General features: G+C 54.5%; 7 protein-coding genes across 16 annotated transcripts; 2 read left to right on the forward strand and 5 right to left on the reverse strand.

Annotated features, from left to right (window-relative positions):
* Nucleotides 1-922: 922 nt before the first annotated feature.
* On the reverse strand, nucleotides 923-16404 carry Nlgn4x (neuroligin 4 X-linked). Of its 5 annotated transcripts, none has more exons than XM_087903211.1 (10): nucleotides 15327-16404; nucleotides 13752-13867; nucleotides 8857-8944; nucleotides 8142-8211; nucleotides 6868-7476; nucleotides 6228-6287; nucleotides 4955-5116; nucleotides 4242-4427; nucleotides 2943-3972; nucleotides 923-2111 (listed from the first exon to the last, which is right to left on the reverse strand). In XM_087903211.1, exons 5-10 carry the CDS (start codon nucleotides 7286-7288, stop codon nucleotides 1232-1234), a joined length of 2739 nt encoding a protein of 912 aa, XP_087759337.1. In that variant the 5' UTR covers nucleotides 7289-7476; nucleotides 8142-8211; nucleotides 8857-8944; nucleotides 13752-13867; nucleotides 15327-16404; the 3' UTR covers nucleotides 923-1231. The 5 variants fall into 5 exon arrangements, with proteins under 5 accessions (XP_087759337.1, XP_087759336.1, XP_087759335.1 ...); XM_087903210.1 differs by having other exon boundaries at nucleotides 8142-8944; nucleotides 15327-15798; nucleotides 16201-16328; XM_087903209.1 differs by having other exon boundaries at nucleotides 8142-8944; nucleotides 15327-15798; nucleotides 16083-16324.
* Nucleotides 16405-19036: 2632 nt separating this feature from the next.
* On the reverse strand, nucleotides 19037-21991 carry Crlf2 (cytokine receptor like factor 2). Its single transcript, XM_087903112.1, has 8 exons — nucleotides 21861-21991; nucleotides 21290-21383; nucleotides 21020-21180; nucleotides 20729-20862; nucleotides 20193-20346; nucleotides 19922-20033; nucleotides 19643-19727; nucleotides 19037-19339 (listed from the first exon to the last, which is right to left on the reverse strand). The coding sequence occupies exons 1-8, from the start codon at nucleotides 21925-21927 to the stop codon at nucleotides 19124-19126; spliced, it is 1023 nt and encodes a 340-aa protein (XP_087759238.1). The 5' UTR covers nucleotides 21928-21991; the 3' UTR covers nucleotides 19037-19123.
* A 1690-nt stretch (nucleotides 21992-23681) lies between these two features.
* Nucleotides 23682-27485, forward strand: Csf2ra (colony stimulating factor 2 receptor subunit alpha). Of its 5 annotated transcripts, none has more exons than XM_087903106.1 (12): nucleotides 23686-23821; nucleotides 24540-24686; nucleotides 24857-25157; nucleotides 25384-25510; nucleotides 25600-25729; nucleotides 25837-25997; nucleotides 26242-26375; nucleotides 26462-26482; nucleotides 26588-26723; nucleotides 26857-26953; nucleotides 27188-27269; nucleotides 27355-27485. In XM_087903106.1, the coding sequence occupies exons 3-12, from the start codon at nucleotides 24882-24884 to the stop codon at nucleotides 27379-27381; spliced, it is 1191 nt and encodes a 396-aa protein (XP_087759232.1). In that variant the 5' UTR covers nucleotides 23686-23821; nucleotides 24540-24686; nucleotides 24857-24881; the 3' UTR covers nucleotides 27382-27485. The 5 variants fall into 5 exon arrangements, with proteins under 5 accessions (XP_087759230.1, XP_087759232.1, XP_087759231.1 ...); XM_087903105.1 differs by having other exon boundaries at nucleotides 24540-24666; XM_087903108.1 differs by having other exon boundaries at nucleotides 24540-24666; nucleotides 25017-25293.
* Nucleotides 27428-30594, reverse strand: LOC148117553 (uncharacterized). The gene is made up of 3 exons (XM_087902579.1): nucleotides 29788-30594; nucleotides 29406-29588; nucleotides 27428-28575 (listed from the first exon to the last, which is right to left on the reverse strand). The coding sequence occupies exons 1-3, from the start codon at nucleotides 30592-30594 to the stop codon at nucleotides 28288-28290; spliced, it is 1278 nt and encodes a 425-aa protein (XP_087758705.1). The 3' UTR covers nucleotides 27428-28287.
* Nucleotides 30453-34973, forward strand: Il3ra (interleukin 3 receptor subunit alpha). Of its 2 annotated transcripts, none has more exons than XM_087903109.1 (13): nucleotides 30453-30542; nucleotides 30688-30809; nucleotides 31062-31180; nucleotides 31339-31459; nucleotides 31539-31671; nucleotides 31763-31938; nucleotides 32138-32256; nucleotides 32487-32516; nucleotides 32600-32711; nucleotides 32882-32990; nucleotides 33098-33170; nucleotides 33277-34104; nucleotides 34398-34973. In XM_087903109.1, exons 2-12 carry the CDS (start codon nucleotides 30725-30727, stop codon nucleotides 33331-33333), a joined length of 1134 nt encoding a protein of 377 aa, XP_087759235.1. In that variant the 5' UTR covers nucleotides 30453-30542; nucleotides 30688-30724; the 3' UTR covers nucleotides 33334-34104; nucleotides 34398-34973. The 2 variants fall into 2 exon arrangements, with proteins under 2 accessions (XP_087759235.1, XP_087759236.1); XM_087903110.1 differs by having other exon boundaries at nucleotides 30457-30542; nucleotides 30659-30809.
* On the reverse strand, nucleotides 33710-37729 carry Xg (Xg glycoprotein (Xg blood group)). The gene is made up of 9 exons (XM_087903124.1): nucleotides 37523-37729; nucleotides 35935-35979; nucleotides 35496-35519; nucleotides 35292-35345; nucleotides 34975-35061; nucleotides 34313-34357; nucleotides 34177-34209; nucleotides 33967-34083; nucleotides 33710-33809 (listed from the first exon to the last, which is right to left on the reverse strand). The coding sequence occupies exons 1-9, from the start codon at nucleotides 37581-37583 to the stop codon at nucleotides 33793-33795; spliced, it is 483 nt and encodes a 160-aa protein (XP_087759250.1). The 5' UTR covers nucleotides 37584-37729; the 3' UTR covers nucleotides 33710-33792.
* Nucleotides 37730-37945: 216 nt separating this feature from the next.
* Nucleotides 37946-44444, reverse strand: Cd99 (CD99 molecule (Xg blood group)). Its single transcript, XM_087903125.1, has 9 exons — nucleotides 44309-44444; nucleotides 43610-43636; nucleotides 40601-40645; nucleotides 40327-40365; nucleotides 40127-40189; nucleotides 39508-39552; nucleotides 39348-39389; nucleotides 39067-39183; nucleotides 37946-38819 (listed from the first exon to the last, which is right to left on the reverse strand). The coding sequence occupies exons 1-9, from the start codon at nucleotides 44370-44372 to the stop codon at nucleotides 38803-38805; spliced, it is 459 nt and encodes a 152-aa protein (XP_087759251.1). The 5' UTR covers nucleotides 44373-44444; the 3' UTR covers nucleotides 37946-38802.
* Between the last annotated feature and the right edge of the window lie 22946 nt (nucleotides 44445-67390).

Genomic DNA, 67390 nt, shown 5'->3' on the forward strand with positions numbered 1-67390 from the left:
GCACTGAGCACTTAGCACTCAGTATTTAGCACTCAGCACTAGCAGGTAACACTCAGCACTTAGCACTTACCACTGTACCTTAGCACTTAGCACCCAGCACTTAGAACTCAGCACTTAGGACATAGCACCTAGCACTTAGCACTTACCACTCAGCATTTAGCACTATACCTTAGCACTCAGCACCTAGCACCTAGCACTCAGCACATAGTACTTAGCACTCAACACAGCACTATAGCTTAGCACTCAGAACTCAGCACTTAGCACACAGCACTCAGTACTATAGCTTAGCACTGAGCACTTAGGACTTACCACTCAGCACTTCATACTTAGCACTCAGTACTTAGTACTTAACACTACAACTTAGCACTTAGAACTTAGCACTTACTACTTAGCACTGAGCACTCAGCACTTAGTACTTAGCACGATAGCTTAGCACTTAGCACTAACTACTTAGCAGTTAGTAGTTAGAACTTTGGACTCAGCACTTAGTACTTAGCACTAAAGCTTACTACTCAGCACTCAGCACTTACAATTTAGCACTCAGCAATTAGTACTTAGCTTAGCACTAAGCACTTAGCACTTAGCACTATAGCTTAGCACTTAGAGCTCAGCACTTAATACTTAGCACTCAGCACCTAGCACTTAGCGCTCAAACTTGGCACTTACCACTCAGCATTTAGCACCTAGCACTTAGTACTTAGCACTCAGCACACAGTACTTAGCACTCAGCACTTAGCACTCAGCACTTTGCATTTAGCACTCAGGACTTAGTACTTAGCTCTTAGTACTTAGCACTCAGCACTATGTCCCAAATATTTACAACAACCCAAGGAAAGACTGTGAGTAGCGGGGTCTAGGACTATAGGTGCCGTCACCCGGTGGGCGGGGCTAAGCCTGTGAGTGACGAGCCCGAGTCCCGACCTCGAGAAAACCGTTTATTGTCACCGCCTTCCCCCTCCCCGACGCGCTCTGTGCGAATGTCCCCAGATCGCACACGTACGACACGCGCGGGACGGTGATCACGTCTCCCCTCCCCACCCCCGTCTACAAAGTCTCCTTAAATACAGTCCTGGGCCACGCCACGCGGGAATCCGTGTCGCCACACCCGGTCCTATGTTTATTTATTTCGCGTATTTATAGTTTATATTTTCCTGCAGAGTCCGCGTGTCCTCGTGTCGAGATAAAAGTCCCCGGCCAGCACGGGTCCGAGGGAGTCCGCATGACGCGCCCGCTATACCCGCGTGGTCGAGTGCCCGTGCGGCAGGTTCTGCCCATTGCCACCGACGCCGCCTCCCGCGAAGGCGTTGAACGCGTGCAGCGCCCCAGACGAGCCCCCCGTGGCCGCGCCCGCCACGGTAATGGTGCTGGGCGCCACACGCGGGATGTCGTCGGGCGCGCGCCGCAGCGTGAGCGCGTAGTCGGGCGGGCCGGCCACGCGGATCCCTCCCGCCGCAGCGGCGTCTCCGTCTCCACCATCGTGGCGCTGGGGGGGCAGAGGCGGCGGCGGCAGCGGTGGCTTGGCCTGCCGGAAATCGTGTCCGCCGCCACCGCCGCCATGTTGCGTGTGCGCGGCACGTTGCGTGTGCTGCCGCCGGTGCGTCTCGTGGCGCCGCTTGTCCTTCTTGTAGTAGAGCGCGGCGAAGGCCAGGACGTTGAGGAACAGCAGCGAGGCGCCCACCGCGATGGTCACGCTCAGCTCCGCGGCGTAGTCGCGGCGCCGCGTTTCGATCAGCACCGTGGCGTCCTCGGCCCCGCCGCCGCCGCGGCTCCCGTGGGCGCGTCCTCCGTGTCCTCCTGCCGCCGCCGCCGCCGTGACCGGAGGCCTCCGCGTGACGGGCCGGGGCTTGGCGGGCCGGGCGGGCGCGGTGGCGGGCGCGGCGGTGGCGGTGCTGATGTAGGGCGGGGGGTCGCGCAGCCCGTGCAGGTGCGGCACCAGCTCCAGCCAGAACGCCACCTTCGCGGCGCGGTAGTGGTCGCGCACCCGCGGCCGCAGACCGATGTGCAGGTACGGCTGCTCCCGCGGCGTGTACTTGGACCAGGCCACCGCCTCGAACCGGTTCGGACGCGTGTGGATGAACTTGGTGTCCTGCGGCACGGGCTGGTTGGGGTCCCTGTGGGGGGAGATGGGACGGGGTAATGGGTGAGACGTGAGAGGTCACGCATTCGACTTCTGGTATCGTTCACGTGACACGTGATGTCGTGTGTCTAGTGTGTGACGTCATATAGGTGGCGACGACGTCACAGACCTAACATGCTGGGTCCTCCTGGGGTGCTGCGCTGAGTCCTCCCTCATGCCACATCACGTGTGTGGTACGTGATGTCACGTGTGGCGTGCAAGGCCTTGGACTCAGTGACTGTCACAAATTTTATACTTGACACCACACGTGTATCGACGACGTCACGTAGGTGACATGAAACGTCACAGGCCAGACCCATGACATCATGCGTTTTGCTCGGGGCATCATGGATGCAACACGTGAGGTCATGAATGAAATCGTCCTGCTCGCCATAGAGCAGCCGTGACATCGCCATTCCCAGCCGTGGCCCAGGTCTATGACATCACACGTGGCCGTAGCTGCCAAGGTCAGTCGTGACCTCATCTGTGATATCATAGACCACACTTGCGACATCGCTGCCCCTGTGTGGTCTATGACGTCATCTGTGTCGAGCGTGACCTCACGGATGACATCACTCCCAGCCGTGACCCCCACAATCTCACTCTACGCTGTGATGTCATGCATGACCCCACCCACCCCACGGTGACCCCACCCCAATCATTGATGACCCCACCGTGACCCGGCGATGTCACCTAAACCCTGACCCCACAGTGACCCCACCGTGACCCTTCTGGACCCCATGATGACCCCGCTATAATCCCATGATGACCTGTGATGACTCCACGATGACCCCCCATGACCCCGTGATGACCCCGCGCTCCTCACCCGGTCTTGGCGAAGTTGGTCCAGTAGGTCATGACGACGGCGCTGAGCATGACGTCACCGCGGGAGAAGTTGCAGGCGAAGAGCTCGGCGGGGCCAGCCATGGGGACGCCGAACACGTAGGGGACCTCGTCTCCGTGCGCGGCGGCATCGGCGGCCCAGGTGGGCCTCGCGGTGTCTCCATCGCCGTCCTCGCCGTCCCCGCGGCAGCGGTGCGCAAAGGCGTAGAAGTACGTGGGCGAGCCGTACCGCGCGTGCAGGTCCGCGGTGGCCACGGCAGGCGCCACCCACTGATGGTCGGTGAACAGCGCCACCAGCGCCCGCCCCCGCGCCGACGCGCTCTCCCGGGCCGCCCAGTCCGTGTACATGAACTTCACCGTCTCCCGCAGCGCCGACTGGCCCTCGGGGTCACCGTAGAGGCGGTCCACGAACGCGGACACCGCCCGGTCGAAGGCGCCAGGCGACACACCGCCGATATGCGTGTTATCGGCGTCATGCGTGTCGGCGGTGTCGGTGTTATCTGCGTCGACACGCGCATTATCCGTGTTATGCATGTTATCAGCACGGGCATTATCCGTGTTACCACCACCAACACGCGTGATATCCGTGTCCTCCATGTTATCGACACGCGTGTCACCCGAGTCGGCATCCGTGTCCACCAGGCCGTCCACGAAGCGCAGCCCCTCGGCCTGGTTCACGCCCAGCATGACGTCGTAGTTGAGGAACTCGCCCTGCTCCATGAGGATCTGCGGGTCGTCCGGGATCACGTCCCCGTCCACCACGGGACCGAACGCCACGTGGTAGGCCGCCGCCGGAGACACCCGCCGCCGCGACAGCTCCCGCCAGCCCGTCCCACGCAGGCACGACACCAGCGCTGCCGTGTCCGTGTCCGCCGTGTCTGTGTCCGCCGCCGACGCAGCTCCGCCGCACCCCACCTGCTCCGCCAGTGCCCGCGTGGACCGCGCCGGCTGGTAGTTCACCGCCCAGCTGGACAGCGCCGTGCCGCTCTGGATGATAGCCTTCTGGAACAGGCCTGGGGGGAGAGGTCAGGGGTTACACGAGGGTCAGGAGGGGTCACGGGGTCAGGGTGGGGTCACAAGGGGTCTCAGTAGGGGTCAGGCTGGGGTCACTGTGTGGTCCTGGGGTCAGCAGGGTCGTGACACTGCTCAGGGGGGGTCATGGGGTCAGCAGAGTCAGTGTAGGGTCACATGGAGGTCAACGCGGGGTCATGAGCAGGTCAGAGGTCAGGGTCGAGTACCGGGACCGCGTTACAAGGTCACCACGGGACCACACACGGCTCACCCTCCGAGTAGTGCGACAGCGTGAGGAGGCTGACGCAGGAGGCGCCAGCACCCGAGCCGAAGACGGTGACGCGGGCGGGGTCCCCACCAAAGGCGCCCGCGTTCTCCTCCACCCAGCGCAGCGCCTGGATCTGGTCCAGCAGCCCGTAGTTGCCCTTGGCGGCCTGGTCGCCCGTGCTCAGGAAGCCTGTGGGAAGGGATGGGGTCACGCACACGCTAAGCACACGTTAAGCACACACTGTACTCATCACATATGAAATGTAGAGCGTCACGGGGTCACAGGGGACTCGTGGTGGTTACAGCGGTCACGGGAAGGGATCAGGTTACGCACACACTGGCACACACTAAGCACACGCCTACCACACACTACACACATCACAAAAGAAATCGTACAGGGTCACAGGAGGGGTCATGGGGGCCATAGGGGTTACGGTGGGGCCATGGAGAAGGGATGGGAGTCATAAACACGCTAAGCATACACTGCACATCACACATATGACGTGGGCAGGGTCACGGGGGGTCACAACAGGGTTGTGTGGGTCACGACAGGATCATGAAGAGTCACACACATGTGACACGTCAAGCACACGTCACACACATCAGTCCAGGGAGGGGGCAGGGTCTGGACAGGGTCACGTTGGGGTTACTTTCGGGTTGTTGCACACGGACATGGCAAGAACACACCAAGCACACACGTGAGGCGGGGTCACTCACCCAGCACGCCCAGCCGGTAGTTGACGGTGACGACGATGACATCGCCATAGCTGGCGAGGACGCTGCCGTCCATCAGGTTCCCAGTGCCTTCCATGTAGGAGCCGCCGTGGATGTAAACCATGACCGGCCGCTTCCCGCTCCCGCCGCCAGGGTCGCGGGCGTCTGCGGGGAACGTGGGGTCACGGAGGGTCACGTGTCCCACTTCCCACCCCGTTTCCTGTCCCACGTCCCACTCTACTCCCTGCTTCCCGCCCTACTTCCTGTCCCGCTTCCTGCTTCCTGCCCTACTTCCTGCTTCCCGCCCTACTTCCAGTCCCGCTTCCTGCTTCCCGCCCTACTTCCTGTCCCGCCCTACTTCCTGTCCCGTGTCCCACCCTACTTCCTGTCCCGCGTCCTGCCCTACTTCCTGTCCCGCGTCCCACCCTACTTCCTGTCCCGCGTCCCGCCCTACTTCCTGTCCCGCGTCCCACCCTACTTCCTGTCCCGCGTCCCGCCCTACTTCCTGTCCCGCGTCCCGCCCTACTTCCTGTCCCGCTTCCTGCTTCCCGCCCTACTTCCTGTCCCGCCCTACTTCCTGTCCCGCGACCCGCCCTACTTCCTGTCCCGCCCTACTTCCTGTCCCGCCCTACTTCCTGTCCCGCTTCCTGCCCTACTTCCTATCCCGCGTACCGCCCCACTTCCTGCCCTACTTCCTGTCCCGCTTCCCGCCCTACTTCCCGCCCACTTCCTGTTTCCCACTCCAGTTGTCACCCCAAACCACAGAGGCAAATCTCCTCATGAATATGCAGATATATGAAAAATTGAGCGATGAATTTGCTGATTTATGCAAATATCCGCCCCTCACCCACCAGGGAACCCACTGACTGATGCCATCGAACACACGTGGGGAAGTTGCGTGTTCTGCGGCCGGGAGCCAAAACCAAGGGTTGGGAAAAAACAAAATACCATTGGTCCGCAACGCCAAGACGTCACAAAAACGATTTTCATTTTGAGTCACGACAAGAAGAGAAGGGTGCAGGGCGGACACGCATGTGTGCACGACCGGCTCAGAAGACAGCGGAAAAACAGTACAAAAAAAAAATAAATAAAATGTAAAAAACGAAAAACGTTATTGAAAGAGATGAGGTCATGCATCAGGGGCCAGGCGCGGCCAAAGCAAAAAAAGAAAAAGTTAAAAAGAAACCAAAAAAAGACGAGAACGATAAAAAAGATAAAAACCGATAAAACGACCAAGAAACGATAGTCGGTAAAAACGGTAAAGAAAAAACGCTACCTTCATCATCACCACGCTCGTTACTCGTGATGTCATCAGCGGTTTTCCCAGCGTTGGCTCCTGGGTTGGACGGCGGGGAAGGGGAGAACAAAAATTAACACGGAGTCTGCGGCCGACACGCGTGCCAAAAAGTCGGGGAAAGAGAGAGAGAGAGAGACGGAAAAACTGAAAACTCAGGAAACAGGGATCACGCGTGGGCTTCGAAAAACCAGGATCGTGAAAAACGAGATTGTTCCCGGAGATAGAGAGCAGACGCGCAGATCGTGTGAAAGGAAAAAAAATGAGAACTGCGTGACGGTGCACGCGTGACTTGTTATTGTGAAACACGGCGACGCCATACGGGGGAACAATCCGTGACCTCTGACCTCCACAGCGATGATGTCGCCCCGTGCACTCCCCATCCTCATGACATCATCATCCTATGACGTCACCCGACCCAAAACGTGAGAGATCAGTCGCTGCCTGTCTTTGCCCCATGACATCATCCCGTGTTCTAACTGTGACATCATCTGTGTCCCAACCATGACATCATCCCGTGTCCTAACCATGACATCATCCGTCTCCTAATCGTGACATCATCTTTGTCCTAAACATTACATCATCCGTGTTGTCCCATGTAATAACCGTGTCCCCTGCTCACCCGCCGGCGCATAGACGTTGAGAAACAAACAGTCCTCGCTCTGGTCCTGCACGTACGCGGCCAGCGCGTCCAGGTTGTCAGTGAACCACACGGGCAGCATGTCGCGCAGCAGCGCGCGCTCGTCCAGGTGCTGCGGGCACACGGGTGCGAACCGCGTGGCGTCGCGCACGCCGGGCCACGGGGACGGCGGCTCGGGCGGCTGGAACCGGCGCGCGCCCGTGGGCGGGGCCGCGTAGGGGACGCCCAGGAACTGCTCCACGGGGCCCAGCACGTCGCCCGGCAGCGCCGCCCGCAGCCCACGCAGCTTCCCGTACCGCGTGCTCACCACGGGCGCCGGCGACGCCCACGCCCGCGCGCAACACGCCCAGGCCAACACGTAACACGCCAGCGGCTGCCACGGCGCAGGGAGGGGGCGGGCCATGGGGGCGGGGGGAGGGGACACGCGTGACGGACGGGAATCAGGGGTCAGCAGCGGGCGAGCACACGTGTGGCGGCGGCGACGGGCAGGCGAGGCCTTTTCATGGCGGGGCTGCGCGGGGTTGGGCCGCAGAGCTGTCAATCATGGCTGAGCCCAGCGCACGCTCCCGGTGTCCTCAGCAGCTGCTCAGCCTAGCGTGAGAGATGAGTGGCGGTGAGGGCCGGGCTCACGCGGGACGTGGATCCGCAGGCACTCGCATACGTTGTATCACCCGTGTGACGTAACGCATCACACGTATACACAGACACGCACAAACACATGCAAAACACACGCATACATGTCCGCCTGACGTGAAGGGGTATGTCTGATGTGTACGTTTGTGTGCGGTTGTGCAGACACGTGTGTCCTACGTGATGCGTGTGACCCTACATGCATCGACGTGCACGAGGAACACAGCACGTGTATGACGTGTACTTTACACATCCTGCCCTACTTCCTACCCCTTCCAGTGCACACACGCACGTGCACACGCGTGTACAATGATGACCGGGTCTTCCGCCTACCGGGACCCTGTCCACATGCATGTAATACACAACAGACACACGTGTGATCCGTAAACACACGTACGATGCATCACGTCATCGCTACATGCGTGTGAGTCAAACACTTATGCGCACACCTGACACATTGCACATGGGACTCACGCCTCCGTGCACAAGGGTGCACACGGGATCACATGAACAAACAGGCGAACAAACACATGGACTCACACACAAAATCACGCCTCCTCCTGTCCCCTCTACAGAAACTGCACACGCCACACACATGCTTACGCATCAGGCACAAACACGCTTACCCTGACATCCGCGTCCATTGACGTCACCCAGAGCGCGGCTCTAAGGCTCTGCCCGTCTCAGCACAGCGGCCTGCGGGGGACATGGGACGACACGGGGAACGATGTCACGCAGCACCAAGTCCCACCCCGCCGGCACACGCGTGACGTCAGATCCCAGGTGGGGATTCTTTCGCTCACACGCATGCAAGCTCGGCGCTGTCCACACGTGAAATGCAGGGAGAAAATGGATGGAAACACGGAGGATGGAAATGAGCGCTGTACACGGGGAGAACACGTGAGCCAGGTCGGTTGTGTGTAATGAAAACATGCGGGAAACAAACATGGAAAATTGAACAGTTTTAATGCACACAAAACAAAAACGTAAAATACACGGAAACGTGAACGGTTCCGCGTCTAAACCGCGGGGAACACAGAAACCCCCATGGACAGGCAGGATGAATGTCCACATGCATCATGAGCCATCGAAAGCGTGAACTGCACGCCAGTCTGTGTCTGCAAATAAACGATGGACCGAACTGAGCGTGTAAAAGGCGTGAAAAAAACGGACAGCAACACGTGTGGAACACGGGAACCTACGTCACCCGTGTGGAGGAATGACCGACAGAACATGCGGTGACGTCATGCGGCGGTCACAGTGATGTCACACAATGATCATGATGTCGCCCGGTGACGGTGATGTCGCCCGATGAAGGCACACGCATGGCCGGGCGGTCACCTTTCACCGACGCCGCATGTCAGCACACGCCACGGGGGTCCCGCGTGTCCTTCCGCGTGTCAGGCAACATCCCACCTGGGTGCGAGGCCTGGGGGAAGAGAAGAGATTTGTGTCACTGTGGCAGGGAGACACGATCACGTGTGCAGTCACGGCGACAACACGCATCCGAGCTGGACTCGGGACCCAGCACCCTGCACAGAGGACTCAGCACACAGCACCCAGCATCCAGCAAGGACTCAGCACCCAGCAACTTGCACTGACCATTCGGCACGGAGTACTCAGCACCCAGGACTCAGCACCCAGTACTCGGCACTTAGCACTTGGATCTCAGCACTCAGCACTGACTACTTAGCTCTCATAAGTTAGCACTCAGCACTTAGAACTCAGCACTGAATACTTAGCACTCAGCACTTAACACTATAGCTTAGCACTTAGCACCCAGCACTAAGCACTTAGCAGTCAGCACTTAGCATTCAGCACCTAGCACTCAGCACTCAGCACTTAGCACTCAGCAGTTACCACGCTGCACTGAGAACTCAGCACTCAGGTCTCACCACTCAGCACCCAGCACTTAGCACTCAAAACGAAGCACTCACCACTTAGAACTTAGCACTCAGCAGTCAGCACTTAGCACTAAGCACTCAGCATTGAGTACTTAGCACTCAGCACTCAGTATTTAGAACTCAGCACTCAACAGTTACCACTTAGCACTCTGCACTCAGGACTTAGCAAGCAGCACTTAGCACTCAGCACTGAGCATGCAGCACTGAATAGTTAGCACTCAGCACTCAGTACTTAGCACTTAGCACTCAGGACTTAGCATGCAGCTCTAAGTACTTAGAACTCAGCACATAGCAGTCAGCACTTAGCATTCAACATCAAGTACTCAGCACTCAGCACTCCACAGTTAGCACTCAGCATTCAGCACTTAGCACTGAGTACTTAGCACTCAGGACTTAACACTGAGCACCTAGCACTGAATAGTTAGTACTTAGCACTCAGCACCTAGCACTCAGCTCTTAGAACTCAGCACTTAGTACTGTAGCTTAGCACTTAGCACTCAGAGCTCAGCACTTAGCATTCAGCATTCTGCACTGTAGCTTAGGACTTAGCACTCAGCACTCACCACCCAGCACTTAGTACTTAGCACTGTTGCTTAGCACTCAGAACTTAGCACTCAGCACTTAAGCTTAGCAATTAGCACATAGTAGTTAGCACTCAGCACTTAGCACTTTGCACTCAGCGCTGACCACTCAACACCCAGCACTCAGTACTGTAGCTTGGGACTTAACACTTTGCACTCAGCACTTTGCACTCAGCACCTAGCACTTAAGAGCTCAGCACCGAGCACTCACCATCCTGTAAGGAGGACTCAGGACCCAGCCCTCAGCATCTGGCACGGAGGACTCAGCACTCAGCACCCTGCATAGAGGAATCAGCACCCAGCACCCAGCAGTCTGAATTCTACACAGAGGACTCAGCACTCAGCACCCAGCAAGGAGGACTCTGCACCAGCACTTTGCACCCTGCATGGAGGACTCAGCACAGTACAATACAAGGATATTATACAAAGGACTAAGCACCTAGCACCCAGCTGTCAGCATCATGCAGAAGACTCAGCACCCAGCACTCTGCATCCTGTACAAAGGACTCAGCATTCAGCACCCAGCTTCTTGTACGGAGGACTCAGCATGCAGCACTCAGCACCCTGCATGGAAAACTCAGCACCCATAACTCAGAATTTCTCATGGAGGACTCAGCACCCAGCACCCAGGCAATTGTACAAAGGACTAAGCATATAACACCCAGACTCAGCACCCTGCTCGGAGGACTCAGCACCCAGCACCCTGCACAAAGGACTCAGCACCGAGCACCCTGCACAAAGGACACAGCACCCAGTACCCAGGATCCTCCAAGGAAGACTCAGCACCAAGCACTCAGCATCCTGCACGGGGGACTCAGCACTCAGCACCCAGCATCTCTCAAGGAGGACTCAGGACCCAGCACTCACCACCGTGTTCAGAGGACTCAGCATCGAGCACCCAGCACTCAGCATATTTGACGGAGGACTCAGCACCCACCACTCAGCATCCTACACAGAGGACTCAGCACCCACATTCAGCACCCTGCTCGCAAGACTCAGCACCCAACACCCAACACCCTGCACAGAGGACTCAGCTCCCAGCACGGAGGACTCAGCACCCAGCACTCAATAACCTGCACAGAGGACTCAGCACCCAGAATCCTGAACGGAGAACTCAGCATTCAGCAACCAGCACTCTGCATGGAGAACCTAGTCCCCAGCATTCAGCATCGTGCACGGAGGACTCAGCATCCAGCACTCAGCACCAAGGACTCAGCACTTAGCACTCAGAACACAGCACTCAGCACTAGCACTCAGCACTTAGCACTTAGAAGTCAGCAGTTAGCATTCAGCACTTAGCACTCAGAACTTAGCACGAAGTACTGAGTACTTAGCACTCAGATTTTGAACTCAGCACTCAACACTTACCACTTAGCACTCAGCACTCAGGACTTAGCATGCAGCACTGAATAGTTAGCACTCAGCACTCAGTACTTAGCACGCAGCTGAGTACTTGGCATTCAGCACTTAGACGTCAGCACTCAACACTTAGCACTTAGCAGTCAGCACTTAGCATTCAACATCAAGCACTCAGCACTCCGCAGTTAGCACTCAGCATTCAGAACTGAGTACTTAGCACTCAGCACTGAGCACCTAGCACTTAGCACTCAGGACTTAGCATTAGGCATTCAGCACTTAGCACGCAGCACCGAGTACTTACCACTCAGCACTTAGAAGGCAGCAGTTACCACGCTGCACTGAGAACTCAGCACTCAACACTTAGCTCTTAGGACACAGCACTCAGCACTCAGCACCTAGAACTCAGCACTTAGTACTATAGCTTAGCACTTAGCACTCAGCACTTTGCACTCAGCACCTAGCACTTAAGAGCTCAGCACCGAGCATTCAGCATCCTTAACAAAAGACTTAGCACACAGCAGTCAGCACCCTCATGGAGGACTCAGCACTCAGCACTCAGCACTAAACATCCAGCATCCTTCATGGAGGACTCAGCACCCAGTACCCAGCATCCTGCATGGATGACTCAGCACCCCGCATCCTGCAAGGAGGACTCAGCACCCAGCACTCAGAAACTTGCATGGAGGATTCAGCACCCAGTATCCTGCATGGAGGCCTCAGCACCAAGGATATTGTACAAAGGACTAAGCACCTAGCACCCAGCTGTCAGCACCATGCACAGAGGACTCAGCACCCATTACCCAGGATCCGCCAAGGAAGACTCAGCACCCAGCACTCAGCATCCTGCACGGAGGACGCAGCACCCAGCACTCTGCATCCTGTACAAAGGACTCAGCATTCAGCACCCAGCATTCAGCTTCTTGTACGGAGGACTCAGCATGCAGCACTCAGCACCCTGCACAGAGAACTCAGCACCCAGCACCCAGGATCCTGCATCGAGGACTCAGCATTAAGCACCCAGCATCCTGCACGGAACTCGGCACCCAGCACGCAGCAAGGAGTACTCTGCACCCAGCACTCAGCACCCTGCATGGAAGACTCAGCACCCATAACTCAGAATTTCGCACGGAGGCCTCAGCACCCAGCACCAAGGATATTGTACAAAGGACTAAGCACATAACACCCAGACTCAGCACCCTGCTCGGAGGACTCAGCACCCAGCACTCAGCATCCTGCACGGAGGACTCAGCACTCAGCACCCAGCATCTCTCAAGGAGGACTCAGGACCCAGCACCTAGCACTCACCATCATGTTTAGAGGACTCAGCATCGAGCACCTAGCACTCAGCATCCTACACAGAGGACTCCACACTCAGACTCAGCACCCTGCACCGAGCACTCAGCATTCTGCACAGAGGAGTTAACACCCAGCACTCAGCTTCATGCTCGGAAGACTCAGCACCTAGCACGCAGCACCCTGCATGAAGGATTCAGCACCCAGCACTCAGAACCCAGCATCCTCCACGGAGGACTCAGCACCCAGCACTCTTCATGGAGGACTTAGCACCCAGCATCCAGCATGGAGGACTCAACACACATCACTCAGCTTCATGCACGGAGGACTGAGCACACAGCACTCTGCATCCTAAAGGAGAACTTAGCACCCAGCACTCAGCACACAGCACTCATCATCTTCCACAGAGGACTCAGCACCCAGCACTCAGCATCCAGGACCCAGCATCCTGCTCAGAGGACTCAGCACTCAGCACCCTGCACTCAGTATCCTTCATGCAAAACTCAGCCACCAGCACCCAGGATCCTGCATGGAAGACTCAGCACCTAGTACTCAGCATCCTGCATGGAGGACTCAGCATTCAGCACTCAGCATCCTGCACAAAGGACTTAGCACCCAGCACCCAGCACGGAAGACTCTGCACCCAGCACTCAGCATCCTGCACAGAGGAGTCAACACCCAGCACCCAGCATGGAGGACTCAGCACCCAGCACCCTGCACTCAGTATCCTTCATGCAAAACTCAGCCACCAGCACCCAGGATCCTGCATGGAAGACTCAGCACCTAGTACTCAGCATCCTGCACAAAGGACTTAGCACACAGCATCCAGCACCCTGCACGGAGGCCTCAGTACAGAGCACTCAGCCTCCAACATCGAGGACTCAGCACCCAGCACTTAGAACCCAGCATCGTTCATGGAGGACTCAGCACCCAGCACTCTGCACCCTGCATGGAGGACTTAACACACAGCATCCAGCACCTAGCACTCAGCATCCTGCACGCAAGGCCCAGAGCTGTGCGCACGACACGGATGTCACAGGATGATCACACGATGTAAGAATCAGACAGAAAATCTGCGACAGATGTGAATCTCACTCACGTGTAGTAACAACACGCGTGCACACATACGCGGATGCAGAGTGGATTTCCCCCGTAGGGACGTCATGCACAGGAGAAGGACGTCGTGGATCCTCAACACGGAATCAGATTTCGATCCTTAAAGAAATCAATAAAAGTATAAGTAAGATACGAGACACGAAGTTTTACATCCCGTGTGCACGGTTGTGCGTGGTGCGGTGTCTACCTCGGGCCACAAACGTGACACATGTAGTATAAAATATCACGTGAAATTAAAATCTTCTATTCTGCATGAAATTCTACTTAAGAAATCACACGAAGCATGTGATGGCCACACGGAACACGTTACAAGAGTGGCAACACCAGGAAATAAAACAGTAAGGAACGGGACTGCGAATATGTAATAAAAAATTCAAGACGTGAAAACTAAGAAATTAAAAAATGTTAAAAAATTAATAAAAATTACACAATTAATCATGAAACTAAGAAACTGATAAACATTAAAAATTAATAAAAACTAGAAAATTAATTATGAATAATAATTAATAAAATTAATTCATAAAATCCCATAAATATCAAACTATAATTTAGTTTACATTTAGTTACAATTATATTGATATGTAATTATACTTTAAATTGTACTTAAATCATAGTATTTTTAAATACTACATTTTAATTTAATATAAAGTATAATTTATTTTAAACTGATTCAAATTAATTTAAACTAAATTATAAAAACACATGAACATGAAAAAAAAAAATAATAAGGGTCCAGCCTGTTCTCCCTGCCCTAGGCATGAAGGGGGCGGGACGAGGGGCCGGCGGGGTGATTGACAGCTCCTCGGAGACCCCGCCCCCCGGCCGCCGCCGCCGCGGCGCGCGCACTGCGCCAAATCCCGGAGCCGAAGGAAAATTAAAAATTCAACCGCAAAAATAAAATAAATAAATATAAAAAAAATTAAAAAGAAGCCACGCAGCCAGGAACGAATGAAGGAGGTGAATGAATGCAGCGTCCCGGCCGCTCCCCCCCAACCCCAGGCCCCGCGGGGACGGCGCACGTGGCAAAAAAAAAAAAATTAAAAAAACCCTAAATTTAAATTTAATGCAAAACTAAAAGAAACGGAAAAATTTAAAAATGAACAGAAAAAAAATAAAGATTTTTTTTTGGGGGGGAGGAATAAGGGAAAACGGAAACCGGGAGGGGAAAAAAAAATAAAACCGGGCCGGGAAAAAAAAAAAAAAAAAAAAAACACCGGGTGAAAATAAAACACACACACACACACAAAAGACCCGGATGACACCGGAAAAAACCGGCGAACACGAGACTGAAATCCTGACTGGATTGCAACGAAATTAAACGGACCGGAACGCGGAACGCGGACCCCGGGCCCGGCCCCTCCCCCTCCCCCTCCCTCCCGGGGCCAAGATGGCGGCGCGGCGCGCGGAGGGGGGGAAAAAAACGGAAAAATTAAAAATCCGTCCGAAAAAACTAAAAGAAATTAATTTACGCAGAATGATTAAATAGTAAAAATTTTGAAAACCCCGAAACCGAAATTGAAACCACGGGGAACGTCGAACCCCGGCGCCCGCTCCGTACCTGCGGGCGCGCGCGCGCGCGGCGGGGTCGCGAACCCGAGAAAACCGCACAAACTCCCGAGAACCAAACGAGAAAGAGACGGAGGAGAATCAGATGGAATCAGTGACCGGAAACCGCACGCAGTCAACTCCCGCGGCGACCCGAGAACACCGACGCGGAGCCTCCCGGTCCTTCCCGGTTCCCGGCGGGCGCAGCGGAGGACGCAGCCCGGGCCCCGCCCCCTCCGCGCGGCGCCCGCCTCCCGCGCGCGCTCATTGGCCGCTGGCCGGCGAGCAGCAGCCAATGGGAGACCCGGAGGCCTTGGCGACAGGGGCGGGGCGGGACTTCGAGCGAGACGGTTTGAGTGACGGGCAACGCGAAAGGAGTTCCGGTCCCTTCCGGTTTCCGACGGTTTCCCCCGGTCTGTTCCGGTGTCTGCCGGGGCGCTCCCGGTCACTTCCGGTCCGTCGAGCCGCGGTCCAGGTCAATAGCGCTGTGTACGGGACGAGACCGGAAGTTAGGCTTTAGAGGCGCTGAGCATCATGGGAGTCGTAGTAGTTCCCGCATTGCGACGCGTTGGATGCTGGGAACCCCGTCCGCGACCACGGCGGGGGCCTCGCAAACGGGGCAGCCGCGGGCTTTTCCGGTTCAGACGGGAATTCAGGGTTAAACGGACGCGCCTTCTGGGAGATGGAGTCCCCCGGGATCACGGCGTACCGCTCATGGTGGGGTGGGGGCCTCGGGAACGGGGCAATCAAAGGCGTTTCCGTTTGGTACCTGAAGTTCCGTTCGCGACCGCGGAGGACTATGGGAGATGTAGTTCACCCGCGACACCCGCGTATCGACCACGCGTAGGATTCGTTAAAGCGGCAGCCACGGCCATTTCCGGACCTACCAGAAGTTCGGTGGGAAACCGCTGAGCCTTCTGGGAGGTACAATTCCCCACGGACACCCGTCCAGCGTCACTGCGGGGCCTCGTGTCTATGGCACCCACGGCCGCTTCCGGTCTGCAACGGAAGTTAGGTGGCATACCGCTGAGGTTTCTGGGAGATGTAGTTCACCTGGGAGTCCCTTCACTGGTCGGTTCAGTAGCGAACACGTCCGGTTATACCAGCGGTTGGAGTGACGCCTAAGGACACCGGAAATGCGTCAGGGACGGGCCGCCGGGCCTGCTGGGAGATGTAGTACTCTCAGAGAGACTCACGCTGGCTCAGTACTAGTTTGCACTGGGAATAGAAGATGTGTTTTACTGCCGGAAATCAGATGCCCTGGGGCAGCAGTGCATGCTGGGAGATGTAGTTTACTCAGGGAGGCCCGGATTGAGTCTCTGGTCTGGAGTCCCTGCCCAGCACTGGTTTATACTGGGATTCAGGAGAACAGACTTGACAATGCTGAGTGCTAAGTGCTGAGTGCTAAGTGCTGAGTGCTACATGCTAGTGCTGAGTGCTGAGTGCTACATGTGAGTGCTAAGTGCTGAGTGCTGAATGCTAAGTACGAAGTACTGAGTGTTAAGTGATGAGTGCTAAGTGCTAGGTGTTCAATGCTAAATGCTTAGTGCTCAGTGCTAAGCTATAGTGCTGAGTGCTAAGTGCTACACTTAAGTGCTGAGTATAAAGTGCTGAATGCTAAGTGCTAAGGGCTAAGTGCTGAGTGCTAAGGGTTGAATGCTAAGTACTAAGTGCTAAGCTTAAGTGCTGAGTGTTAAGTGCTGAGTTCTGAGTGCTAAGTGCTGAGTGTTGAGTACTAATTGCTGAGTGCTAAGTGCTAAGTACTAAATGCTGAGTACTAAGAGCTAGGTGCTAGGTGCTCAGTGCTAAGTGCTGAGGGCTAAGTGCTGAGTGCTGGGTACTAAGTACTGAGTACTAAGTGCTGAGTGCTTAGTGCTGAGTGCTGAGTTCTAAGTGCTAGGTGCTGAGTGCTAGGTGCTTAGAGCTGAGCGCTAAGTGCTGAGTGCAAAGTGCTGAGTGCTAAGTGCCAGGTGCTGAGTGCTAAGTGTTGAGTGCTAAGAGCTGAGTGCTGAGTACTCAGTGCTGAGTGCTCGGTGCTGAGTGCTAAGTTCTTAGTGCTGAGTTCTAGGTGCTGAGAGCCACGTGCTGAGTGCAAAGTGCTGAGTGCTGAGTGCTAGGTGCTAAGTGCTAAGTGCTGAGTGATAAATGCTGAGTGCTCGGTGCTGAGTGCTAAGGGCTGAGTGCTAAGTACTAAGTGCTAGGTGCTGAGTGCTAAGTGCTAAGTACTAAATGCTGAGTGCTAAGACCTTAGTGCTAAGTACTAAGTGCTAACTTCTAAGCTTAAGTGCTGAGTGCTAAGTGCTGAGGGCTAAGTGTTGAGTGCTGAGTGCTAAGAGCTGAGTGCTCAGTACTCAGTGCTGAGTGCTTGGTGCTAAGTGCTTAGTGCTGAGTGCTAGATGCTGAGAGCTAAGTGCTGAGTGCAAAGTGCTGAGTGCTCGGTGCTGTGTGCTAAGTGCTGAGTGCTAAGTTATGAGTGTTGAGTGCTAAATGCTGAGTCCTAAGAGCTGAGTGCTAAGTGCTGAGTGCTCGGTGCTGAGTGCTAGAGGCTGAGTGCTAAGTTCTGAGTGCTGGGTACTAAGTACTGAGTACTAAGTGCTGAGTACTGAGTACTAAGTGCTGAGTGCTGAATGCTAAGTGCTGAGTGTTGAGTGCTAACTGCTAGGTGCTGAAAGCTAAGTACTGAGTGCTATGTGCTAGGTGCTGATTGCGAAGTGCGGAGTGCTAAGTGCCCAGTGCTAGGTGCTGGAAGCTAAGTACTGAGTGCTATGTGCTAGGTGCTGAGTGGTAAGTGTGGAGTGCTAGTTTGGGTGTTTTTGCCTTTTAACGTACCGGAAGTTAGGTGGGAAACCGCCTAGCCTTCTGGGAGATGTATTTCTTCTGGGAGACCGGTCCACCCTCATGGAGGGGCCTAGTGTATGCAGCTGCCATGGCCGTTTCCGGTTTGCACCGGAAGTTAGGTGAAATTCTGCTGAGCCTTCTGGGAGATGTAGTTCACCGGGGAGTCCCGTCAATGGTTTCGTTGAGCCGGAGTCTGGTTGTACAGGTGGTTGGACTGAAACCTAATGACACCGGAAATGCGTCAGGGAGGGGCCGCGGGGCATGCTGGGAGATGTAGTTCTCCCAAGGAGACTCACACTGGCTCCTGTTTGGGACAGCACTAGTTTACACTGGGAATAGAAGACCTGTTTTAAGGCCGGAAGGGAGATGCCCTGGGGCAGCAGTGCACGCTGGGAGATGTAGTTTACTCAGGGAGGCCCGGATTGTGTCCCAGCTCCGGTCCCTGCCCAGCACTGGTTTATACTGGGAATCAGTAGGACGGGCTTGACCGCTGGAAGTAAGGTGTGCCGGGAGCCGCAATCCATGCCGGGAGATGTAGTTCAGCCCGGGAGACCCGCGCTGAATCTCAGGGATTCAGTCCCTGTCCAGCACTGGTTTATACTGTGAATCAGAAGGACATGTTGACCACCGGAAATGAGATGCCCTCCCCACCCGAGCCCGGAGCAGTACTGCATGCTGGGAGGTGTAGTTCTCCCTGGGAGACCCTCGCTGAGTCTCCTTGCTGCAGTTTGTCTCATCACTGGTTTATACTGGGAATCGGAAAAATGTCAATCATAGCCGGAAGTGAGGATTCTGGAGCCGTGGGGTATGCTGGGAAATGTAGTTCCTCCTGCGAGGAGTCAGGCTGGGCCTCAAAACCCCAGAGTGACGTCATAATCCATGAAATTCTTATTTGATGTTTTACTCGAATGCTTCCCTCTTCCCAGCATGCATGTGGCTCCCCTCCCATGGGCTCCTCCTTGCATCATGGGGTCACAGGGTCATGTAGGAGCCGCTGTCCATTACGAAGGTGGCCCCGCCCACCGTCACCAGGTCCCCGCCCCTCGGGCCCTGGCAGGAGAGCTTGGGAGACCCCTCTGCCGGGTTGGGCTCGGCCCCCTTCCCATGATGCTCCAGGACCAGTGCGACCTCGGCAGGATCAGTGGCTTCTGGCTTCGCGGGCGGAGTCACGTCCTGAGCGATCCAGGCCTGGGGCGGGGCCGGAAGTGAGGCTTAGGGAGGGGGTGAGGGGCGTGGTCGGGAGTGAGGGCGGAACTGAGAATGAGGGGCGTGGCCTGGTGTAAGGGGGCGGGGCCTGTTTAAGAAGCACTGAGCACTGAGCACTGAGCACCGAGTACTAAGTAGAGAGCACTGAGCACTGAGCAGCTGTTTAAAAATCGGGGCCTGGTTCACGGGTGGGGCCGGCAGTGATGGGCGGGGCCAGGAGTAGGGGCGGGGCAGGGAGGCAGGGGCGGGTCCTGGAGTGAGGGACAGGAAGTGGGCGGAAGGTACCTGGAAGTTCCCTCCGTGTCGCTCAAACAGACCCGGGAAGCCGCCCTTGGGGTCCGGGACCCAGGGCAGGAGGCCGCGCTTGACCCTGGGGGGCGGAGGCAGGGCAAGAAGTGACGTCATCGCTGGGACCGACGGTGATGTCATCGCCCGCTGGCTTGTGGCCTTGTCCCTTCGCAGACCCCGCCCTCTCCTTAGGGAGCAAGGCTATGGCCCCGCCCATTTATCCAAACCCCACCTGTCCCTCTAGGCCCCGCCCCCTTCCCCAGGCCCCGCCCCCACCTCTGCAGCCTCCACAGGGCCAGCAGCAGCAGCAGGGAAGTCACCAGGGTCACCAGGCCGCAGGCTACAGGGAGCTTCGGGAACCCGGAAGTGGGCGGGGCCTGGCAGGAGTCTGGGGGCGGAGCCTCAGCGTCACTTGATGGGGGCGGGGCCGTTCACCGGCGCCCTCTTCCCGGCCCCGCCCTCCAAGCCTTCGCCAACTGCGGGCACCGTCCCCATGCGGTCCCCAGCCGTGACGTCACCGCCCAGGACCTCGCCCCCGTGACGTCACCCGGCCTCCAGTGCGTCACGCGGCTCCAGTTGCTGGGCTGGGTGTCGCTGCCATAGAAAGCTTTCCGGGGGGACGCCCGGGCGCGGAAGTCCAGGCAGGAGCTGGGGTCGACCCCACCCACGGTGACGTTGCAGGAGGGCGCTGGGGCGGAGGCCTGCAGAGGCAGGGACAGGAAGTCGGGGGTGGCGGGGGACCCGGGTGACGTCATGCGAAGACGGACAGGAAGTCGGCGCTCAGGGCCCTGATGACGTCACCACTATTCCCCAATGCAGGCTGGGACATTGACGTCAGCCCTGTTGCATGCTGGGACCCGATGACGTCACCCCATCCCCCAAGGCGTGGCATTCTGGTGCATGCCGAGACGAGGACATCACCCTACGGGTTCCCTGTTGTATGCTGGGACAGTGATGTCACCCCGTCCTACCCCGTTACATGCTGGGACCCGATGACCTCACCCTACTGCTACCCCGGTGCATCCTGGGACCCGATGACGTCACCCCCTCCCTGGCTCACGCTGGGACGACATCACCACTCACCACCCATTCCGAGTCCCCAGGCCCACGGTGCTGGATGACGTAGTCGAGGTTGGGATGGGGGAGGGCGGGACACGTGACGCGGACGGCGTCCTCCAGCCACTGGAGAGCGATGTCGTCGGGCGGGCGGGGCTTCACTGTGGGGTGGGGAGAGAGAAGGCACTGCCAATCCTCAGTCCCCGGGGGCGGGGTCTCTTTGGGAGCGAGAACTGTCAATCATAATGGGTACCCAGGCCCCGCCCCCGACCTGTCATTTTAACAAACACAGGCCCCGCCTCCCGCCCTGTCACTCACGGAAGGCCGAGGCCAGCCCCTTCCGGTAGAACACAGACTCCGCCCCCCGGCGCACGTCAATCTCCAGGCTGCGCAGGCGGCGGGCCGGGAGGACGCAGCCGGAAGTGAGGCCGCCGGACAGGAAGTACCGGGGGCAGGGCCGCCGCGGCTCCCGGTTGTAGCTGCGGGGAGAGCGGGAGATCACGGGAGTCCGGGGCGGGGCCCTTGGGTGGGTGTGGCTGGAAAGGGGGCGTGGTCAGGGAGGGCGGGGCCACGGCCGCCGTCACGCACCGCCAAGTCAGGCTCAGGTTCGCCCCCGCGTGCTCCGCCGGGTCCCACGTGACCTCCACGTCCCGCAGGTCGCGGCAGACGACTGTGACGTCACCTGGGGGGGGCGCGGGATGGGGCTGACGTCAGCGACGGGGCGGAGCCATGCGGGGAGAGACCGAGCGCGCAGCGCAGCGCGGCACTGTCGATCTGTCAGTCTGGGGCCCGGGGGGCGGGACTTCCTGTCTCTAGTCTCCCGCGCCTGTCAATCTGGCCGCTAAGGGCTGGACGTTTTCTTCAAGGCCTCCTCAGTCTCCCGCGCCCGTCACTCTGAGTCCTGGGGGCGGAACTTCCCGTCTACGGCCTCCTCAGTCTCCCTCGCCCGTCACTCTGAGCCCTGGGGGCGGGACTTCCCCTCTACGACCTCCTTTGTCTCCCTCGCCTGTCACTCTAGATCCCGGGGGCGGGACTTCCGGTCCGCGTTCCTGCTTGGGCCCGATTCTATCCCGAAACCGGGAATCCCGCGTCTCTGCCCCCTCTGACGTCACCGCAACCCCCGGGCCCGGACCCCACGCGTGTCCGCGACCTTGCTCACCCGCGCTCTCCCGGATCCGGAGCTGCAGCATGAGGATGACGGCGATGGACGCGGCCGGGCCGGGCATGGCGGGGACCGAGCACCGAGCACCGCGAAGACTGAGCCCCCAGCACCGCGAGTACCGAGCACTAAGTACCTGGGTTACTAAGTACCGAGCACCTCAAAGACCGAGCACCGCGGGGACTAAGTACTGAGCACCAAGCACCTCGTGTAGTAAGCACAGAGCACCGCGGGACCAAGCACCCAACACCGCGGGGACCTAGAACCCAGCGCCGCCGGTACTGAGCACCTAGCACCCCAGGTACTAAGCACAGAGAGCCAAGGGTACTGAGCACCAAGCACCCTAGGTACTAAGCACCGAGCACCCAGCGGACTGAGCACCTAGCAACGCGGCGGGGACTGAGCTCGCTCGCCCCACCCGGCTCGGGCATTTTGGGGAAGTCGGGGAAGGAAGTGCGCGTACGCGGGGGCGATGGGGATCTGGGCCGAGTCAGCGATCGGGGGTCAGATATGGGGTGGGGGTGCTGGGTGATCCGGGTGCTGTGTGATCTGGGTGCTGAGTGCTCTGGGTGCTGGGTAATCCGAATGATAGGTCATTTGGGTGCTGGGTGATCCAGGTGCTGGGTGATCAGGGTGATGGGTGCTGGCTGATCTGGGTGCTGAGTGCTGGGTAATCCAGGTGCTGGGTGATCCGGGTTCTGGGTGCTTGCTGATCCAGGTGCTGGGTGATCTGGATGCTGGGTAATCTGGGTGCTGACTGATATGGGTGCTGGCTGACCTGGGTGCTTGCTGATCCAGGTGCTGGGTGATCTGGATGCTGGGTAATCTGGGTGCTGACTGATATGGGTGCTGGCTGACCTGGGTGCTTGCTGATCCAGGTGCTGGGTGATCCGGGTGCTGAGTAATGCAGGTGCTGGATGCTGGGTAATCCGGGTGCTGGCTGATCCCGGTGCTGCTTGATCTGGGTGCTAGGTGATCCAGGTGCTGGGTGATGCGGGTGCTGGGTGCTGGGTGATTCGGGTGCTGGGTGCTGGGTGATTCGGGTGCTGGGTGATCCAGGTGCTGGGTGATGCGGGTGCTGGGTGATGCAGGTGCTGGATGCTGAGTGATACAGGTGCTGGGTGATCCGGGTGCTGGGTGATGCAGGTGCTGGGTGCTGGCTGATCCGGGTGCTGGGTGCTGGGTGATCCAGGTGCTGGCTGATCCGGGTGCTGGGTGATGCGGGTGCTGGATGCTGGGTGATGAGAGGGTGTTGGGTGCTGACTGATCCAGGTGCTAGGTGATCCGGGTGCTGGGTGCTGGGTTCTGGGTTCTGGCTGGTTCAGGTGCTGACTGATCCGGGTGCTGGGTGATCCAGGTGCTGCTTAATCTGGGTGCTGGGTGATCCGGGTGCTGAGTGTTCCGGGTGCTGTGCTGAGTCCGCCCCCAGTGCATCAGGAGCAGCAAAGCATCCTGGGAAGGGGAATCCAGGACTCACGTCAGCCCTGCCCCCCCTTGATTGACAGGTGCTGCACCCATGACGTCATCCATGGTCGCAGGCTACGTGATGTTAGTGATTGACAGGAGGCGGGAAGTGCACCACAGCCACTTCCGGTCTGCACCAGCAATCCCAGCGATGACGTCATCCGGATCCACTGTCAATCACCCTGTATCTCCGCCTTTCCCCCGTCAATCACCTTTTTTCCCCGCCCACTTTCACTGTCATCCATCCTATGCCCTGCCCACTTCCAGTTTCCAGCTGTCCATCACCAGCCTGTCAATCACCCAGAGTCCCTCCCCTCTCCTCTTGTCCCTGCCCCTCACCACTGTCAATCACCCCATGCCCCGCCCACTTGCCATTTTCAGCTGTCAATCACCCCAAGGCGGATCCCTGCCCACTTCCCGTTTCCAGCTGTCTGACATCTGCCTGTCAATCACTCAGTTCCTCTCCCAGAATAGGAAGTGCAGTCAATGGCGACCGGGTAAGGAGAAGGGAGCTGGGGGGTGCTGGGTGCTGGGCTGAGTCCTCCCGGGTGCTGGGTGCTTGGCTGAGTCCTCCCGGGTGCTGGGCTGAGTCTTCCCTGGTGCTGGATGCTGGGCTGAGTTCTCCCGGGTACTGTGTTGAGTTTTCTTAGGTACTGGGTCCTAGAGTGAATCCTCTAAGTTGCTGAGTGTTGTGCTTAGTTGCTGGGTGCTGTGCAGAGTCCTCCTGGGTGCTTGGTGCTGGGCTGGCTGAGTCCTCCGAAGTGCTGGGCTGAGTCTTCTCGGGTGCTGGGTGCTGCGCTGAGTCCTCCCATCTTCTGGGTGCTGTGCTGAGTCCTCCTGGGGTGCTGAGTCTTCCTGTATCCCTGGCTGAGACCTCCCACATGCTAGGTTGAGTCCCCAGGTGCTGTGCTAAGTTCTCCCAGGTGCTGGGTTCTGTAATGAGTGATTCCTCTCTGGTGCTTGGCTGAGTCTTACTGAATCCTGGGTGCTGTCCTGACTCTTCTCAGGTGGTGGGTGCTGCGTGCTGGGCTAAGTCCTGTCTCCTGGGTGCTGTGCTGAGTACTTTTGGGGTGCTGAGGCTCCCTGGATCCTTGGCTGAGCCCTTCCAGGTGTTGTGCTGAGTCCTCCCGGGTGCTGGGTGCTGTGCTGAGTGACTCCTCCCTGGTGCTTGGCTGAGTCTTACTGAATCCTGGGTGCTGTCCTGACTCTTCTCAGGTGGTGGGTGCTGTGCTGAGTCCTCCCGGGTGCTGCGTGCTGGGCTGAGTCCTCCTGTGTCCTGGGTGCTGAGCTGAGTCCTCCCAGGGTGCTCAGTCTTCCTGGATTCTTGGCTGAGCCCTCCCAGGTGCTAGGTCGAGTCCCCAGGTGCTGTGCTGAGTCCTCCTGGGTGCTGGGTGCTGTGCTGAGTGACTCCTCCCTGGTGCTTGGCTGAGTTTTACTGAGTCCTTGGTGCTGGGCTGAGTACTCCCGTGTGCTGCGCTGAGTCCCCAGGTGACTGACAACTGACGCCATCCCCCTTCTGCCCTGACTGACAGGTGACCGCCCGGCCCCGCCCACCCCATGAGGCCCCGCCCCCAGCCGGCGGCCATGCTGCTCCTGCTGCTCTGCCCTGCCCTGGCCTTCACTTCCCCTTCCCTACCCACGAGGGCGGGACTTTGGGCTGACTCCACGCAGACGCTGCCCCGCCCCGTGCAGGAAGTCCCGCCCCCCGCCCTGAACCTGACCTTTGACCCTGGCACCTGGACGCTGACCTGGCTCTGCTCCGATGACGTCGCGGTGACGTCATGCTCCGCGAACCAAACCCTGCACGGGAGGCTGAGGAAGCAAAAGATGAAGGTGACATCATCTCCTTGGGGTGCTCTTGGGGATCCCCAATGATGACGTCATCTGTACCCTGGAGTCGGGGATTTCCGATGACGCCACGCCCCATCTGGAGCTTTGGGGATTCCCGATGACATCATTCATACGCATGGTGGGGTTTTCCGATGATGTTATCCGAGGATGATGTCACTCGTCCCCGCAGAGGGGCGGGGTCTCTAATGACGTCATCTCCCGCCCCCAGAATCCCAGCGGGTGCCGCTGCAAGTTCAACCCCCTGACCCTGCACCTCGGGGTCACCCTGAAGGTCACCGCCACCCTCGCCGAGGGCAATGTCACCATCAGCGAGAGGCTGGACTACGAAGTTCCTGGTGCGGGGGCGGGGCTTCCGGTGGGGGGGGGGCGGCTAAGGGAACTGTCAATCACCCCTCCATGACGTCACCCGCCCCCTTCTCCCCAGGCCCCCTGGGGTCCGAGGCCGTCAACATCTCCTGCGAGATTCATGACGCGGCCGCCATGACATGCGCCTGGGGGGCGGGGCCCGCGGCGCCTCCGGACACGCGCTACTTCCTGGTCCTGCGCGACGCAGCGTGAGTGAGCCCCCCACCTGGGGTGACGTCATACGCGGAGGGGGGCAGGGGGCGGAGCCGTGCACGGGCCGGGGGAGGGTGACGTCACCCCTCCGTTCCCCCCCCAGGGGCCGCCAGCTGCCCGGATGCCCCGGTGGCCCCGCCCCTGCCGGCTGCAGCCTCCACAACCTCACGGGTCTCCCGCGCCAGCTGCACGTGACCGTGGCCGGATCCAGCCGGTTCGGGGCCATCCGGCCCTACGACCTCATCCTGAACACCAAGGCCATCGGTGGGTGGGCGGGCGACGTCACCGCCGGGGGGCGGGGCTTCCTACCTGGGGCCCAAGTTAGCTGTGAGTGACGGGTGAGGGGGCGGGACTTCCTGTTTGTCTCTGAATTAGGCTTTGACTGACAGTGGATGGGTGGGTGGGACTTCCTGTTTGGGGCCCGAGTTAGCGCTGACTGCCGGGTGAGGGGGCGGGACTTCCTGCCCGAGGGCTGGCCCCGCCCCCTGACCGCTGGCCCCGCCCCCAGAGCGCCTGTCTCCGCCCCTCAACATCACCGGCAGCTGCAACGCCTCGCACTGCGCTGTCTCCTGGGCGCCGCCGCGGACCTGGGCCGACATGGGCTTCAACGACTTCCGCTACGAGCTCGACCTGCGCCACGCAGTGCGTGCACCCCCCCCAGGGGGCGGGAATTCCTGCCAGTCTGGGGGTGGGACAACCTGACCCCACTTCCTGTTTCCGCCCCCCAGGACACAAACCCTGACGCCATGGTGAGCCAACCCCGCGGTGACCCCCCGCCCCCTGCCCAACCCTGAATACAAGAAGTCCCGCCCCCGTCTGACCCCGGAAGTCCCACCCCTGATTGCCCCCCCCAGGTCACCATCTCCAGCCGCCCCGAGAACCGGTACGAGTTCCCCAGCCCGGAGCCGCGAGTGGGTCACAGGGTCAGGATCCGCGTGGGCGACGTGCGCAGCCAGCGGTGGAGCGTGTGGAGCCCGCCTGTGTGGTTCGGTGCGTCCCGCACGTTCCTGTGCAATCCCAGGCCCCACTTCCGGCCTTCCCAGTTAAGCCCCGCCCTCCCCGACGAGCTCCGCCCCCTCCAGCCTAAGCTCCGCCCCTTCCAGTCTAAGCCCCGCCCCCACAGGCGATGCCAGACCCGCCATCCCCCGCCTACCCATCTACGTCATTGCTGCGGCCGCAACCCTAATCTGCGCCCTGGTCCTGGCTCTCGTCTGGAAGAGGTGAGTGAGCGCTGCCCTGAACAGAGATGGCTGCCACAGCTTCAAGGTGGCCGCTCTGACCCAACATGGCTTTCCCAGCCTAACATAGTCGGCTCTGGCCCCAAATTGGTTGCCCTTACCAAACATGGCCTCTACGGCCTCAGATTATCTGACCTAACCAAAGATGGCTGCTATGGCTTCAAGGTGGCCGCCCTGACTTAACATGGCCACCGCGACACCTCCACCCCCCCCCAGGTTCCTTGGGCGCCGCCGCCTCCTCCCCCGCATCCCTGAGATCCCGGACAAAGTCAGCGACAACGCCCTGGTCAACTCCGAGGTCAGAGGTCACAGAGATGGGGCGGGGCCAGGGGTGTCCACAACCCTGTGACCCCCTCTGACCTCACCCCGACCCCTCTTCGCAGATGCTCAGGAAGGACCTGGCCGGTTAGGAAGCCCCGCCCCCGCCGACCCGGAAGCGAACGGGACCCAGAGATGTTTACGTTTCCTCCTATTTTTTTTTTTTATTAAAAAATAAACCTGAGCCTGGCACTGACGTCCGCGTCACGTGGGACATCACCTGTCAATCTCCCGGGGGAGGCGGGACTTCCTGAGTCACTGCCGAGGCCCCTCTCCCTGCTCTGAAAAACTAGAACAAGGACGAGGTGTCCATGATGTCATCGACTGGGGCTCCGCCCCTTGAGCTGTCAATCACAACATCCTTGGTGTGATGTCACCGTGCACGGCCGTCCTCCCGAGAGTCCGCCCCCTGGACTGTCAATCACCATGACCCGGTGACATCACCACCGCTTTGCCCATACACAGCAGGCACGCCATGACGTCACAGTCTCATACCCTGGGGGCCTGGGCCGCACACATCACGTGACCTGTCAGCCGCCTGAGCGGCTCTGGGGCGGGGCCCTGCCGTCCCCGTGACATCACCTAAGGGGGCGTCGCCCACCACCGTGCACCCTGCTCAGAAAAGGCAGGAGAGGTCGATGACGTCACAGGTTGGGGCTCCGCCCCTTGGCTGTCAATCAATCACCACTACCCTGGTATGAACTTCAGCCGGCATCCCCGCCCTCTCTGCTGTCAATCACACACTTCGCATGGTGACACGGCTGAGTGCTGGGTGCTGAATGCTGAGTCCTCCATGCAGGATGCTGACAGCAGAGTGCTGGGTACTGGGTCCACCTTGCTGGGTGCTGTGTCCTCCATGCAGGATGTTGGGTGATGGCTGCTGAGTCTTGGTGTAAGATGCTAGGTATTGAGTCCTCCGTGAAAAATGCCGGGTGCTCGGTGCAGAGTCATACATGCACGGTGCTGGGTACTAGGTGCTTAGTCCTCCACGCAGAATACTAAGTGCTTGATGCTGAGTCCTCTGTGCAGGATGCTGGGTACTCAGTCCTCCTTGCAGACGCTGAGTGCTGGGTGCTGAATCCTCCACGCAAAATACTGAGTGCTTGGTGCTGAGTCCTCTGTGCAGGATGCTGAGTGCAGGGTGCTGGATGCTTAGTCCTCCATGCATGATGCTGGGTGCTGCGTGCTGAGTACTCTGTGCTGGGTGCTGAGTCCTCCATGCAGGATGCTGACTGCTGGGTGCTGAGTCCTCCGTGCAGGGTGCTAAGCCCCTTCTCTCCTCCCCCCTGCAAGTTACAATGGTTACTTTGACCTTGCAGATGCCCTGGATGACCCCCGTGAGTGTGGTCCTGGGTGTTGGGAACTTAGTACTCGGGGTGCTGGGTGCTCAGTACTCAGTTTCCGCCGCTCTGTACTCGGGGTGCTGCGTGCTAAGAACTTGAGGAGTTCAGTGCTTGGTGATCAGTTCTCGGTGGTCAGTGCTTTGTTCTCAGTGCTCAGTACTCGGTGCTCCGTACTCAGTACTCGGAGCTCAGTGCTCTGTACTCAGTGCACAGTACTCGGTACTCAGTGCTCAGAACTCAGTTCGTGATGCTCAGTACCCCAGGTGCTCAGTTCTTGGTACTCAGTGTTTGGAATGGTGGGTGCAATGTACACGGGGTGCTCAGTGCTTGGTGCTCTGGGCTCTGTACCGTCAGTGCTCGGTGCTCAGTACTCAGTACCCCAGTTGTTCAGTGCTGGGTACTCAGTGCTCACTACCCGGCGTGCTCGAAGCTAAGTCCTCTTTCCCCCCAGATCCGACCTTGAAGCCCAGTGGGGGTGAGTGATGCCATTCGGGGGCCCTGGGGGCGGGGAGGTGAGGGTGCTGAACGCTAAGTCCCCTCAGGTGCTACGCTGAGTCCTCCCTCCACATGGGTGCTGTGCTGAGTCCCGTGAGCTGTGCTGAGTTCTCCTCTGGGTACTGTGCTGAGCCCTCCTTGGGCGCTGTGCTGAGTCCTCCTGCCCTGTGGGTGCTATGCTCAGTCCTTTCCTGGGTGCTGTGCTGCGTCTCCTGAGTGCTGAGTCCTCCCGGGTGCTGTGCTGAGTCCCTGGGTGCTGCACTGAGTCCTTCCTTTACCTTGGCACTGTGTTGCATCCTTCCCCGAGTGCTGTGCTCCGTCCCTGGGGGCAACGCTGAGTCCTCCCATGCACTGTGCTGTGTTCTCCTCTGGGTGCTGTGCTGAGTCCTCCTGCCCTGTGGGTGCTGTGTCCTCCGTGCAGGGTGCTGAGTACTGGGTGCTGCAAACCGCAGGGGGGGAACCTGAATAACAGAAACGCGGCTCTCACGGAAGTCCCGCCCTCGGCTCCATGATTGACGCGAGACCCGTGCGAGGCTCCTGTGTGTCCCGCTCTCCGGCCGTCATTGACGGTCCCCCGGAAGTCCCGCCCTCGCCGCTTGGCTGACGCTCCCGCTAAGACCCCGTCCCCGCCGCCCTGACCCCCGCGGCCCCTCCGCTCACCCCCGCGGCGGGAGTAGGGGAAGCCGAGTCACGGTTCCGCGCCCACCGCTCACGAGCCGGCCCCGGGGAGGCCCGGGAACTTCCGGCGGAGGCGGGATCGGCGCGGCTGTCCGTCAACCGCCACTTCCGGTCCGGACACGGAACCCGGGAAAAACGAACGGGGGCCGAGATACTGATCGGCTCGGCGACCGCACTCCGAGCCGCTGACGTCACCCGACGGGACCCGCGCTCCCGGCAGGCCCCGTCCCCCACCCCGCTGACGTCACACGGCAGGACCCCCGCTCCCGGCAGGCCCCGCGGCCCCGTCCCCGACCCCGCTGACGTCACCCGGCAGGACCCCCGCTCCCCGCAGGCCCCGCCCCCCACCCCGCTGACGTCCCCGGCAGGACCCCCGCTCCCGGCAGGCCCCGCGGCCCCGTCCCCCACCCCGCTGACGTCACCGTCAGGACCCCCGCTCCCGGCAGGCCCCGCGGCCCCGTCCCCCACTCCGCTGACGTCACCCGGCAGGACCCCCGCTCCCGGCAGGCCCCGCGGCCCCGTCCCCCACCCCGCTGACGTCACCCGGCAGGACCCCCGCCCCCGGCAGGCCCCACCCACGTCCGGCTCAGGAAGTTGCTCAACCCCAGGAGCCGAGCGGGAGCCGAGGGAGCCGCGCAGGACTCGGCGAGAGCTGGGGGCCGTGACCCGCGACCCCCGTGACCCTCGCGACCCCCGTGACCCTCGCGACCCCCGTGACCCTCGCCCTCTGCTGTCAGGTGCGTGCTCTCCCGGGAGCCCTCGCGGCGGGCGGGGCGGCGATGACGTCATCGCGGCCTTGGTGGTGACGTCACACAGAGGGTCTCCCCCCCCCACCTCCCCACTCCCTTTTCAGCCTCCGGTCTGCGCGCCCCTTCCCCACAGGACCCGTGCGGCCTGTCCCATCCGGTCCGATCCGGTCATGGCCGCCCCGTGGCGGCTGCTGCTGTTGCTGTTGCTGCTGCTCACGCTGGCGCCCCAGGCCTGCGCGCTGACGTCAGAGCCAGGTAGGTGACATCATTCGACAGCGCCCTGCTCTGTCCGTCAAGGTCGGGACCTGCCCTCCCTCCTGGACTCACTTCCGGCCTTCAGCCCCGCCCCTCAAGCAGAGCTGTCAATCACGGGTCAGGAGGACCCGCAGCCTTCACTCAGGAGGGGGGCGGGACCTCCGGTGACATTTGGGGGCTTTGAGGGGTCCCCGGTGTCGTCACCGGCCCTCCAGCGGCTGCCACTCATGGCCCCGGCCCCGCCCACCTCAGCCCCACGTTTCTGGAACCTGCGCCTGGAGCCCAACGAGCTGCGCCTGTCCTGGGAAGGCGACGTCACTTCCGGTTCCCGCCAGGTCCACTGCCAGAAGGGGACGAACTCCCCGGTGCGGGTGAGTGGGCGGGGCCCGCCTGTCCGTCAAAGTACAGCCCCGCCCCACGACTGCCCGTCACCTCTGCCATGACAACCCCCACGGGCATCCTGTCACTCAAAGCCGGGCCCCGCCCACGGGCATCCTGTCACTCAAAGCCGGGCCCCGCCCCCCCACAGGCCCCGCGACGCCGCCCGTACTGCACATTTGCATCGCTGTCGCTGTGTCACGTGACCAACTTCTCCGTCTTCCTGGAAGAGGACCCGGGCTCGGCAGCCTGGATCCAGTTCCCCGAGTCAGGTGACCTCTCCGTGACCTCCCAGGCCCCGCCCCCACCCCGTGACGTCACAGACCCTGACCCCCAGACCCCCTCCCCCAGACACCGACCGAGCCTCGGCCGCCACTGACCTGCACTGCTGGGTGCATGACGTGGACGTGATGACGTGTCGCTGGGGGCGGGGCCCGGGGGCGGACGAACACGCACGATACCGGATGTGGTGGCGGGACGCAGCGTGAGTGGGCGGGGCCTCCCTGGTGACTGTGGCGCGTGGGCGGGGCCAGGGCAGACGGTGAGTGACGTTGCTTTCCTTCCCCCTCCGCCAGGTTGGGGAGGGACCGCGACCGCGAATGTGCGCACTATGACGTCACGGATGCCCAGGGTGCGCACCTGGGCTGCAGGGTGGACCTCGCGGCGCTGCTGCCCACCCATCACGTGACCGTGACGGTGACCGGGGGCGGGGCCTCCTGCAGCGACATCTCTGTGGATCTGCAGCGCGTGGGTGAGCGCCGGCTGTGTGCGTGTGCGTGGGTGAGCGCCGGCTGTGTGCGTGTGCGTGGCTGAGCGCCTGCTGTGTGCAGGTGACCGCCTCCTGTGTACATGTGAACGTGTTAGTGCCGGCTGTGTGCCTGTGCGTGGGTGAGCGCCTGCTGTGTACGTGTGCGCACGTGTTAGCGCCGGCTGTGTGCATCTGTGTGCAGAGGTCCTGACGCCTCCCGTGCTGGCCGCCGTGTGCAACGGGAGCGAGGAGGCGCGCCTGCGCTGGGAGATGCGGAGCCACTTCTACCGTAGCTTCCAGTATGAGTTGCAGATCAACAAGGTGCCGGGTGCTGCGCTGAGTCCTCCCTGCTGCTGTGCTGAGTTCTCCCCCGGGTGCTGTGCTGAGTCCTCCCCTCCAGTACCCGGGTGCTGCGCTGAGTCCTCCCCTCCCCGGGGTGCTGCACTGAGTCCTCCCTAGATGCTGAGCTGAGTCCTCCCGAGTGCTAGGGGCTAGGTGCTGGGTGCTCAGTACTTCGGGGCGCTCATGCCAAGTCCCCTTCCCTCCCATAGTCTTCGCACTCAAAGCCTGACAGAGAGCAGGTGAGCGTGGCCTACCCAGGGCGGTGACATCATTACCTACCCCACCCCTTGGTGACGTCACACCCCCACCCCCCGCCCTGCAGACCTCCGAGAGCCACTTCCGGGCTCTGATCCCCGGCTCCGCCTCCTTCCGGGTCCGGGCGAAGCCAATGGCAGAAGCGCAGTTCAGTGACTGGAGCCACGCAGTGCGGCTGGGTGAGGCCCCGCCCCTCCCCGGCAACGTCATCGCCCCTAGGCCCCGCCCCCGCCATTGCCCATCACCCCCATATCACGATGGGCGGGATTGGGGGGTCACTTCCGGTTCCCGGCCTGGGCGGCACCCGCGAGACCCCTGACGCCACCGCCCACCCTCTGACCCCATGCAGACTGCGCGCCCGCCGCTGCCGAGAGGAAGCACGTGACTGTCATGGCCGCGGCGCTGGCCGCGCTGGGGGCGGGGCTGCTGGTGCTGGGGACGCTGCTGCTCTGCCGGAGGTGACGTCACGGGGGCAGGGACCCGGGCGTGTGACGTCATAAAAGGCAGGGATGGCCGCCTCGGCTCGGAGGCCCCGCCCACGACGACGTCACTTCCCGCCCCCCAGGCCCCTGAGGACGAAGCTGTTCCCGCCTATCCCACGAGTGAAGGACCCAGGGGCCGGGCCGGACTCGGCCACGGTGAGGGGCGTGGCTATCGGTGGGAGGGGCGGGTGGGGCCTCGGGATGACGGACAGGCGAGGGAGGGGGCGTGGCCTCTCACCCCGGGCCCGGCACCCTCGCGCAGGTCATGTGGACGGCGGTGCCTGAGGACCCGGATGTGACGCACGTGACCGAGGCCTGAGGCCCCACCCCCTCCGGCTGTCCATCACCAGCAATAAAGCCCAAGGGGATTCTGGAAAAAGACGGGAGTCCGAATCTCGGCTGTCAATCTCGGCCTGGGGGGGCGGGCGCTTCCGGTCCGGCCTGTCAATCACGGCCTGCGGTCACCAGGGAAGTTGCTGCTGTCCATCACTGAGGCAGAGGCAGGAACTTCCAGGTGCTTCTGCCAGTCATCCCCTAGGAGGCGGGCTCTTCTGTCGCCATAGTGACAGCTCCCTGTCACTCAATCACGCCCCCTCCTCCTCCCCTGTAGTCACCCAGGGCACTTCCTGTGCAGACACCAGCTCGCCCGCGAAGCGGCAGGAATGAATGAATGAATGAATGAATGAAAGAATGAGTGAGTTAGCGAACGAGCCCATCCTTTATTCACGACCCGGTCAGGGAGGCAGGAGATGTCATCGTTGCGCCGAGGGTGACGCCATCAGATGGTCTCGGGGTCTGTGCGGGAGGAGAGAGAACAGGAAGTCCCACCCGCGACCCGGGAAGCCCCACCCCCTCACTTCCGTCCCACCACCGCCCCTCTCGTCCTTCACAAGTAAAGAGCGAGGGGAACAAATAGAGGAGGATGTTGAGGGACAAGAAGGGGCGGGCTCACCGCTGCGCCTCAGGCATCCACGCCGCTGCCCGGACCGGAAGTAGCTGACGCCGGCGCCTACGAGCGCCACCACGACCACGGAGACAATCGGGGAGACGATGCGGGCAACAGTGTTTCCTGCCGGGGGCGGGACCGGGAGTGAGTGATGGAGGGGTCAGGTGGGGGTCGTGACCCCCGACCTGAGCTGGGGGGGGGTCTCTGTGTACTCACCCTGGGCACCGTCGTTCACCGGGGCATGGCCGCCTGCGAGAGGGGGGAGGCAATGAGTCAAGGTGGGGACGGCGGGAGGTGGGAAGATTGGGTGGTGGACCGGAAGTCCCGCCCCCACGAGGCCCCACATTCTCACCGTGGGTGTTCTCGTGGCCGCCATGGCCGCCGTAGCCTCCACTTCCTGTAGAGGACAAAAACAGAACAGACTACATTTCTCACAGTATTTTGTCAGGGACCGGAAGTGGCTGTCTAAGAAGACTCCATCTCCCATAGTTCCCTGGTGCTGTGACCGGAAGTGACCCTGACAGATGACAGAGACAATGACAGGACTACAACTCCCAGAGTCCTTTGTGTCTGTGACCGGGAATGGCTAAGACTCCATCTCCCAGCATTCCCTGGTGCCGTGACCAGAAGTGACCCCGACAGATGACAGAGGTGCTAGAAATCACAGAACTACATCTCCCACAGTCCTTTGTGGCAGAGACGAGGCGTGGGTCTCCACAACTACATTTCCCAGCATTCCCAGCGAATGTGAATGGACTTCCTGTCTGAAGGCATGAGAAACATGACTAAGAAGCCCCACCCGTGGCCTCACCGTCACGCCCCTCATTTGCATACATGAATAATCAGTCCCCGCCCCCTCTAGGCACACAGCAGGGAGGTGCTGGATACACTTGTGCTTCATTTGAATAAATCTGAATACATTTGAATACTCGCCCATTCACGCTGCCCTGAGGTCCCCCTCACATTTGCATAGCCCCGCATACGATTTGAATAAATTTGCATACATGACCTCACCTCCGAAGCCATTGGTGTCGCTGGGCTGGGGGCGGGGCTGGGGGTGTGGAGGTGGCTGAGGGCGGGGCCTGGGTGGGGGGTAGATGCCTGTGGGACAGAGAGCACTTGGTGGAGCCCCAATGGAGGACTCAGCCCAGCACCCATGGAGGACTCAGCGCAGCACTCGGAGAAGGACGCAACACAGTGCCAACGGAAAGGAAGGACTCAGTGCAGCACCCAGGGACTCAGCACAGCACCCGGGAGGACTCAACAGAGCACTCAGGAGATGTAGCACAGCACCCAGGAAAGGACTCAGCACAGCACCCACACGACTTTACCTCCACCATGTGGGTCCGACGGCAACGGGTCCACTGGGAGCTTCGGGTAGAGACCTGAAGGAGGGAGGACTCAGCACAGCATCCACGGGGTGGAAGGACTCAGCACAGCACTCACTGGGTGGAAGGACTCAGCACAGAACCCTTTGGGACTTAGTGTTCAGCACCCTCGCCCCCGCCCCCAGGGCCCCGGATGGTATCACTCACCCCCACTGGGCTTCGAGGTCGGATCTGGGGGGAAAGAGTACTTAGCATCGAGCACTCGGGGTAGTGAGCACTGAGCACCAAGAACTGAGCAACTGGGGTACTGAGAACCGAGCACTAGTACCCAGCACTGAGGGTACTGAGCACTGAACTTTGAGCACCAAGCACTGAGCAACCCGGGTACTTAGCATCCACCACCCCAAGCACTGAGTACCAAGAACTGAGCACCTGGAGTACTGAGCAAAGTGCACTGAGCACTGAGTACCAAACACTGAGTACTGAGCATCTAGCAACGAGTACTGAGCACTGAGCAACGAGCACCAACACTGAGTTCCCCAAGTACTTTGCACCCAACACCCCAAGCACCGAGTCCAGAACACCGAGCACCTACTACTGAGCACCCACCAAGTACTAAGTCGCCAGCACCCAGCACCGCAATCACCTGGTTCGTCCAGGGCGTCTGCGAGGTCAAAGTCACCATCATCACCTGTGGGGGGGCAGGGGTCTCATGACGTCATTGGACCACAGCCTGTCAATCATCCTGACTGGGTCACAGAGGACTCAGCACCCAGCACCCAGCATCTGCAAGGACTCAGCAACGAGCACCATGCACTCAGTATACTTCACGGAGGACTCAGCACCAAGCACTAAGCACTCAGCATCCTGAATGGAGGATTCAGCACCTAGCACCCCACACCCCGGACCCAGCAAGAGGACTCAGCACCCAGCACCCTGCACAGAGGACTCAGCACTCAGCACGCAGCATCTGCAAGGACTCAGCAACGAGCACCATGCACTCAGTATACTTCACGGAGGACTCAGCACTCAGCACTCAGCATCCAGCACGGAGGAATCATCACCCAGCACTCTGCATCCTGCACAGAGTACTCAGCAACCAGCACCCACCACTCTGCATCCAGCACAGAGGACACAGCACTCAGCACCCAGCACTCAGCATACTTCACAAAGGACTCAGCACCAACACTTAGCACTCAGCAGCCTGAATGGTGAACTCAGCACTCAGTACCCAGCACCCAGCACCCTGCATGGAGGACTCAGCACCAAGCACTCAGAACTCAGCATCCTCAACGGAAGACTCAGCACCTAGCACCCCGCACACAGCAGGGAGGACTCAGCACCCAGCACTCAGCATCCTGCATGGAGGACTCAGAAACCAGCACTCAGCATTCTAAATGGAGGACTCAGCACCCAGCACCCAGAATCCAGCACTTAGCATCTACAAGGACTCAGCACCCAGCTCTCAGCATTCTGCATGGATGACGCAGCACCCAGCACCTAGCACTCAGCATCTGCTCAGGGGACTCAGGACCTAGCACCCAGCACTCAGCATACTTTATGGAGTACTCAGCACCAAGCACTCAGAGCTCAGCATCTGCCAGGACTCAGCACCAAGTATTCAGCACTCAGCACCCTGCATTGAGGACTCAGAACCAAGCACTCAGCACTCAGCGTCCTCAACGGAAGACTCAGCACCTAGCATCCCGCACCCCGGACCCAGCATGGAGGACTCAGCACCCTGCACTCAGCACCTAGCTTGCCTGTGACTCAATTTCCCCGGAGGCAACCAAGCCTTAGCCCCCGCCCGGGCCTGCCTAGGAATCCGCCCCGAACAGGATCAACTGGTTCCCTTGGTGCCAGGGCTGGCGCCGCCCGTCCGCCCCTTCAGAATAAAAGTCCCCACAGCCCCCCCGCCCCCCACCCACGCTCGTCTTTGTTTATGTGGAATTAACGACTTTTATTTTGCACCCAGGCGGGGGACTCACCGCAGCACCCAGCACGGAGGACTCAGCATAGCACCCGGGCGGAGGACTCAGCAAAGCACCCATCACGGAGGACTCAGCATTGCACCCGGGCGGACGATTCAGCGCAGCACCCAGGAAAAGGACTCAGCACAGCACCCGGAGGAGAAAACACAACACAGTACCCAGCAGGGAGGCCTCAGCGCAGCACCCAGGAGAAGACTCAGCGCAGCACCCCCGAAACCCGCCGTGCCCTCGGCCCCCGCTCACCGCGCACGCGCATCCCCGCCATCGCCAGCGCCAGGAGCAGCAGCGGCCACGGCGCCTCCATCTTCGTCCCGGGAGGGAAACTGAGGCCCGGGCGGCGGCGTGACGTCACGGGGGCGGGCGGGGCCTCCTCGGGGTGTGTGAGTGCTGGGACTCGGTGATCCCGGTCGGACCGGTTCGGTTCGCCCCAGGATGCCGCGGGCCGGGGGAAGGGAGGGCCGTGACGTCAGCGCCCGGCGGGGCCCCGCCCACCGCGGAGACAGCAGCAGGATTTGAACTCCGGTCCCGGGTTTTTTTTTTTTTGAAAATTTTAAAAGTTCTTTTGTTCCAGCTTGCAGCTGCGTCAGGGGGATGACCGCCAGTGCGCGCGTTTGACGTCCCCGGGTCCCGCCCACCCGCCCCGTGATTGACAGGCGGACGCCAGGGTTTGGGGGTCAAAGCAGCAGTGTTTATTAGGATGGCAGCGCCTGGGGGACTTCCAGGTGGGGCAGGCGGTGACTTCAGCATCACCGGGGGTCACGCAGGGGTCAGGCACTCGGCAGGGTCTCTGGGGGACAGGAGGGGGCGGGCAGGTGACATCAGAGGGCCCAGGGTCCAGCCTGGGCTAAGGGCGCCAAAGTTAGGAAGAAAATTTTCTAAGGAAAAAAAAGTTAAATTTCTGGAGAAAACATTTTTTAGAAAAATAAATTTGGAAAGTTTTAGAAATTTTATCTTTTATTTTATTGTATTTGAGAGAAAATATTTTTTTTTTAATTTTTTGGGAGAAAAAAACTTCCCGAAAATATACAAAAATAATTAGAAAAAAATTAAAATATTTAGAAAAATTAATTTAAAAAAATTAATAATTTGGCATTTTTCCTTTTCTGTTCCCTTCCCTCTCTGTCCCAAGTGTCCTTGGTTGTGGCCAGGGCAGCCACTTTTGCATATGCAAATGAGCCTATAAACACCCTTGGTGATTGGCCAAGGAGACAGCTTTTGGCTGAGGCTAGCCCTCAGGTAGCCTGGGCTAAGATTGATGCTTAAGGCGGCAGAAACGGGGAGAAAGGGAGGGGGAGGCAGCCTGGGCTACGCCTTGAGCGAGCGCATGCGAGCGTCCTGGTCTATCCTGACCGTCCAGCTGGATGGCCGGCTGAGGGGCTAGCCTGGGCTAGGACACACGACTGAGTCAGCCTGGGCTACGTCCTTCATGTTGAGGCAACTCCGCTCCAGCCTGTGCTATGGTGTGTCCCGGCGGCCGCGTAGGAGTTCGGTGGGGGTAGCGATGACGCCATCCCTGGGGCCCCCTAGACGGGGGCGGAACCTGGGAACAGGAAGTGACATCAGAGGCAGGGTGAAGATGGACAGGGCAAGGTGAATGGAGAAAAGCAGGAAGTCCCGCCTCCCTGGGGGATGATTGACAGCTAGGGCACAGGAAAGCGGGAAGTCCTGCCCACAACAGGGCGGTGATTGACACACTGGGACGAGGGGGACAGGAAGTCCTGCCCCTTCCTGGGGACGATTGATAGAAAGAGAAGGGAGGGAAAGCAGGATGTCCCGCCCCTGCTCACCGTGCTCCCGGAAGCACAGCTTCTTCTTCTGGTAGGCGATGAAGGTGGAGGCGGCGCTGGCGATGGCGGCCACCGCGGCCCCGATGAGGCCGGGGACCAGGCCCTGAGGGGTGGGATCTGCGGGTGTGGGGTGCTGTGCTGAGTTCTACCCTCCCCGGGGTGCTGTACTAAGTACTTCTCTCCCCTGGGGACTGCGCTGAGTCATCCCGGGTACTGCACTGAGTACTTCTCTCCCCTGGGTGCTGCACTGAGTACTCCCGGGTGCTGTGCTCAGTCCTCACCATCTGCCTTGGGCTCCTCAGCACGGGGTCCTTTGCCACCACCTGGGGGGGGGAAACAGTGACGTCAGAGAGCAGGGCGGGGCGAGGACAACGTCACTGAAAGGCAGAGCAATGACATCACCGTGGGCGGGGCTGTGACGTCACAGGGGCGGGGCCTCACCTTTGCCCCCAGCCGCATCTTCCAGGTCAGTGATGGAGAAGTCGCCTGGGGTGAGAATTCCATAAATTAGCACGGCTCGGATCATTTGCATAAATTAGCATGGGGTGGAGGTCCTCATTTGCATAAAGCGACCAGCATTTACATACCACAGGGCTCATTAGCATGCGGTGGCGTGATTGGCTGCCTCAGAGTCCGATTAGCATGAGGGGAAATTAGCACAGAATTAGCATACACACTCAGCTGGGGGCAGCGACAGGAACCGGATGGAACCGGTCGCGCACAGGGAGCTCGTTAGCATCCATCTGCATAAATCACCACAGCGCTGGGCCCAGAGCCCTCATTAGCATCCTCATTAGCATACATCTGCATGCCCCGAACCCTTCCCAATTAATTGTTAGCATAGATTCACATGCAATCCTGTGTGATAGAAGCTCATTTGCATGAATTAGCATCCCAGCAATCCACCGAAAGGGAGCTCATTAGCATGCATTTGCATACACACGTCAACCTTGCTCCTAGGCATAAATCAGCATATTGGCTCACAAGGAGAAAAGGGAGCCACCACCATGCTGGCCCCGCCCCTCATTAGCATAGCTCTGCATGGCCCCGCCCCACTCACCTCCCGAGGGCCGAGCTTCCCGATCTGGTTTGGGCCTCGGCCGGGGTGGGGGAGGGGCGGGGTCTGCGGGGAGAGGGACAGATTTTACCCAGGATGCCCCGGGGCACACACGGGGTCTCTCCCTCCGGCCCCTGTGCCGCCACAGACCCCGCCCCCGTCCACTTCCGGTTCCTGCGGGGGGGGGGAAGGGTGGGGCTCACCGTCTCCGCCCAGGGCCTCGCTCAGGTCCAGGTCTCCACCTGTGTGGGGAGAGGGTGTCGGGCTAGCCTCGGCAAACGGGGAGTAGGGGAGGGGCTAGCCTCGGCAAAAGGGGAGTAGGGGAGGGGCTAGCCTCGGCAAAAGGGAAGCGGGGGAGGGGCCAGCCTCAGATAACTGCAAGCAAGGCCAGGGGCAAGCTGGGCTACCCTGGGCAAATCCTAGGGCCTGGAGGCAGAGGCTACTGCCACTGCCTCAGTTTCCCCCCCACGACCTCACCCGACGGCTGCGGCTTCCTGGGCGGGGACATCGGCTTCTTCGGCTCTGGGGGAAAATAGGGGGAAAAAATCGATTTAATTGTGGGAATCGGAGCTGAAAATTACTTTCTCCTCCCCCAAACCTGCACGGAGGACTCAGCACACAGCACCCACAATTCTGAACAGAGGACTCTGCACTCACCACCCAGCCCTGCATGGAAGACCCAATACCTAGCATCCAATATGGAGGACTCAGCACCCAGCACTAAGCGCTCTACATGGAGGACTTAGCACCCAGCGCCCAGCACTCAGCACCCGGCACAGAGGACTCAGCACCCATCACTCAGCACTTAGTACTTAGCACTGTAGCTTAGCACTCAGCACCTAGCACTTGGCACTCAGTACTCAAGGTTAGCACTTAGCACTCAGTACCTAGCACTCAGCATTTAGCACTCAGCACCAAACACTCAGCACTCAGCACTGAGCACTTAAGCTTAGCACTTAGCACTCAGTACCAAACACTCAGCACTGAGCACTTAGCACTGTATCTTAGCACTCAACACGTAGCACTCAGCACTTAGCACTCTGCACTCAGCACCTAGCACTCAGCACTAAACACTCAGGACCTAGCACTTAGCACTCAGCACTTAGCACTTAGTACTAAGCACCTAGCACATAGCACTCAGCACGCAACACTTAGCACTCAGCACCGAGCACTTAGTACTTAGCACTCAGCACCGAGCACTTAGCACTCAGCATTTCGCATTGTAGCCTAGCACCGAGCACTTAGCACCAAACACTCAGAACTCATCACTTAGCACGGTTCACTTAGCACTTAGTGCTTAGCACTCAGCACTTAGTACATTTCACTTAGCACTTAGCACCTAGCACTCACGGGTAGCACTTAGCACTCAGTACTTAGCACTAAGTACTTAGCACTCAGCACTTAGCACTAAACACGTTTCACTTTGCACACAACACTTAGCACTCAGCACTTAGTGCTTAGTACTTAGAACTGTAGCTTAGCACTTAGTATTCAGCACCAAACACTCAGCACTCAGCACTGAGCACTTAGGACTCAGCACCTAGCACTTAAGCTTAGCACTCACCACTTAGCACTATAGCATAGCACTTAGCACTCAGCACTATAGCTTAGCACTCAGCACCAAGCACTCAGCACCCTGCACAGAAGACTCAGCATCCAGCACTCAGTATGCTGCACCCTGCACGAAGGACTCAGCACCCATCACTCAGAATTCTATTCGGAGGACTCAGCACACAGCACCCAGTATCCTGCATGGAGGACTCAGCACCTAGCACTCTGCATGGAGGACTTAACACATAGCATTCAGGACCCAGCAGTCATTTTCATGCACGGAAGACTCAGCACCCAGCACTCAGAACCCAGCATTTTTCACGTAGACTCAGCACCCAGCATTCAGCACTCTGCATGAAGGACTTAGCACACAGCATCCAGCACTCAGCATCCTCCACGGACGTCTCAGAACCCAGCACCCAGCAGCCTGCCCAGGATCCTGCATTGAGGACTCAGCACTCAGCACCCAGCATCGAGCAAGGAGGACTCAACACTCAGTACCCAGGACCCTTCAAGGAGGACTCAGCACCCAGCATCCTGCACGGAGGACTCAGCACCCAGCACAGAGGACTCAGCACCCAGCAATCAGCATCCTGCACAGAGGACTCTGCATTCAGCACCTAGCACCCTGCACAGAGTATTAAGCACCCAGCACTCAGGGTTCTGCACGGAGGACTCAGCACCCAGCACTCAGCATCCAGCAAGGAGGACTCAGCACCCAGCACAGAGAACTCAGCACCCAGTACCTAGGATCCTCCAAGGAAGACTTAGCACCCAGCACTCAGCATCCAGCAAAGAGGACTCAGCACCCAGCACCCTGCACTAACCATTCTGCACAGAGGACTAAGCACCCAGCACTCAGCATCCTGAACAGAAGACTCTGCACTCAGCACTCAGCACGGAGGACTCAGCACCCTGCACTCAGCATCCTTAACAACGGACTGAGCACACAGCAGCCAACACCCTGCATGGAGGACTCAGCACCCAGCACTCAGCATCCAGCAAGGAGGACTCAGCACCCAGCACCCTGCACTCACCATTCTACACGGAGGACTCAGCACTCAGCATTAAACACCCAGCATCCTTCATGGATGACTCAGCACCCAGCATTCAGCACCCAGTACCCTCCAATGAGGACTCAGCACTCAGCACCCAGCATTTTTCACGGAGGACCCAGCACCCAGCACCAAGGATATTGTACACAGGACTAAGCACCTAGCACCCAGCACTCAGCATCTTGCACGAGGTACTCAGCACACATCACTTAGCATCCTGCAAGGAGGACTCAGCACTCAGCACCCTGCACAGAGGACTCAGCACACGGCACCCAGCACTCTGCATCGTATAAGGAGGACTCAGCACCCAGTACATAGGATCCTCCAAGGAAGACACTGCACCCAGCACTCAGCATCCTGCACGGAGGACTCAGCACCCAGCACTCAGCACCGTGCATGTAGGACTCTGCACCGAACACCTAGCATCCAGCACCTAGCATCTTACACCGAAGACTCAGCACCCAGCACGGAGGACTCTGCACCCAGCACTCAGAAACTTGCATGGAAGACTCAGCACCCAGCACGCAGAATCTTGGACTTAGGACTCAGAACACAGCACCCAGCACTCAGCATCATGCACACGGAAGACTCAGCACTCAGCACCTCTCATCCTACAAGGAGGACTCAGCACCCTGCACGGGGGACTCAGCTCCAAGCACTCCATTCCGGGAACCAAATCTTCCGAGAAAGATGAATTCAAATAAATGAATAAAAATTTCCGTTCCCCCCACCCTAAAAATTTGGTTTTTTTCATTCATTTTATTTCATTTTAAATTTTTTTAATTTTTCAATTAGATTGCTTTATTAAATTTAATCATTTAATTCAATTATTATTTTTTTAAGATTGATAATTTATCCTGTTTTGTCCGGCCCCACTCACCGTCGAGCGCGTCCGAGAGGTCGAAATCTGGAAACACAATAAAAATAAATAAATAAACATAAAATTAATTAATTAAAAAACTGAAAATTTCAAATTTTACAATTTCTTAAAAAGTTTTTCCACTTAGGGCCAGGACCGCACCCGGTCTGAGTCACCCACGCGTGTCACGTGACCCCGCCCCGGGGGGAATCCCCGGCCCCACCCCTGCCTGCCCCGCCCTCTGGGAAATCCCCGGCCTCTGCCCCCCAGGTTTGTTGATTGACTACAGGATAACGGATGGGATAACGGGGTTCAGATCGGGAGGGGACGTCAGTGCTGAGGCCGGGGAGTCACGTTGGGCAGGGGGTGGGCGTGGCGCGCAGGATGATGGGAGCCGCACCCTACTCAGCCCCGGGCCGCGCCCCGAAAAGCTGTCAAAAACAATTCCAAATATTTAAAAACCAACCAAAAAAAAAAAAAAACCCATCAAAACCGGAAAACGAGTCCCGGCGGCGGGAACGAAAATTCCCAGCGCGCCCCGCGCGACCCGGCAGCTGCGGCTGGGGATTGACGGCGGTGGCTTTGGCGCGAACTCCTCCGCGCCCGCCGCGGACCAGCTCGCGAAACCCGACCGACCCGGGACGCCGCCGCGACCCCCGGAACCCACCGGACCCGTGACCCCCCACCCCGCCGTGACCCCCGACCCCTGACCCCGCTCACCCTGGGCCCGGCAGAGGCCTCCGAGCAGCGCGAAAGCGACGAGGAGCGGGAGCGCGGGAGCCATGACCGCTGGCCGTGATTGATGGTCGGGGGGCGGGACTTCCGGGAGGGAGGAGGGGCGGGGCGGAGGGAAGGGACCGGGCCACCGCGCCGACCACGCCTGGCGATGCGCGGAGTTAACGATTTCCACCCAACTAGTTATCCTGCCCCGTGATAGATGGAACTACATTTCCCAGAGTGCTCTGCGGCCGTGAGAGGAAGCGGCCGGGCTCTCTACCGGAAGTGTGCTCTCCGTCCCGTTCGGAGCTCCCTGGTTTCAGAGGCCCCAGGCCGGGCTCGCGACACTCCGGTCACAGAAACGACATTTCCCAGGGAGCTCTGCGGCCGGGCGCGTCCTTGCCGCCTTGTTTGTCGTTCCCTGGCTGCTGAGATTCCGTTTCGGACCCGCTGTGTCCGAGTTTCCGCCATCGGGTGAGCGAAACTACGTTTCCCAGAGTGCTCTGCGGCCGTGAGAGGAACTGAGACCGAATTCACCGGAAGTGTAATTTCCGCCGTCCCGGTTGCTCCCGGGATTTTTAGACCACGTTTCCCGCTCGCTGGGCCAGATTTTGAACCCCTCGCGTTGCTCAAACGACATTTCCCAGGGAGCTCTGCGGCCGGGCGCGTCCTTGCCGCCTTGTAGGTCGTTCCCTGACTGCTGAGATTCCGTTTCGGACCCGCTGTGTCCGAGTTTCCGCCATCGGGTGAGCGGAACTACGTTTCCCAGAGTGCTCTGCGGCCGTGAGCGGCAGCGGCCGGGCTCTCTACCGGAAGTGGGCTTTCCGTCCCGTTCGGAGCCCCGATTCTCAGCCCTTTCGGCCAGGCTCGCGCCACTCCGGTTACAGAAACTACATTTCCCAGAGAGCTCTGCGCCCGTGACAGGAACTGGGCCCGAGTAGAACGGAACTATCCTTCCCGCCGTCTCGGTCGCTCCAGGGATTTTGAGACCCCGTTTCCCACTCGTTGAGCCAGGCTTTCGGCACCTCGGGTCTCGGAAACTACATTTCCCATGGGCCCCCGCGGCCGTGAGAGGAAGTGATCGCGGCTGCCAACGGAAGTGCTCTTCCCGCCGCGTTTCTGAGACCCCCGTTCTTCTTCACCCCCGTTTTCCCGGTGCTGGGACCGGAAGTGCCGGCGTCGGCCCCCGCGGACTGACAGACAAACGGCCTCCTCCGTCCCGGAAGTCCCCCCTCTGCCGGTTTCACGGTCTCTGTCCCTTCTCTTCCCCGTGGTGGTCTCGGTGTCACCGGAAAAGGCGAGCTCCGCGCCGATGATTGACACCCGCGACCTAACGTCTCCTCCATCCCCGGTTGTCCACCGGAAGGGGCGGGCCCTGTTGTCGTGACCGACACGCGCGGCCGGAAGTCCCCTCCGTCCCGGGTTTTCTCACCGGAAGAGGCGAACCCTGCATCGTTGACCGACAGCCGCGGCCGGAAGTCCCCTCCATCCCGCCGCCCCGGTCCGTCCCCGTGCCGCCGACGTCACCGCGCGCGCGGGGGGGGGGTCACGCCGGGGTCGCGCCGACGTCACGATGCAGTCGCTGGTGTCGCCGGTGACCAAGGCCCTGCTGGTCGCGCTCTTCATCTTCGCCATCCTCCTCATCCTCTACGTCATCCTCTGGTACATCTGCCGCGACGTCGACTGCGACCATGGCCTCTGACGTCATCGCGTGACGTCACCCCGCCGCCGGAAGCCCGCGGTGAGTGTTTGTTGATTGACTTCACGATGGTAAAAAAGTGTTAGGAACCGGAAACACGGGGGCAGGGGGCGTTCCCATGACGTCTGCGCGACCCCTGACCTCCCCCGTGACCCTTCTACCTCCCCGGGACCCCTAGGCCCCTTCCCAGCATGTCCAATGTTGATTCCTATTTCGCGTTTGTTGATTAACTTCATGATAGTAAAAATGTTAGCATCGGGAAAAATGGCCACAGAGGGCGTTGCTGTGACGTCAGCGCGACCCCTCACCTTCCTGTGACGCTTCTCTGACCCCATGACCTTTCCCTGACCTCCCTGCAAACCCCCGCCCACCCCGGTTGATTCTTGGGTTTCCATTTGTTGACTGACTTCGCAATGGTAAATGGGAACGTCTGTGAAAGATGGCGGCAGGGGCCGGCTCTCGGACAGCAGAGCGACCCCTGATCCCCCTGATGACCCCCTGACCTCCTGATGACCTTCTGTGACCCCTGGCCCCGTCCCCATTTGGTGCTTGACTCTGAGATGATGAAACCATTTGGTGCGTTTGTTGACTGACTCTGAGATGATGAAACAGGAAAACTGGGGAAAGGTGGCGTTCCCAATCTGTCTGTGTGACCCCTGACCTCCCTGTGACCCCTGGCTGACCCCCCAAGGCACTCCGACCTCCACGTGACCCCTGACAACCCCTGACCTCCCTAGGTGTTGTTGACTCAGTGATGGGAGGCAGAGCCGTCAGGGTGACCCAGGTGACAGGAAGTGACGCCATTGGCCCACGTCACCGCTCATTTGCATAGCCCCGCCCACCCTGACCCGCCTCCTCTCCCGTAGGCCCCACCATGGACACCCTCGGCCCAGGATTTCCGCCCCCGCAACCCGAGGGACCCGACTGATGATGACATCACCGCCGCCGCCACGGGGACGACGTCTCCGCCGCCGCCAGCCATTCCGCGCCACGTGCCTCCTCCTCCTCCTGCGTGATGACGTCACCGCGGGGCGGGGCTCGCCCGAGGCCTCGCCCCCTCCTCCGCCGCCCGCCCTCGCCTGACGTCATCCGTCATGTGACTCCATTTTCTACCATGTAGAGAGATCTCCTCGGCCCCGTGCGCCCGCGGCCCCGCCCCCTATGATGTCACGGGGAGTGACGTCGCCGGGAAGTGGGCGGGGCCCGGGACCATCAGCCCACCAATAAAAGAAAAGGTATTTTTGAGCCCTGTGTGCGTGGCTGTCACTCAGCGCCGGGGTCCCGCCCACAGGGGCCGTCTGTCATGCCGTGGTCCCGCCCACTGCTGCTGTCAATCTTCTGCGTGTCCCGTGATTGATAGGTGGTGGGTGGGCGGGATCATCCTGCGACCTTCTGTCATGGTCCTTTCCAGTCACAGCACCAGGGAATGCTAGAGATGGAGTCCTAAATACCCACTTCCTGTCACAGACACAGAGCGTTCTGGGACTTGTAGTCCTGTCAGTGTCTCTGTCATCATCTCTGTCACCATACGTGTGTGGGTGATTGCTCGGGAACGGAGTGAGGAGCCTGACACAGACTTGACAGGACTACAAGTCCCAGAGTCCTTTGTGTCTGGGACAGGAAGTGGGTGTCTAAGACTCCATCTCCCAGCATTCCCTGGTGCCGTGACAGGAAGTGACCCTGACAGATGACAGAGATGATGACAGGACGGCCCCGCTCCTCCCATCCAATCCCGTGCCTTCTCCATCTCTCCTGGGAAAACAGCAGGAAGTACTTAGCACTCAGCACTCAGCCCCTAGCACTTAGCACTCAGCACTGTAGCTTAGCACTCAGCACTCAGCACTCAGCACTTAGTACTTAGCATTCAGCACTTAGCACTCAGCACTACATGTTAGCACTCAGCCCCTAGCACTTAGCACTCAGCACCTAGTACTTAGCATTCAGCACTCAGCACTATAGCTTAGCACTCAACCCCTAGCACTTAGCACACTTAGCACTCAGCACTTAGTACTTTTCACTTAATACTTAGCACTCAGCACTCAGCCCTCAGCACTGAAGCTTAGTACTTAGCAATTAGCACTCAACACTTAGCACTTAGTACTCAGCACTCAGCACTTAGCGCTGTAGCTTAGCACTCAGCACTTAGCACTCAGCAGTGTAGCTTAGTACTTAGCACTTAGTACTCAACACCTAGAACTTAGCACTCAGCACTAAGCAATTAGTACTTAGCACTCATCACCTAACACTTAGCACTTAGTACTTAGCACTGTAGCTTGGGACTCAGTACCTAGCACTTAGCACTCAGCATTCAGCACTGTATCTTAGCACTTAGCACTCAGCACTTAGCGCTTAGCACTATAGCTTAGCACTTAGCACTTAGCACTCAGCACTCAGCACCTAGCATTTAGTACTTAGCACTCAGCACTCAGCACTGTAGCATAGCACTTAGCACTCAGCAATTCGCGCTCAGCACTTAGACATTAGCACTCAGCACTTAGCACTTAACACTTAGCACTCAGCACTTAGCACTCAGCACTTAAGCTTAGCACTCAGCACTCAGCACTGTAGCTTAGTACTTAGCACTATAGCTCAGTACTTAGCACTATAACTTAGCACTCAGCACTCTGTACTAAGTACTAAGCACTTAGTTCTTAGCACTATAGCTTAGCACCTAGTACTTAGCACTTAGCACTGTAGCTTACCACTTAACACTCAGAACTTAGCACTTAGTACTTAGCACTCAGCACTTAACACTCAGCACTTAGCACTCAGTACTTAGCACTATAACTTAGCACTTAGCACTCTGCACTTAGTATTCAGCACTTGGCCCTTAGTACTTAGCACTATATCTTAGCACCCAGCACTCAGCACTACATGTTAGCACTTAACACTCAGCACTTAGCACTATAGCTTAGCATTCAGCCCCTAGCACATAGCACTCAGCATTTAGTACTTAGCATTCAGCATACAGTACTTAAGCTTAGCACTTAGCACTCAGTATTTAGCACTTAGCACTCAGCACCCAGCACTTAGCACTCAGCCCCCAGCACTTAGCACTCAGCACCCAGCACTTAGCACTCAGCACTCAGCACCCAGCACTTAGCACCCAGCACTTAGCACTCAGCACTTAACATTCCAGCAGGCTTCCCCCTGGGAGGGGTCAGGGATGTGGGCAGGGGAAACCATGAGCACTGGAAGGGGCGGGACCAGGGCCGATGATTGGCAACCGTGACCGGAAGTCCCAGAGGGGAGGGGAGGACTCAGTGAGGCACCCAATGTTGGACTAAGTACAGCACCCACCCGGGGAGGACTAAGTACAGCACCCGGGAGCACCAGAAGGGGCGGGACCCGGGCCGATGATTGACACCCACCCTCGAACTCAGCAGCCATGGCCATGGTGGGGTCCACGCAGGAGTGGGGTAGCCTGGGGATGTTTGTTTTGTTCTAAATGTTTTCCACTGGTGTGACGTGTGCGTGTTGTGTCTACATGTTGTATGTTGATTCCGTGACGACATACACGGGCACACGTATGTCCACTCCTGTGTCGAGGCTTTGGGGGTCCGAATTTCCCGCTTGGAAATCATCAGTATCGACGGTTTGGGTGCTGCGCTGAGTCCTTCCTCCCCGTGAGTGCTGCGCTGAGTCCTCCTTCCGTGCCGTGAACACGGCCTCATCTTGTGCTCTCCGCCGTGCGGGTGGTTCTCAACCCAGGAACAAAGGACCGGATGACTACACACGCATGTACGTAGTGCTGTGTGTAGTGCAGTATGTATTGTTGTATGTAGTGCTGTGTGTAGTGCTGTGTGTAGTGTTGTATATTGTACACATGATACATAGATAAATACACGCAGACAGGATATTGCATACATGATACATAGATAAATAAGCAAATACACGCAGACAGAACACTGTACACATGATACATAATAATAAACATACAAAAAGAAGAGTTCGCCAATGACAAGGTGGAGCTAACGGGCCCGGCAGACATGTGATTCATACAACGGTTTCTGTGCCGACGGCGAATCCTGGGCGCCAGAGCCCGTGTTTCCTGAGAACGGAAAGTCGGAGGCACCTGGGGGACCCCGGCTCAGAAACAGACGAACAACAAGCAAACAACCGCCCCAGACCACATGAACAGAGTGCGGCGGCGTCTGAGGACACGGAGTACGCAGCACACGGGTCTGACGTGGAGGCAGGAAATTATTATAGTATTACATGATAGTGTAGGATATCGTATCATATCATATCATTATATTATACTATTTCATTATATTATATTATGTTATTATTATATTATATCAAATTATTATATCAAATTATATCATATAATTATATTATTATAGTATAGCATAGTATGGTATAGTGCTTGGTGCTGAGTCCTCCGTGCGGGATGCTGAGTGCTGGGGGCTGAGTCCTCCGTGCGGGAGTCCCTGCAGTATGAGGAACTGTATTAAAGAATCTCAGCCTTAGGAAGGTGGAGAACCACTGCGTTACATGTTCTTGCACACGTATCAAGACTCAGTGTCTCTCCACAGAGAAAATCACATGTGCAGATCAATGACCGTTTTCTTACCCTCTGGATGCCCCACGCATCGCAAAATCCATGGTGATGCTTTGTTTGTTGTCAAACCCTTGTAACCAGATGTTCATTATCTATTTCACTGATGGCCAATAATTACAATGATTAGTTCAATAAATATTTTCCTAATGAGCAAATGAAAAGTGTGACTTAAGCAGCGCGGAGGGCCGCGGGGCCCATGTGGAGCTGGGGCAGGGAAATGATTTAACTCCCTGAAATAAACCAACACGCAAAGAAGCTGTGGGCAGATAGTTTCTTTTTACTTTTATTTATTTTCATTAAAATTTATTTATATTTTTTATATTTATATTTATTTATATCTATTTTTATTAAACTTTATTTATATTTATATTTATTTATTTATTTTCATTAAAATTTATTTATATTTTATATTGATATTTATTTATATCTATTTTTATTAAACTTTATTTATATTTATATTTATTTATTTATTTTCATTAAGATTTATTTATATTTTTTATATTAATATTTATTTATATCTATTTTTATTAAACTTTATTTATATTTATTTTCATTATAATTTATTTATATTTATGTATATTTATTTTAATTAAAATTTATTTTTTTATTTATTTTCATTAAAATTTCTATTTATTAAAATTCATTTTTATTTATTTTTATGAATCCACTCAAATTGTACTCTTTCAGGGGGGCTCTAGGATAAAACATAACTCACAAACACTACAATGTCTCAAGTCCTGTCATCTTGATACTTAACCTCTTTCTACATTTAAGGACAACAGCCTGATGTGTCTCTTACACCTGATTCCTTGATTTTCCTCATTCTATCCAATGACTAAATGCGAATTGCATCACATATGTATACAAAGTGCTTTTTCTGATCGTGAACTGAGCTCCACTAAATTATTCATTCCTCACAAACACGGGAAGGAGGAGCAGAGCGACTTGGAGGTGCTCTTAGGTCTCGCCTTCTCGAGTTGAGGTTCGAGCCTTTTATCATTCATCTCTTTTCTGAATTATATTTTATATTATCTATTTGCCTAGATCACCTGACGGATTTTGTCCCTGGAGACTCCCCTATCCTTCTCCAGGGAGCGCCTAGGACGCTCCGCGCACGGAAATCTTCCCAGCTGGGAAATTTGCCCAAAGTTTCTCCCAAGCTTGAGGGAAGCAAATGTGTAGAATTCACCAGGATTCCTTGAAATATCTCGACTGATTATACGGATCCTAACCACACTCATATCATGATTTGAGTGTATACTAATTATATCTGAGCTGGATACAATCTATCGTTAGTGTATTTGCTATGGTCGTCTGTCGAGAAGAAATTTAAATATGTCAGTGAACCAAGCAAAGACCAACGCCATTTATTTTCCCGGTGTTTGTCGACTCTTTTATTGTATGCCGTGGTGTCGACGTATTGTGAGGCTTGAATGTTTCACTCCTCTCTGGTTTTCCTGGAGTTCCTTGCCTGGGAAGGATCATGGGATTCTGCGGGCATGGGGGTATCCATAGGTATGAAAGATTTTCGTTAAACGATGCGTGCTAACCAATATTTGAACACAGGCCAAAGAACGTCTCCCCTGCTGGCTTCCACGCTGAACGCCGAAGTTTGCATACGAAATGTGCGCTATCAACACGGGGCTTGAACACTTGGCGCCTAGAGAGTGACCACGGCTTTGGAAGTTTCGAGAATTTTTTTTTTGGAGGTCGAGCCTCATGCGAGGAAGTCCGGGATGAGAAACTGTGGGGTGTAGAGCCGACCCGCCACATTTTCTGTCCACACTTGATCTTGCAGCGGGGCACAGGGAGGCCGGCTATGTCAGGCTTATGCTGCCCGGCCTTGCTTATCATGTCCATTGTGGTTTACAGTATGAACCACATACTGTATATATTATAATATATAATATATATGTTAATATATATAATATAATATATATAATATATATATAATAATATATATATATAATATATAAAAGGTAGATATTACGTCAGCACTGACCAGGGAAGGGCTAACAGGAAGGGAGAGGAAAGAAGGGAAAGCCGGCGACCTGATCTTCAGGCCCCTCGCCAGCGACCACTGAAATCATGAAGACGCAACATCGTTAGCGCCCAACACCATTTCCCCCCACAGCGCCACCAACGGGCACCACTGTGCAAACACGTGAGCCAACAGAGCCGATTTCGCATTCCAAATATATCGTGCCCTCCGGCTCACCTGAGTGACCTTTTTGTCACACCCACCAAAAAAAAAAAAAAAAATTTAATCCAACCAATTGTAGCAACGAAAAACCCAAACTATATATAGAAAATATATATATATTTGTTTTATATAAAAATATATATAAACATATATATATAAACATATATATATAAACACATATATATATATATATATATATGTTTTAGATAGAAAATTATTTGCAAGATTCGGGGCTACCGTGTTTTGGAGACGGTGTCTCACGCCTCACAGGGCGACACAGTGGCACAGGCGGGTTAGGGTTCCACTGCGAGTGGCGTTTTTCCCTCGGCCTCCGATGCTTTGGATTTTGGTGATGCCTCCGATCCCACAGTGAAAGTGCAAAATTCAGGTGAGAGGAAGGACCACAGAAGCATGCTTGAAAGACAAGGATGCATCCACCAGACCAGCTCCAGTGACAGAATCCCATGGACTCTAGGCTGCCTCTATGACAAAAACAGGATAGATTCTCTTTGACGTATCACCTCTGAGTTTGATTATATACTAGTGGACAACTCATAATAATTGGTATTATCGGAGGCTGCTTTCCTCAACAGAGAGAATCAATCAATAAAACAAAAAAGAATCCATCAGAAACAGAAGAGCATGACAGAAAATATGAAAGAAATGTAATTTTACTTACTTGAAAATACGGAGATATAAGAATATTATGCTACGATATTTTGTGCTGAAGAATGGAAGTTGAACCATATATAACATTGAACTTTTAATTGAAATGCTTAAGAAGTTGGAGTGAATGTATCACTAGGAGTTGGAGGGTAATGTGAAAGACACAGAAAGACCCTGTTCAAGAAAAACAAAATCATCAATCAATCTAATTAATTTAATCAATTAATCAATTTAATTAATTTTAATTTGAAGCCTCTTAATGGAATGTATTGTACTCAGTCTGTTGATGTTTAAGTTTATGATGGAGAAGCCTATGTGTCTCCGTGCTTCTGTATCTATTATCTCTCTACCCATCTATCTCCACACCTGCTGCTTAGGGAGAAAGAAATTGACATTGCTAGAAAATATCCGATTAGAGAGAATTATAGGGGTGAACTGCAAACTTATGAGGCCATCGAGAGTAACACCAAAATAAAAACAAGAGGTCCATTTATCTTTATTAAGTCTTGGAATATCTTCTTATTAATATGCTGTTTAAATTAGTAATAAATTTAGTTGCAAAAATGATTCATGCTAAAATTCTGAAAATAGATAATAAATAATACAACCACAATCCATTAGATTGGATCGTATCATTTGTACAACAGATGCCACCGTGCGAAAAAAAAAACAGTGTTAAGTTAAAGGTTGGGATTGGCTGTTGAAAGAAATTAACTCACAGTGGTCAATAAGATCCAGTACAATCTTCCCTCCTTCCTTCCGAGGGAAATGAGTATTTGTTAGTACATTCTCCTTCTTTTTTTTATAAGGTAGCTTAGAGTCCTCAACTTGTCTTCCTTTAAATTGGGAATGGAGGTGTAAGATCTTTTCAGTTATTTTTAACACCCTCAGAATAAGGCTATCTTGGCTATAACAAGAATGTTCCCTCCAACTCCTAGTGATACATTCACTCCAACTTCTTAAGCATGTCAATTAAAAGTTCAATGTTATATATGGTTCAACTTCCATTCTTTCGCACAAAATATCGTAGCATAATATTCTTATATCTCCGTATTTTCAAGTAAGTAAAATTACATTTCTTTCATATTTTCTATCATGCTCTTCTGTTTCTGATGTATTCTTTTTTGGTTTATTGATTGATTCTCTCTGTTGAGGAAAGCAGCCTCCGATAATACCAATTATTATGAGTTGTCCACTCGTATATAATCAAGCTCAGGGGTGATACTTCAAAGAGAATCGACCTGTCCAATATCTGATTTGTTGTCAAGGGAATGAAAAAAAGTCTGCCTACTCTTAGCAATCCGTTATCTTTATATTTACATCTACGTTACTTCGGGATTTCACTTCCAGAAAATTGGAGGAGTGAGATTCCTCCCCTAAGAATACCCTGGATCGGGGCTGGAGAGGTGGCTCAGGGGTTAAGAGCGTCGCCTGCTCTTCCAAAGGTCCTGAGTTCGATTCCCGGCAACCACATGGTGGCTCACAACCATCTGTGATGGGGTCTGGCGCCCTCTTCTGGCCTGCAGGCAGACACACAGACAGAAATATTGTATACATAATAAATAAATAAATAAATAAATATTTTTTAAAAAAAGAATACCCTGGATCTCTGCCGCTGCCCTTCACATCATATATGGCGATGATATCAGGACCAAGTCAAATCGGGGTTCTTCCTGTCCGCTGCCGACGGAAATCTGATGGGAATTGTTTATCCAGCCATGAGTTTGAAGGGCGTTGTCTTAGCTAGCAGAGGCTTTCATGACATCGTTGTCGCCAACCCTTCTGTGGATGTGGCGCCTGATGATGGCGCTAATGATAAAGAAGAATTGGAAGGATTATATGTGATGAATGGTCTTAGGCACCACCTTCCTCATTCATTGCAACCGACGAACTCCTTCCCATCCGGCCCGCACTCGACGCGCCCGACCCCAGTTCGCGGGCTTCGGGAAAGGGGCTGGAGGTTGAGAAGGGACACCCAGACCTTCCGTCCCTGGCGCCAAAAGCCCTTTTTATTAGCACCATGGAGGCTGAAACACCCTGCAGCCAATGGCCAACAGGTGAAAATCCCGTCCTCGGATCCTCCAGGCCCAGCGCAGCGGAAGGCCAGGAACCCAATGGGGTCCCAACAACTGGGGTCCCAAGGAATAGAGAAGAAAAAGAGATGTAGGGAGTAAATGGCCGGACTGAAGAAATATTTGAACATGTTTTTTTTTTTTTTTTTTATAACATGGAAGGACTCGGGTTCCGAAGTAAATAATGAAAGGCCAGGAGAAAAAGTCAGCGACAACGTGAAAGGAGACAGCAGGACCTGGCGTGGTGCGGGAGGATTGTCTGTGGTCTGTCAATCATATTTTAATAAAGCGCTGATTGGCCAGGCAGGCCGGATAGGCGGGAAAACCAGACAGGAAGTAGGGGTGGAGCAATGAGAACAGGAGAATTCTGGGAAGCAGAGACGTTCCTCAGCCATTTCTGGGCAGACCACCGAAGAGGCAACACGTGAGCTGTCACACCAAGAAAGGTACGGAGCCCATTATGGCTAACGTAGATGAGAATAATGGGTTAATATAAGTTACAAGAGTTAACAAGAAGCCTGACCTAATGAGCCAATCAGTTTATAACCTTATGGAGTCTTTTTTTTTTTTTTTAAAATTTTTTATGGTTTATTTTAACTTTATTTTATGTGCTTTGGTGTGAAGGTGTCAGATCCCCTGCAACTGGATCTTCAGACAGTTGTGAGCCGCCATGTGGGTGCTGGGACTTGAACCCGGGTCCTCTGCAAGAGCAGTCAGTGCTCTTAACCTCTGAGCCATCTCTCCAGCCCCAACCTTATGGAGTCCTGTGTGTGATTTTCTTTGTTGCTTGCCGGCTGTTGGGTACCGGGAGGGACGGAAACCCCAACAAGCCGGCCCTCGTGTTACAATGACGTGGTGAAGGAGACCGCGGCAGCCCCAGCCTTGTTCTGCCAGCCTCGCGGGCCACAGCAAGATGGGGTTGGTGCGAATCCACCCAGAAATGACTCAGAAAACCCTTTCCAACACCCAGTTCTACCTATTTTAGATGAAGAATGACTCTTCAGAATATAGGCATGAGTAAATAGCGCCTTATTTCAAAATTAAGTCAATCATTCAATGAACAACAGGAAAAATAAAAAGTCCACTCTCTTCCAGTTTCTGAAGAACTCTAGGATTGGGGTGCAACTGAATCACATCAGGCTTAATTACGCAGAGATGAAACGTCGTTTTCCTTCACACCGAAGGCCAGGATAACATGCATGGGGTATGAAAACCCTGTGTGTTGACACCGCCTTGCAGAGACATTGTATTTTATAGTGATGTGCCATCCATATAATTAGGATATGCACATTATTCCAATAATATAAAAAGTAGATCTGTTATCGACTAATTATGCAGACACCAGTCAAGGCCTTTGCTGCCACGGGTACATCTGCTCTTGGCCTGAATGATGCTTCGTGAACAATGTTATTCACTGTGCTAATTCAAACTACGAAAATGAATTATGCAAATGAGAATTACTAACAGCTGCTATTAAAATGACTTACTTATCTTTTACCATAGATCAATAGTTTTGTCAAGGGTTCTTTTTATTTAATTTATAATAATAATTGCTAATATGTATATTGAAGAGCTGTAGGTTGAATCTAGTAAGCTTTACCTTTACAAAGGACAAGGAATGCAAATAGAAAATATGTATATGTGAATGACTATTGAATACACATACATACATGTACATATATATGTATATATATATATATTTAATAAAAAGCAAAAGACCTCCTCACCAAAACACTGTTGCAGAAGAAAAACATTGAGTTGGGCTATGACTTCCTGCTATGCTTATGAGGCAGAGAAGTACACATTCCCCACAGCCACTTCATTATATATTTTTGAAGATTTTTATAACATCTTCAAAGCCTAGAGTTTAAGAGCCATGAGTGACTGAATTCATGACTGTAAATATGAAAACTTTAGCAAACAATAATAATATAAGACCCAAAGAAAGCTGAACTAGTTCTTCAGAAAGCCACGGTGAGAGCTTGGAGGAATGTCCATCAAAGACAGTAGGGGAGGATAAAGGACGTTAAAGACGTGTAAGTCGGTCAAGGACAGAATGAACACACTGCTCTTTGGAGGGCCGGATCTGTAAATGCAGTGAGGAAGGAAGAGCTGAAACACAGTTCTCCTGAGGATATATTTTTTAAGTAACTAAATAATTGAGAACTGGAAGTGCACACAAACACAGATACCAGTACTGTGCACACAGGAACACACGCAAGGACTCACACACACACACGCACACACACACACGCACGTACCAGCAACATGATGTCTGCTCGGAGGCACGAGGAAGCGTTGATCATTTTAGGAGGCGAATATACCATATCCATTCTCTCACGAGATTTTGTGAACATTGTGGAAGTTAAAAGACATATATTTTTATGCTCTGTACCTCAGCGTCATATCCGTGTTAAGATTTCTACATATTGCCATCACTTATAGAACCCAGAGAATGTTAATCCAATAAAGTGAATTTTTAGTGATGAATTCTCTTGTTGCCCAGAACTCTTACTCTTTTTTTAAAATATACTTTTAAAACCACTTTAGATTTGCAAACGGTTTTGTATTCACTATAATTTTTTTTTTCTAAAAGTGGAAGTCACAATTAAAGTAGAAACAGTCCATTGTTTTGGTCTTACCAGATGCGGAGTTAAAACTTACCAAGTGAAACAGTAGTTGCTAAAAGGCACACCACAGCCTGACATTTTGATCCAATGTCTACATAAAAGAGTATGATTAAGTTATATTGTGCTACAATATTAATTCAATATGGACTTGATTTTTTAATGTCTTCTTGAATCAGTTATAAAAAGGTATATATTAAAATAGAAGGTGTTTATTAATAATTTTTTTATAAATGACAGCTATATGTATTTATTAATATACAAATAACAGTTTCTCCGTCATGAGAAGTAAAATATAGGAATATATCTTGTAATATCTGATTTTTTTCTTCAAGAATCACTCAATCACCCTAAAATATAGAGCACAGAGACTCAAGCCAAGAGATGGCTCTCTCTAAAGATTAGCTCTGTATCACACTGTGTTTATATTTCATTTCTTCCTCTGGTTGCATGAATATTCTCTTGGGTGGCATGATTATGCCAAGCCTAATATTAGCCTCCATTAAATTCTGTACTTTCTCGGAGGTTTTGGAAATGGGTGAGGACAGGAAACAATAAAATGATACTTTAAAAAAAATGAACGTTTAATGCAAGATGTCAAGAATGTATGCCCTTGAAAGAGAAAATCGTGGCTAGGCTTTGAAAGCTACAAGATATCGGCAACATCTCCTCTGTTCTACAATGTGGAATGAAGAAGCCTTGAATTTATGAACTGATATCAGCCGTGGTAATCCTTAAAAGACCTACATAAGGCAAACCAAAATCCTGGCATCAATGAAGTGTGTTTTCTCCAGGTTCTTCCTCAGGAGGGTGAATCCACAGTGGTCCTCCCCCCCCATTCATTCTTCTCTGGCCTCCTTTACTTGTCTCAGTGATGCAAACAGCAATTTGTATAAATGCCTCTTGTGCATTTCACTCTAAAGCTCCCGTCCATTTTCATAAAATCCACCGTTTCCCAAGGATCTGGACCAAGGCTATGACTTGCTTTACCAAGCATATTCCAGACGGTGCTCAAAGACATATGTTCCTTCTTCATGCATCAAGGTCTCAGGGTAACCTGGGGTTGGTCTGACTTCCAACATTTGTTTCTATGTTCGACAAAGGGGCTAAGAGTGTGCCATGTGTAAAGAATGTCTCTTTTGCAAATGGTCTTGAGAAAACCAAGAACCCACATGCAGGAGAATGAGATCCGCCCTTTATTGACACTGTGTATAAAAATCAATTCAATGAGTGATCATATTATCTCATATTCCAGAGATTCTTCAGAAACTGAAGGAGAAGGGGCTGGGGAAATGGCACAGAAGTTTATAGCACATGATGGTATTTTTAAAAGAACCGGGGAGTGGGTTTCCAGCACCATCATGGCCGTTTACACCCATCTGCAACTTCTGGGCTAGGGAATGAGGCCCTCTTCTGGCCTTCACTGCATGCATACGGTGTACAGACATGAATGCTGCCCAAACTCTAATACGTGTGAAATAAAAATGGACATGGTAACAAAGAACTAGAGGCTACTGAGGAATTGCAAGAACCGGAGGTTAGCCTCAAGTGAAACACATCTTTGCAACAGAGAAAGCAGTTAATAAAATGCGGAAGTCCATAGAACTGGAAAAATCCCTTTGTAAATCACAAACCCCACAAATGCTTAGTATCTAACTTTGAAGAAGTTCAATTCAATAGGCATGATCTGGAGCTTGCATTGCAGAGCAAACTGTCCTCAATCTCACAGGAACCCTCCTGTTTCTTCATTGCAGGTGTTCACATACATATATTTTAGTGGTGGCATTTTGCTAAATTTGAAGTATTTTACTTAATTTTTTACCAATATCATATTCAGTTGGGGTTGCTCACATAAACCAAATGGAGGCCTTTGCTATCACCATGTTATACACATTTTAATCTAAACTGTAGATAGAGGACCATTTTTTAACCTTTCAGTACCGATGCTTCTGTATCTTTATCGGTAGCATCTTACGTACAATTTGGCCTGCTTAGCTGTGAAGATCTGTGCATCTTCTGTGGTATCCACATTTAGGATGGGGACTCTCTGGGAGAATTGCTCACCTTTAGGGCTAGGGTAGCAAATATTTATTGCAGAAGGGCCTTTCAAATATGGTAGGCTAAGGACTGTGTTATCTCACAGCCTGGGTAGCGCTCAACTCAAGTAGTTCCTATTTTTCAATTTGATAGCCAAAACTGATTTTCTTTTTGGCTTTGAGAATGCTAAAGAGGATATTTTATGTGTTGTTGATTTTTATTTCTTTTTGTGACATCAGTATCTTTTGTATATTTTTATTTTGTATTGTGTAGTGAGGGGCTGCGGGCAGGCCTGCTTTTCGTCCCGCCCGGCTCCCGCACGGCTAGCTTAGCCCCGGAAGTAACAACACACAACTTGTATTCATTTAAGCACTGCCTGGCCCATTATCTCTAGAGAGTTAGTTACTGGCTAACTCTCATATCTTGATATTAACCCATTTCTAATAATCTGTATAGCACCACGAGGTGGTGGCTTATGGGAAAAGATTCAGCATGTCTGACCTGGTGGTTGGCTCCATGGCGTCTGCCTCACTTCCCTTCTTCCCAGCATTCTGTTCTGTTTACTCCGCCTACCTAATTTTCTGTCCTATCCGAGGGCCAAGGCAGTCTCTTTATTGACCAGTGAAAATGACGCATAGACAGAAGGCCCACCTACATCAGTATTGCACTGTGTTAACGTGTGTGTGTGTGTGCGCACACGTGCACACACGCACATGTGTAGATGTGTGCATATTGCTCTGTATAATGATGTATGCACACATGTGCCCAAACATACAGAGGCCAGAGAGCAACCTGGGGTACCATCCTCGGGAATACCATTCCCCTTCTTCCTGGCAGCATCTTCCCTGGCCTGGGGCTCCCCAGTCAGGTTAGGTGGGTAGCCAGTGTATCCCAAGATCGACCCGTCTGCCTCCCCGACACGTGGATGACCAGGGCCTGCTCCCACAACCAGTTTTTCCCATGGATTCTGAGAACTGCACCCAGATTTTCACACTCGCAGGAAGACCCGTCTCCCCAGAGTCCTCTATTTTCTCCTAAATGCGTATCACTTTAATCATCTGGTTTACTGGACGCACATTCATTGTTCTAGACTTTTTTGAGTTTTGAAGCTTTAAAGTATTAACTTGATCAGACAACAGAGAAAATTTGAAGCTACGCATGCGTAGTCACACGTGACTTCTGACGACACAGTGCTGTCCCCAGCTGAATTAAATTGTTGAGATGCATCTCAAACACAAACTGTAATGGGGGTTAGCTCAGAAATAGGCAGAGAACCCCATTTCCTCACTTTGTGGTTTACGAAGGGCACCTGAGTCATTCTCTATGCTGCTTTCCTTGTACGATGACTTCTTCTAGTCAGTTAAGTAAAGAAAAAAAAAATGAAATTAATAATAAATAAATGGGGCTTTTTGATTGTTTTTCCAAGACGGGGTTTCTCCGTGTAGCCCTGGTTGTCCTGGAATTTGTTCTACAGACCACGCTGGTCTCAAACTCACACACCTGTCTGCTTTAGTCTCCTGAGTGCTGGGATTAAAGGCATGTGCCCCAACTGCTCGACAATCAGTCAAGGTCTTGTAGCTACATTGGTGTACCAAATTTATGGGGCTAGAGTACTGTGGCCAGAAGGGTGAAGCAAGACAGTTGTCTTTTGATGGATAAAGAAATAAATAAAATGTTTTACACACACACACGCACACACACACACACACACACAAAGGCAGACAGACAGACAGACAGACACACATGGACATGGACATAGATACACAGACACAGAAACACATGGACATGTAAGACACACAGACACTGTTATTCAACATCGAAATGAAAGGAAGCCCTACCTTGGAGCTCAACAGAGATGAACCTTGGAGACGGTCAGTTCAGCACAATGACAAATGACAAAGGAGCAGGACCTGTAGGCGGCCCTTCCATAAGGAGTTTAAACTAATCAAACTTCTAGCAACGAAAAGCCGCACTATGGGCACGAGGGGTCCACAAGGATCACAAAACAAGATGTTCTTCAGTAATGGGAAGAGTTTTGCCTCCTAAAGTAAGCAATTAGAGGGGACTGTTTGTTCAGCTGAAGCATCCTTCCCAATACTAAAGAGTCTATGACATTCCTGAGATGGTAAATTAGATGCTGGATATGCTTTACCACATATCTTTAAAAAGAAAGTAAATTCATTTTAATTAATGTTGAAAGGAATAAAATGTAGTTGACTAGATATGAGAAAAAGGAAGTTTAGCAATAGTATTTTTATGATGGACTGATTTATAGAATATTTAACTTTTGCTACAGAAAATTCAATTTTAGGATTAACATCATGTTTGCATTTCGTATTATATGAATTGAAAAGCTAAATGGAATAAAATAGAGTATATAAAGTATGTTTTATAGTACAAAAATTTATATTTATCTTCTACAGAGTAAACTTAAATTATTTAAATATATAATTTAAAATTATTTTGTCACTTACACTATTTGTGTAGATTAATGTAAAATCCTGAACAAATTTAAAATTAATCTATGTAAGAATGCAAAAATGCTATGCCATTTGTTAGGCCCTGATACTACATGGGAAGGTACGCCTGTGGGATGTCTGAGCTCGTCCTTCTCCCAGGACCTACCACTGGCTGATTTCCAGGCACATTGCTTAAAATAATAGCTGTATTTTTTAATCGACAGCAGCTATCTTCAAAATGTCAAATCCACTAATTTGTGTGCAAAACATTGGAGCAGGTGCAACACTGACAGCTAAGACAGAATGAAATATAAGGGAATTAATAAGATCCCCGTCCTTCGAGACTATGAAATTCTTGCTATTTTCTCAGTTCAAATGAAGGTCAGGAACAGTTTTTATGTGGGGTTGAGGGGCAGGAGTGTTCCCGAGAGACAAAGAGGAAATAATTACAGCGGTGCATTCCCGAGGAAAGGTAGATTTGACTTACTTTGCAAATCCAAGCTTTTACAACACAGATGCAGCAGAGAGAGACCTGAGAGCCAAAATAAAGACGAAAAGGTCTCTCCTGGCTCAAGTGTTTCATGCGTGTGGAATTTAACCTGGATCCTTCGGCTGCCTCTCCGTCACACTCGCGCTCGGATTGCTGCCCAGCAGAGCCTGCTTTGCTGCATTGCCTGCAACCATGCACTCAAATGGATGCATGGGAGCTAAGCGATTTGGTCAGCACCTGTGCAGTTGCGTGGAATGGGAATCTCCAGACTCCACTGAGGAGGGTCCGGGACGGCCCCGTTTCACCAGAAAGGTCGAGGCTGACTAAGCAGAAGCAGCGATGAAGTCTCTGCATTGGGATGGCCTGCCCTTCGCTCTTCACTGGGGCCCCTACAAGAACTGAATCCATTCACTAAAGACATAAAATGGCAAGTCGCATTTAGGATTGTTGCCATTGCTTGGACTTTAGTCGCCACATAATACGAAGGCATGTTTCAGGCATGTTTATTAAAGGCCATCTCGGCACCGGTAGTCCCTCATCTTTTTGTCCTGGCCCGTTTGAAGACAAAACCTGAATTCTTGGTGACTGGACTGGAGAATGTACCAAACGCATCTCACATTTTGACCTACTCTCTCATTGGAAAGCATCCTAAGCAGAAGCACATCGAAAGTTCCAAGAAAGGGGGCTGGAGAGGTGGCTCAGGGGTTAAGAGCACTGCCTGCTCTTCCAAAGGTCCTGAGTTCAATTCCCAGCAACCACATGGTGGCTCACAACCATCTGTAATGGGGTCTGGTGCCCTCTTCTGGCCTGCACGCATACACACAGATAGAATATTGTATACAAAATAAATAAATAAATATTTTTAAAAAAAAGTTCCAAGAAATAAAGACAAAAAATGTAAGTCATCACCAAATGAAAAATCCAAGGGGGAGCTTCTGCCTTGGTTCCTGAGCCTCCTGGAGTGTCAGACCCAGGGCATTTCCTGCGCACCCGCTGACACCTGAGACCGACGGCCCTGCCTTTCCTGTCAGAGAAGAAAGCTTCGTAATTCAGATAGATCTCCGGGTCAATAGCGCTTAATTCACCTTCTTCCGCTGTCCAGATCTCCCTTATGATGTCTTCCGTCGCATGGGGCTGATTCACCAGGAGGAAGCCTCAGAGTCGGCTGGTTTTATCATATTCGAATTACTACTCACTCCAGCCGAGTCTGTCCTAGCTCCCAACTTAGAATTAAACCCTACAGTTTGCAAACACAAATCTAAAGCGTGGCAGAGTCAAAGGGGCAGGGAGAGGACAGCGTCGAACCGTGACAAATCCACACTCTTAGCGGATTGACCGACAGGCTTACCACACCTACATGCTTTGCCACGACCAGCTTGGACTCATCTGGGAATTCACGGGGTTATTTTAGTGGGCAATAAATCAGGATGGATATGTAAATCAAAGCACAGGACTCTGGAAAGATGTAGACAAGTGTTTCAGGACACTCTACCCGCGTTCCTGGGCTCCTACTGAGAAACCGGTGAGTTCCTTCGTGCAACAGAACTCGATCTGGAACAACACCGCCATATCCCCAGTTATTAAGTGCGCCCTCTGAAGAATGTTTTATCTTGCAGTTCGATTAAATAGTAAATGTAGCATCATGTGCAGGCTAATTGCATAGTATAAAATAGGAACTTAAATATTAGGAATAGAGATGGATATCCTCACGTGGATGGAGCAAAGACTCCATCACTGGATGAAGAGTTGCAGGCAGTTAACAGTTTCTAGGAGAGGGAGACTCAGTCTTCCCCAGGGATGATCACCCTGACCGGATTCAATCCGAAGTGGTCAGCCTTAAACACGTCCACATATGAGAAGCAATAAATAGATCCAGTAGGTTGTGTTTGTATCTATGTAAGCTTGTGTGTGTGTGTGTGTGAATGTACATGTGTGTGTGTGTGTGTGTGTGAATGTACATGTGTGTGTATGTGTGTGTAAAATAATGATAAAAAGAGAGGTCCTGAAGTTGAGAGAGGAAGAACATGGGAAGGCTTGGAAGGGGGAAAAGGAAATGATGTGAATATAGTTGTGTTCATATGTTAAGTTCTTAAAAATAATGAACTTTTAAATGTATCTGATCATTTCCCCCTATCTTTCTCTCTCATTCCCCTTCCCTAGTGAACCCGGTCACCTTAACAAGTCTCACATTTAAGAAATCTACTTTGCTCTTTGTGTAATTTTATGTCAATGAAGCTTACTGAAAAATACGGTACCAACTGCTTGCTTTCACTTCTGTGGTACCCAGAATGAAATCCCATTCCTCACGTAGGAGAGCAGTTTTAAAAAGGAAAGCCTCCTTTGACTTAGTGGGCACGTGCGTGTTATGAATTGAATTTAGGCAGAAGAGAAAGAAAGGGCAATGGTTTTGAAGTGGGGGAGCCTGAAAAGGAGGCTAAGCGGCGGAGGAACACTTTCGACTCAACCGTGAGGACCCCAGTTCTGAGCCCAGCACCTACATTCGGTGACCACAGACACCTATAACTACAACTCGAAAGGTTTACACACCCTCTCTTGGTCTCCATGGTAACCTGGGCCCGTCTGGCATCCACATGCATGCCGAGACAGTGGTGGCGAGGCAGAGAGATAGAAAAGGGAGCAATGAATAAAAATAAGAGATGTCTAAAAGGGGTGATCATTTGAAAACCAAAGAACTAACGAAAGGCAGCAAAATATGGGAAATTGAAAACAACAGCAGCGATGTCTGTATGACACGGAATCATCCAAATAAGAAGCTGAGACTTCAAACATGCCGATGTTGGCCTTCAGACAAACACACTTTCCCATGCTCCTTAAGAGGCATCTTCGTAGAAAAGTTGAGTTCTGTTGAAATGACTGTGGCCACATTAGACACGGATGAGCGGGGTAAAGGGAGGTGAGGAAGATACAATTCCACCTCGATCAAAGCCAGCTTCGGGGGCATGTCGTCAAGCCTGCAGCCTGAACGGTTAGGAGCCTTCTCAGCTGTTAGTCATGGTTTCTTGTTTTTGCTAAAGAATTGACATATTTTTCTGGAACACTTGCATGCTCTTTGAAAGCCATACGCCTAGGCAACATGTGACTCAAAATGGAAGACAGAACGTGCATGACCCAGCATCTGTCAGGTCCAGTCCACCATGGACAGCATCGCGCCCTGCACAGGTAGATGATGGTTCAAGGACTGGAGAAGAAAGCTGGCTAGGCCCGAGACTGAGAGTGAGTCAGGCAGGCAGCTTTGTTTCATCCATTTGACCACAAAGTTCCCGGTTGAGTCCTCTCGCTGGTAGACCGTGACCGGAATTACAGCTAAAATCAATGTTTTCTCCCCTCAACTGCTTTGGGTCAGATTTCACCACACACGCAACAGAAAGAAAATTAAAATGCGGAGGAACGATGACATAAAAGAAGACTCCATCTGTTCCTAATGGACGATGATACCCCCGACCGCTGAGACTCTTCCGTCCTCTCCGTAGCTCCATTCCTCCCCTACCTTCCCCCATTATTTCTTGTGAGTTTTTCAAAGGTTTGGGATATTTAACTACGCCGTGTTCAACCACCCTTCCGGTCAGTGGTGTGGTCACAGAGTGTCAAACACTACACTGGAAATAAGGACATAAGTCCACGCACCGCCAATCAGAAGGCCTGATTCCCCCCCACCCATCAACCATAGGCAACTCTGAGAAATCCTTCCATTTAGATTTCTTCTCGGATGACCCCTAAGTCGACAGGTAAAAAAATTAAATACGCTGGAAACGTGGGAAGGTTCTAGAAGCCCCCTCCACATTTGGCTCATGTGTGATCACTGAAGACGGCGGGCATATCCACCCAGAACGGGTTGGGTGTGTTGTCCCGTCTGTCAGGAAGGCGTCTCCAGGAGCTGGAGAAAGCTTAAAGCTGGATCTGAGGGCGCTGGCAAAGGTTCAGCGATTAGGCTTGACCACGAGTAAAAGTTTCCAGGCCATGGGCACACAGAACAGCCATAGCAACAGTCTTGAGTTCCCTCCATGAAGACAAGATTGACTTCAGGGAAAGAGCGACACTGGCATGGCTGGTGTTGGGGACTTGGAAGTGCTCATCGCTACCTGCTAGAGAAGCTGCATCCCCATGACCGAGAGATTCTGTTGTTAAAAGTGGATTTTACACGCACACGCACACCCGCCACACGGATAATGCAGCTATTCTGTTTCTCTCTCTAAAGGGGGTAAAGATTCAATAAACCCCCCCCCCCCAGAATAATCACTGGCCTGGAC

Source organism: Myodes glareolus, chromosome X (genome assembly GCF_982192425.1).
Source record: "Myodes glareolus chromosome X, mMyoGla1.1, whole genome shotgun sequence".
In the NCBI taxonomy this organism is placed as follows: Eukaryota; Metazoa; Chordata; class Mammalia; order Rodentia; family Cricetidae; genus Myodes; species Myodes glareolus.

Bases quoted from the DNA above. Each gene is read 5' to 3' on its own strand.
- Nlgn4x (XM_087903211.1), bottom strand. From the start codon at position 7,288: ATGGCCCGCCCCCTCCCTGCGCCGTGGCAGCCGCTGGCGTGTTACGTG. The intron at 6,288-6,867 runs GTGAGCAGGGGA...CGTCCAACCCAG, and splicing joins CAACGTCTATGCGCCGGCGG to GAGCCAACGCTGGGAAAACC. The intron at 4,428-4,954 runs GTGAGTGACCCC...CCCTTCCCACAG, and splicing joins CTACCGGCTGGGCGTGCTGG to GCTTCCTGAGCACGGGCGAC.
- Crlf2 (XM_087903112.1), bottom strand. From the start codon at position 21,927: ATGCCCGGCCCGGCCGCGTCCATCGCCGTCATCCTCATGCTGCAGCTC. The intron at 21,384-21,860 runs GTGAGCAAGGTC...CGCCCCCCCCAG, and splicing joins CCGGATCCGGGAGAGCGCGG to GTGACGTCACAGTCGTCTGC. The intron at 19,728-19,921 runs GTGGGGGCGGGG...TCCGCCCCCCAG, and splicing joins GCCCTGTGGAGGCTGCAGAG to GGTCAAGCGCGGCCTCCTGC.
- Csf2ra (XM_087903104.1), top strand. From the start codon at position 24,882: ATGAGGCCCCGCCCCCAGCCGGCGGCCATGCTGCTCCTGCTGCTCTGC. The intron at 25,998-26,241 runs GTGGGTGGGCGG...CCCCGCCCCCAG, and splicing joins CCTGAACACCAAGGCCATCG to AGCGCCTGTCTCCGCCCCTC. The intron at 27,270-27,354 runs GTCAGAGGTCAC...CCCTCTTCGCAG, and splicing joins ACGCCCTGGTCAACTCCGAG to ATGCTCAGGAAGGACCTGGC.
- LOC148117553 (XM_087902579.1), bottom strand. From the start codon at position 30,594: ATGACGTCATCGCCGCCCCGCCCGCCGCGAGGGCTCCCGGGAGAGCAC. The intron at 29,589-29,787 runs GTGAGCGGAGGG...TCTGTTATTCAG, and splicing joins CCCCTACTCCCGCCGCGGGG to GTTCCCCCCCTGCGGTTTGC. The intron at 28,576-29,405 runs GTAAAGGAAGGA...TGTAACTTGCAG, and splicing joins GGATGCAACACAGTGCCAAG to GGGGGAGGAGAGAAGGGGCT.
- Il3ra (XM_087903109.1), top strand. From the start codon at position 30,725: ATGGCCGCCCCGTGGCGGCTGCTGCTGTTGCTGTTGCTGCTGCTCACG. The intron at 32,712-32,881 runs GTGAGGCCCCGC...GACCCCATGCAG, and splicing joins GAGCCACGCAGTGCGGCTGG to ACTGCGCGCCCGCCGCTGCC. The intron at 33,171-33,276 runs GTGAGGGGCGTG...ACCCTCGCGCAG, and splicing joins CCGGGCCGGACTCGGCCACG to GTCATGTGGACGGCGGTGCC.
- Xg (XM_087903124.1), bottom strand. From the start codon at position 37,583: ATGGAGGCGCCGTGGCCGCTGCTGCTCCTGGCGCTGGCGATGGCGGGG. The intron at 35,062-35,291 runs GTAAAGTCGTGT...TCTGTCCCACAG, and splicing joins GTCGGACCCACATGGTGGAG to GCATCTACCCCCCACCCAGG. The intron at 34,210-34,312 runs GTGAGAATGTGG...CCCCTCTCGCAG, and splicing joins CGGCCACGAGAACACCCACG to GCGGCCATGCCCCGGTGAAC.
- Cd99 (XM_087903125.1), bottom strand. From the start codon at position 44,372: ATGGCTCCCGCGCTCCCGCTCCTCGTCGCTTTCGCGCTGCTCGGAGGC. The intron at 40,646-43,609 runs GTGAGTGGGGCC...ATTTTCCCCCAG, and splicing joins CCTCTCGGACGCGCTCGACG to AGCCGAAGAAGCCGATGTCC. The intron at 40,190-40,326 runs GTGAGCCCCACC...CTCTCCCCGCAG, and splicing joins CGAGGCCCTGGGCGGAGACG to ACCCCGCCCCTCCCCCACCC.